This window comes from Hirundo rustica, chromosome 1 (assembly GCF_015227805.2).
Source record: "Hirundo rustica isolate bHirRus1 chromosome 1, bHirRus1.pri.v3, whole genome shotgun sequence".
Classification (NCBI taxonomy): domain Eukaryota; kingdom Metazoa; phylum Chordata; class Aves; order Passeriformes; family Hirundinidae; genus Hirundo; species Hirundo rustica.
In genome coordinates, this window is record NC_053450.1 from 38,906,007 (window position 1) to 38,978,095 (window position 72,089).

The window sequence follows — 72,089 nt, forward strand, 5'->3', positions numbered from 1 at the left end:
GAAAGTCTAGAAATTGCTTTCTTTTTCTTGATCTTATTTTGCACTGAGTAAGTACATATCATTTGGACACAAGTTTTCTTGGAGTGCTGAATAGTTGTATTTCCCATAAAAGTTTCCAACAGAGGAAGCCATGAGCAGTAGGGAAAAAAAAAAAAAATCAATTAAATGCATTTTGGCTCTTTTTATGATCAAAGAATAAAGTGGAGACCAAGCTTTTTCCAAGAGCAACAATCTTGATGATACCCTTTGAATAGCAAGTTTTCTAGAACTAGCCTCTCCTTTGATGAAATGTTGAGAGCTGGGGTTATTCAGACTGGAGAAGAGACTTTATTGCAGCTTGCTGTAATAACTAACAATCCTGGCTTGTCTTATTTTTCCCTCTGACTATGTATCCTTGCACAAATAATCTTAAAATATCATTAATTAAGAACAGCAATCTTATTAGCCTCTATTAATTACATTACCTGTTTCTATTCTTTGTCACTGATTTTATTAAATCTTTGTGGAAAAGCTTAATCTCAGTAGTTGTGAGCCCTCTGACTAAAACAGGCTGGGAAAGTGCTACTTACACTGTCCTGCATATATACCATCTTTATAATGAGAAAAAGCATAATAAGAAGAAAAATCTGAGAGGCTAGGAAAGGATGAGGGAATTTTTTTTTGGTGTCCAGCCTACTACTGCATTGAAATCCATCCACTGTATTCAATGACCTTCTGCATGAGCTGAATTTTAGGCCCACCTTGATCACCAGTATAAACACATTTGGAAGGAAAATTTGCACATCTAATGATGATTGAGCATAAGGGGAGATTCAAATAGGCTTCCCTAAATTATGCTGACAATCTCTTTGATCAATACCAGGATCAAGAAAATAAGTTTTGAGTTCTCATTCCTTTCCTCATTCTTTCCTTTTATTGCTGAATTTGCCAACAATAAATGGACTCATCTTGGGGGTGGACTTTAAGTCCACAGTTGCAGTCAAGGGCATCTGTCCACAGTGAGGAGCACAGCAGGAGCTTGCAATTTTTTCTCAAGATTAGGGGAGTGTTTTGAAAGCAAGCTTTATCCCTTCCTTTTGAGAAACAGTTGACAGGATATGATGGAATGTTCATGAATATTGTTTTAAGTTTAAGGTAAGTTTATTAAATTATTTTAGTTGAGAACAGGTTTTGTTGTTCTCTGTCCTTGCTTGTTGTTTTCTGTGTATGGAGGTTGACAGTTTTTGTCACCTATGTTTGCATCTGATCCACAAATCCAGGTGATTTGAATACTCTGTACTACACTGCAAATTGCAATGATTTCCATGTGAACATGGGAATATATTTTCAAAGAAATGGGCAGAAGGTTGATGTGACAAACAGAAGTGAATGAAACTTTACAGCTCAACCTTGACATTCAAAGCCACTTGCTTTACTCTTCACTTTTTGTTGTAGAATTAGGAAATGCAAATACAGTTCAAGTAAAATATGTTAAGAAGTGAAGTTTGCTGTAATTTTGAACATATCAGTCAAGGGATCATATTAAATGAGGAATATTTTGCTCTGTTCTTGATCTGTTTTTTCCATTAGAGTGAAGAAGTTGGTGTGTCTGTAGAGAAGCAGGATGCAATAGAAAATCCATATATAACTTCCAAATTGCTGCAATATTGTATTACAGTTAGTAGTTTCCAAAGGTTACTCAAAGATGAGTTCAAAATGGGTTCTTGCATCCCAGTTGCACTCTTGGCAGACATTTATCTGCATAGGCACTTGCTTCTCATGAAAAATGTATGAACTCTATTGTGAGAATAAATGAAGAGAAACGAAGCAAAGAGGTTCCATTTTCAGCTAGTTGCTGCCTCTCAGACAGCACGCTGTTTCAGCTCTCAATTGTTCTTTGCTCTCTGTCAGTGGTAATATTAATTTTTTCAAACATCCTTAAGCTTCAGTGTGCACATTCAACCTGCTTCAGATGAACATGATAGAGGTCTTGCCTACCAAAGTTCTGCTAGAGTCAACATGGCTTTGTGCAACTAAGGAGGCAGCGCTGAGTGACACTGTTGTTGTAATGCATTAATTGGGTTTATATTGTGTTTCATCGGATTTATAATGTTTTCCCTGTTCCCCTTGGAAACTATCATGTGGTTTGCTCTGCTCGGCTGTGCCCATCCCCCACACTGGAATGTAACCCAACTCTGTTCCACTCCCACCTTATCCCTGACTGGGCAGTGGCTTGTCCCTGCCTCTGGGCCCGTTCCCCCCTGGGAAAAAGCCCTGGGAGGACGGGGCTCTCTTTCTCTGGCACCGGGGCGGACGGGAAAGAACTCAAGCTGGCAGCAGCCGGACTCCAGGATAAAGCCTTGATATCCCCCCAGTGAGGGAGCAGACTCTTTCCTTTTGCCATCGGCGGTCATCTGGTCTCATAAAGAAACACCACACACTATTGTATCTTCTTGAATGTAGTGGGGATTAATTTGGGCCAGGTGACACGGCAGCTTTTTCAACCTGCCTGTCCAGCTCCTGTCTGGGAGGAGCTGCCACCCTAACGCAGTCATGGCTCAACAGGAGGTCCGTCAGCTCTGGAGCTGGCCAGGTCATAGTCAATGATGCAAAACAAACCAAAACCATTGCCAGTTTACTTTAGACAGCCTCCTACAGGAACAGCCATCCCAGAGGAGAAGTAGAAATCATGGATGTGAACTCCTTCTGTCTTCCAGCTTCCACATGTGAGCCCAGGTCCACAGAGGTTATTAGGAGATAAGTACACAACATGGACTTCAAGCTTACGCATGAGAAAACATAATGTCTCACTACAGGACAATTTCATATCCAATTTGCTTTTCTTCTTTTTCTCTTCAATAGGAGAGGGGATTCCATTCCACTCAGTATTCTGTTTTAAACTTGTCTTTATTTAGTTTGTAGTAGTAACAGGAACCTTGGAAAACTGGAGGTAAAACATTGCAACATACTGGAATATGTAAAATGTTCCCTGTTAAAACAGATATTGAGTACTGGATGTAATGACAAATATCTACAAAAATCATAGCTGAAACCTCATCCATTTTCTCTGTTTTCCATTCCACCACACTGGTGGTTTTGTGGCCCTGACATTCATCTGGGATCACTTTGTATCATTGTAAAGCAGGTGGTGTTTGTACACTTTACAATACTTGTGATACCACCAGACATCTTAATGTCCACACCCTGAAGTTGTTCCTTTATGGTACAGGTAAGGACAATGTGACAGGATGTGGCCAGTGGGGGGCAAGGAGGGACTCCAGGGGGTGCAGAAGTTACATGTCAGTCAGAAACCTTTCTTTACCTTCAGCCCACACAGTTATTTGCACCCTGCCCCAACCTTTAATTGCTGCTCAAAGGCGGGAGTGCACTTTCATCCCCTCCCCCACTCAGAGGAAAAAAAAAAAAAAAACAAAAAAACCAAAACCAAACTTAAAAAAAAAAAAAAAAAAAAAAAAAAAAAAAAAAAGAGATTTTTTTGATCATTATTTCCTGCTGTCTTCAAAATGTCCCACGACTTTGGGGAATAGTTATTTTGCATGCAGTTTTCACACTATCTTCCTCAGAAATTGTTTTGGTGCTATGTAGCAGGTTGAGCACAAACTCTATTTTCATTAAGACAGTCTTCATCATTTTCAAATGTTTTAACATAAGGAGTTCAACATAATGACATTAACCTTAGTATGTTCAACAAATAGTTATTCAGAAAAAAAGTCCTTCAAAAAGAAAATATCATGCTCTTGCTGTAGTTTCTCTCTGTAGTTCCCAAACTAAATATTTTTTACTGGAGAAGAAAAATTATGCAAGGCCTTCTAAATGCTCTCAAGTTCCTAATACTTTCTATCACAAGAATAGTCCTGGGGATTTTTTTCTGTTTATTCATCCTAATTCATTTCAGTTTCCACACCTAGTCTCTCAAGCAGTTAGATTTTTTGTGGCTGCAGAAACCTGATCAACATTCTGCTGTAAGGCATGCATAAAAATCTGTCATCATTGTTACCAACCCTTACAAAGTTAAGCAGTCTACTTTCTACATGGTTCATGAAATGCTAAAAATTCAAGGGAAATCTCCCAATGAAACTCTAATGCTGCTTTACCTGATAAGAATTGTAAAGAAAATCCTCACCTATAAGGCTTTATGTTTCATCCTCTAAGTGATTTGTAAAATATGTTGCTCATGCAGTATTAATGAAATTATTTTCTGTGAATTATTAAGCCAATAATATTGGGAAAATGTATCATTTTTAGTCATGTTTCTTTTGTTTAACCATAGTTTGAAATATATCACTCAAAACATATTATAAACAGCAATGTGGCATGAAGTTCTGTTATGATACAAAAACCCTAAACTTTTCTGGGAAGATCTAATTTCTCAGGACATTTTTAAGAAGAAGAAGAAGAAGTCCTTTTATGTAAGGGTATGAATTTAAGGCACATGTCAGACTTCTGCTCAGAAAATTTTACTTGGGATGAAATGGTCTGGATTGCTCAGAAACAAATTTCATTTTCAAAAATGAAAGCTGTTTCTGAACTACCACACTGAGTTCCAATGCAAGTTGTTCTGCGTGCTTTCAATTTAAATCATTAGGTAAGTCATTTAGTTTTCTTGTCTCCTTCTGTGGAAACAAAGCAATAATGGAATAACCTTGATTTGTTTGCTTCATGATTGAATAAAATGGTACAAATAAGGAGAGAAACAGTTCTCTCTGATTTAGTGTTTCATGAGATTAACTGACAACAGTGAAGGAAAGAGTGGCATCTCACAGGTAATTGTATCCATTTTACTCTCAAATTTCTTTCTTTCCCTGGCAAGGCTTGCACTGACCACCTCACAAAATCTAGAATCCAGCCCACGGTGAAGACCATGGTGAGGCCTCTGTCACCCTGTGGCCCATGGAGATGCATGGGGATGCAGAGAACCACCTGCAGCCCGAGGGAGACAGAGCACCAGGGCAACTGGGTGTGCCTGAGGGAGACTGTGACCCTGTAGAGTCTGTGCTGGAGCAGATTTGCTGACAGGACTTGTAATCCTGCAGGGAAAATGTCCTGAAGCAGCCTGCTCCTGAAGGACTGCACCTTGTCTGTTCCTGAAGGACTGCGCTGCAAGGAAGGGAACCAAGCTGGAGAGGTCACTGAAGAACTGCGTCCCATGGGTAGGACTCACATTGGAGGAGTCCATGGAGAGATCCCACACTGGAGCAGGGGAAGACTGTGGGGAGTCCTCGCCCTGAGTAGGGAGGAGAGGCAGAGACAATGTGCAAAGAACTGACTGCAGATCCCGTTCCTCATCCCCCTGTGCCACTGGGGAGTGGAGGTAGAAAGAAAGTGGGATGAAGCTGAGCCTGGGAAGAAGGAAGGAGTAGGGAGAAGGTAATTTTGGATTTACTTTTTAATTCTCGCTCTTCCTACTCTGAATTGATTGGTAGGTAATAAATTAATTTCCCTAAGTCAAGTCTCTTTTGCCCATGGTGGTAATTGCTGAGTGATTTCTAGATGCCCTTATTTCAACCCATGCACCTTTCGTTATTTTTTCTCTCCCTTGTTCAGCTGTGGAAGGAAGTGATAATGTGGCTTTGATGAGCACCTGGCATACAGCCAGGGTCAGCCCAGCACGGTATGTAGAGGCTTGATGTGGTTTTGACTAAACAATAAAAAGAAGAAACAAAAAGCTTCTTGGCATTGTTGAAAACTATGAAAATCTTCACAATGTGTTATATTCTTCAGTATGGACTCAGGAGTAGTCCAGTAACTTGTTGTGCTGGCAGCTCTTGGAAGGTGAAGATTGTTTATTTTCTCTGTGAATAGAAGAAAGTCATGAAGAGTTCTGTGAAGATATTTTCTCCTGAACAAATTTTGTCCATTTTCTTACAATCCCACAGAGATGATTTGCAGTGCAGTAGCATTTGTATCTGCTCTCCAGATGGGAAAGACAGAACTGTTAGTTATTAGCAGCAAACAAGTGGAAGAAGTCTTACTAGGCTTTGTCTCTATTCAGTATCTAGAAATGTTGATGGCTGAATAACTCTGGGCTAGAAATTAATCTAAAAATGTTATGGAATAATTTTATTAAGTTAGCTATTTTGGAGGTAAAGGAAATCAATGATGTTTAATGGAAATATTTCAAATCATCAAAAACTGTTTTATCTACTTCTTATAAAAAATGGGGTTTATCTTTTATCTAGTTACATTATAATTGCTATTTTAATGCAATTTTGGGTAATGCTAGGTTTTAATGTTTATGATCTCTTCTACACAAAGCTCTCTAGTAACATTATTACCCTGTTCGAAGGGCTATTTCTAATATTTTAAATTAATATAAGTTATATTTGTAAATTAGTTTTGTGATATTTTAAGTTGAACATCATATACTCCAGGTTAAATTTAATTTGTAGTAATGTCACACATAGTATTACCTGTCATGAAAAATATTAATAAAGTCCATTTGAGGCAGTCTGTATTTACTCTGCAGAAATTACAAATGATTGCAGGGTAGGGAAAGGGCATGCCATTCAGAAATATATTCTGGACAATTTTTTGATATTTTGCTGAATATCACATGTGTGATATCCCAAGTGGAGTTTTTATCTCATACTATGTTATGGTTGTACCATCCGGTACTCACTTGGCTGATTCATTAATGGCACCTGAAATCAAGATAGTTATTCTGATGTAACTCTGTGCTGAACAGTCAGAAAGCAAGCATCTTTAAAACACTTCAGAACTTTTTAAAATACTGACTGTATCTTCTAAGCCTCAACAAAATGCCTATGAGTATAACCCTCAGAGAGAATAAACCTATCAGTTAATGAAACACAATTTATTAATTTTTTTGAAATTATGAACAAACCACGTCTGTACAATGCAGTAAGGGCAAATAGGAAACTTAAAATCTTTCCAGTGTTTACATTTCCAGGCATATGTGGATGTGACATTTCAGATTTTAACTTAGTTAGTAGAATTACAGAAAACAGAGCCAGTGGTTAACTAATCTAAAATAAAAATCACAGAGATTTCTCTGCAAAAAATTGAGATAATCTCAATTTTAGAAGAACAAATCAAATATTTGTCATTTTTTAGCTCTTTTAGATCTAATACACTATTTTTAAGCATTAATCTATGCAATGAAAACTTTAAAATGAAACCTCAAAATGTTTATGTCAGAAAAGAGATGTACTAACTTTTCTGATGTTACTTTGCTCCCTCTTTGTAGCACATTTTTTTAACATCATTTGGGAATTTCTTAAATGTTCATGAATACTTCTGATCATCAAAAGTATACTTTCTGGTATACTTTTGTATAAAAGTGTATTTCTGGTGAATAAACTTAATGAATAAAATAAACCAGCTAAATAGAAGACCTCTTCCCATACAGATCCGAATTTTGCTCTTCTGAGTTTCAGGAGTCACGACTTTGAGACAGAAACCTATTCCATATCTTAATAAAAGTGTAATATATACCTCTCTCCCAAGTTGTTTATATTTACAGTGCATACATAATCAACATTTTTCTGAGGTGAAATCTGCTAAACAGTATTGTTTTGACAATTTTATTTGACCACTAATCGCTTGGTGTTTCCATGGCAGCAACATTATGGTGAATCTCTAAACGATGTTCTTTAAAATCCCCACGCTTGCAAAAATAAATTATTCATATTCAGAGATATCTCAGTGCTATCTCAAAGTAGTTCTGTCAGAATTTTCACCTTTTTTTCCCCAGTATTTTTAATCAGCTGTGGTTTTACAAACTTTCTTAGTTCCTGAGTTTTGACAGACTGATAGACACTTACTTGGTAATCAGTACAAGTTTTACAAGGGCCTCTCAGAATACTGGTGCTTGCCTAATACCATTACCATCAATTTTGTTCTAGAGATATGAGGAGGTTACATTATCTGGAGGTTGTTGGAGTCATCAGTCATCGACCATGATTTCAGTGGACTTCCAGGAAGTCACATAATCAAAAGCCTCTGATTTTTAATATTTTTAAAATTAATTTAGGACCTTGAAATTCACTAAGTGCTTGAATGTTTTAAGGCATTTTTAACAGCCATTATTTTAAAAAACAAAATGCTAGAATATGAACTGAGAAAGAGATCTAAAGCACAGAAATCACAGTAAAATCATAAGTCAGGAACTAGGCTGTCCTCCACACGCTATTCAGACAATGTGTGGTATGGACACTCAGTTGTGCTGCCTGTAACTGCTTTGCTGGTCGTGAAGGAAAACAGTCAGAAGGATGTCTTGTCATAAATGTGCTGTGGAGGCAAAAACAAATATACAGCATTAAAAGTTAGAACAATTCTCCACAATCAAATCTTAAATAAATTTGTCTCCAGGCCAGGACAACTTAAAACAGGTGTGATTGTAACATCAAGGAGAATGAAGCCTGAGGAGGTTAATATGTCTTTGATGTCAAAATTGGTTCGCTGTAGTGTGAATGTTTAAGTAAGATGAAACAAGAAAAACTTTCCTCTTGAGCAAAACACTATAAAATGAGAACAGGTTTTGAGTCTGGGGAGTTTAATGGATTTTTTTTTTAATAAATAAAAGGATCTGCCAGTTCAATTTTATTCCACTTTTTTCTTTTATTTGTAGAAATTGATGAACAGACATACTTACTGGTTCAGAAGACTAAATACCTATGTAAAAAATTACCAAAATCTTTGAGTAAATTCATTTTACTCAGCCATTTAGCTGTAGGAACTGTGAGTTCTTTTGAAAACACTAATGGCCCCATCTACCTCTTTCTATCTCTGACTCCAAAACTATAACATTGATCAGGATTCATCTCTACCCATAATAAGGGTGAGGACAGACTTTGATTTTCTACTTTCATTCTTCTTACCTTTCAGTTCTCCTTTAGTTTTACTACATTGAAGTAAAAAGTCTCCCACAGAGATCAGTACTCACATCAGATCCTCAGCTTCACAGACTGATGCTGCTCTCACAGGACAAAGCTTGCCAAGACCCATGGTGAGCCCTCCTATGTGTGTGAGCTACAACAAACAACTGGCACTTGTGGTGGGAGAGCCCCATGGCTGCTTCCCAGTGACAGACAATTTCCTGAGATAACCAGCATGTCAGGATAGGGGCAGAGCATGGACTGTGATGTTCTGATCCTTGTTTGAAGCAGTGTCCATGCCTGTGTTTAACTTTGGCCCACTTACATCCAGACTGCACAGGCTTGTTCTACAACTGTGCACTCATTCTTCTCCCACAAGTCCATTTCACCTCACAGTTTTCAGACATATTAGACTCTAACATACTATAGACTGCACTGATCATTTCACACTTCAAAAGTCTGTTGCAGGTTAAGAAACAAACTGCTTTGTTTTGAATTTTAAGGAAAATGTTTTTCCTTTGTACTATCGTGTGTTATCCACAGGTCAACTTTTTTCTGTTAACTTTATAATGACAGATTGAAGATGTACATTATGAACAATAAATAAAAGTAACCTGCTATGGTAAGCACAATGAAACAAACAGACCAACAAATAAAAACCGTGCTCAGCTCATTGAAGCTGCAGTGGCAGTAGCAGCAAAAAACCTTAAATCTCTACCATATTCTAAGATAGGACAAACATACAGTGTATGGTAGTTCTATGTCACACTTTAAAACTTAAATTTGTCTCCATTAGCTCTACTATTCCCACAAGTACCGTTTCTTTGCATAAAACATTTTTGTCTGAGGCTGCTTATATTTGTTGAGGGTTAAGTTTCCTGTAGAATTTTTCCCCCCCATAGGTTGCTAGGAGACTAAATACTGATAGTTAAAGGGTGCTCAACCCGGGCAAAGGAAGTTGATCACTTAATTTTGGGGGAGGGAAAAAGCTCCCAGGAGCTGAGGGTGGTGGACTCACCTCTCTCAGTTTTCCAGGGAGGACGGTCGGGCTACTGGTAGCTGCCTGGAGTCCACGGTTAATGGAGGAGTCTGGTCCTGGGAATTCTATCATCTGTTGTGGCGCCCAGGAATTCGGAGTTTCTTCGCTGCCCTGCTGGATTTTGGGTCAGCCCGGGTCCAGCCGCTGTGGGTTCTCTGGCACTGCCCACTTTGCCTGCCAGGGCAACCCCCTGCCTGCGGAGGACAATCCACCGCTTCCAGCCATCAGCGCCGGAGCTTCCACCGTTTGCCCTCGGGGTTCTTGGTTCTGTTTTACTGTTATTATAATTGCTGTTGTCGTTTGTCTGTCCTGTTATATTTACTAGTAAAGGACTGTTATTCCTTTCCCCATAGCTCTGACTGAAAAGGGTTTTTTTGTTTGGTTGGGTTTTTTTTTAATCTTCCAATTACAATAACACGGAAGGAAGGATTTGAATTCCTCATTCCTAGAGAGGCCTGTCTCTCCCTAGCAGACATCTGTCTTTTCAAACCGAGACAATATTGTAACATGAATGTTTAGTAGACAATTTATAGGATGGAGAGAATTCTGGGCATGTCTGGATACCCTCTTTCAATAGCATCCTTTCTCTTGGAACACTCCTAACAGGCTCAGAGGAGACTAACTTGCTTGACTCCTAGTTTGGCACTGAATAGAGAAATATGGACAGTGTCATCTCAGTCCCTATCCTAGGTGCCAAAATCTCTGAAACCTAATTCAGGCCAGACCATTTCCTTGGAAGATCCCGCCGAACAGCAAAGTTTAGCTCCCCACCCTCTCTGGCCAATGGATTTCATCTGGAGTGAGGAAGATGTGGAAGTGAGATTGAGCTGAAACAACTGCCTCATCATAGATGAGGGAAGGAGCAGACCTGAAGCAGTGGCTCAGAGAAAAAACCAACCATCTCTTTGCTCTTGGTATTCCTGAGACACCTCTGGTAGCCAGAACCTGAGATCTGATGACAACCACAGTTGGGATGACCGGTTAAGTGACATGAGCAGTTTAGTGACATGACCAGTCTGCTAATGATGTGACTAACTCATCCCCACTACTGCTTGTTAGTCATATTTTATTTTTTGCTAACTTGATGGTGACATTTCAAGCAGCAAATGAAAATAAATCATCCATGGGAGTGTACTGAATGCTGTTGGACCCGCTCTTCTGACTTGCAGGAGAATTGGTAGAGCCTTTCCTATGAAAACGTCCAGTGATGCAGTATCTCTGATAGTTTCTAGGAAAACATATGGGCCATAAATTCCCTAGACTGTTTCCTTTGGTCCTTTTTTGTCCCTCAAGCAGGAGTCCAAAATTAGGGAGGAGTTCATCAAGGACAGACAAGTGCAACTTTGGAGCTTGATTCAACATCTGAAGAGATCCTTGGAATCCTCATAATGAACTCAAAATAATTACACTGTTTGCTGACATAGTGCTGTTTTCCTCTTATAGTTTTTTCTCCTAGAGAATGTTTTAAAGGAATGTAAGGGCACTGATAAAAGTACACAAAGACCAAGGACATTCAACATTAGTGACAAATATCAAGGCTGACACTCCATTATTAACATTTGCCTTTTGTCCCTTGCTTAATGCTCTCAGAAGTGATGAGAGAGTGACAGAGGGATTTCAACCCTGACTGGGCTTATTTGTGCTTTGACCTTCAAGTGTGTTTTCATTAGGCAGAAATTAAATATTTTCTAATGAATTAATGGGGAAAGTACTTTAAAATAAAAATAGCAACTGAAATTTTACTTTTAAATGTTATCAAGATATAAGTCATGAATATGAAAGGGTTGATCAAGACTTTCATTTTTACTAATATAGTAATCTGAAAAATTAAAGAACAAGCAAGATAATCTTCACATTTCCAAAAAGGGCATTACGAAATCTATCAGTTTAAAAGAACATGATGCCAGCACTGTCTTTCCTATATAGAAATTTGGTTAGTCTCTTGAACTGATTAAGTCCCAGTGGTGGCAAATTGTGACCATTTGTCTCCTAAATCATTTCTGTTTTTCAAAGGAAACTACCCCCTGAGGTAAAAATGTTGCTATAAAAATTTGCTTCAATTTATTTTTGGAGAAAGAAAGAAGATGAAAATATGGAGAGTTTTCTAAGATTTTCAGCTACATAATTTGATACTGGAGCAGCATAAACTAATTGGCTCGCATCTAGGATTAAAACACATATATACATCCAATATTTTCCTTACTGTGTTGCCCTTGCTTTTCTGTTCCACACCTCCACCCATTTCCCATTATTTCAGAGGTCCCATTAATTTGAATAAATTAAATCAACAGACCTCAGAAAGCCCTCTGAGAGCTGAGGTTGCAGACATCAGCTCTGAAATCTGAAAACTGAAGGGAAATATATGTGATATGCTCACTAATGGGAAGATACTTTCAATGCTTTAAACAATAACAGGGGTTTGAAAATGTGGAAAATAATGTATTTCAAAAACAAACACACAGATGAGTTGGTTGTAATTTGGGAAAAGATATTTTCAGAACAAAAGCCCTATGGAGAATCATTTTCTATTTGCTAAATTTGAGAGAGGCGGTGGACAAGCTTCCCTGGATGGTGATTTATATCTGGTTTCATCTGGGTTCAGTAAATATTCACCTTTACTCTTTACAAATTTAAATAAAAGCTGTCAGTAAATAAAAAGGTCACAAGTGTCTTGCAGAGACTTTCTCCTGCAGTTTGAAAAAAATTCATTGTCTGTGCTACAATCATTCTTGAGCTCATGGTCCCAGCCACACAGAACTGTACATAGATGTAACTTGCAAGGTCATCTACTCAATGTTGCCATTTCTACGCCTGAAGTAATTGCTGAATTTGACTATTCAATTAGCTTACAGTTTTTGAATTTGGTGTACTTTCACCAGCTTAAGTCTATTTGAGCATGCATAGTAAGGCATGAAAATTCAATTGCAGCACTCTTTCTGTAGACACACACCCAAAAAAAAAAAAAAAAAAAAAAAAAAAAAAAAAAAAAAAAGAAGAGAGAGAGAGAGAGAGAGAGAGAGTAAGCCATAATTCAATTAAATTCAATTACAAAAAACAATTTTCCAAGGAGACACTTCAACTGAAGGGCTGAAAGACTGGCAGTTGATGTGCAGTACACCAGGGTGTGTATGAGCCTCTCCAGGTTGAGAGCCTGACCTACTGACACTAGAAAGCCACTGTCCTGTTGTCAGAAGTGTGGGAGAACACTGGGATTGTGCTTCTCAACTTCTGATGGGAGCAGAAAACCATCACCCTTGACATGGGCTTAGCCTGGTTGCAGGAACATCTGTTCACCAGCAGACATGATTTTGATGTAGAGAGGTGATGGGAAGAATTTATATATGAATAACTTGTTGTTGTTGTTGTTGTTGTTGTTGTTGTTGTTTGCATTTGCTGACAAATATTTAGCTCAGGTAAGGAGCCAATTTAAAGAACCACAGTAAAGAGTCAATTTTTTGTTGGAGAGTGGGAGATTTAGTACAAGCAAAGAGTTTGAGGTTGTATTCCCACTGGAGCAAACAATCCAACTGCATAACCCTTGTCCTTTTCCAGACAATTAATACTCCAGTGAAAATAAGCTTTTCAGGGATATTTATATCCACAGCAGAAATTAGTTCAATTCTGACTGCCACTGAAAAATAACCACTAGCCTAATGGTGCTTCCTATACATCTTTCTCTGACAAGAATTTCTGGAGATTCTGGATAAAACCAGTGTGCAAAGTACAAAGACAGAGTGGAGCTCTGTGAAATTGTTTGTAGGGCCACAGCTACACAAACTCACCATGTACAGGAGATTTTAAACATAAGATAAATGGATTAGTGTATCTACCAGTATAAATATAGAAATATATAATGCATCTACTAATATATTGACTAGATGGAGAAGCTCATTACATGGTGAGAAACTTTGAATTATCAGGAAAAGCATTTACTTGCAAGTCCCATGTTTGTCTGAGTCAAGGTTTTAAGTCCCAAATAATTCCCATTCCTGCTACTTTATAACAAATCTGTTTGTATGATCAGATATCATATAAGAATGGGATTCAAATTAAAAGCATCCAGTTATGATGCTTGTCACTTTTCACTTACTGTGATGAGGAGTTTCTTCACTGGTAAATATACCACAAACTGTCCTGTACAAATTCACTCATTATGAAGCAGTAAGGTTTCCCTGTGTGACTTTTAATACACACAACTCAAAATGTTCATGTTAACATTAAAATTCTTATAGAAGAACAATTCATCCTTCAGAGAGAGAACATCATTCATGCATTTGGTGTCTGCTAAAGTGAACCTTCATTAGAGTACTGCTAAGCTCCAGGAAAAGCCTCTCACAAAAATAATTTACTCCATTGGTTTTGCTTTTCTGGGAAATTGTTAAACACATGTCACATTTAATGGTGAAAATACTACATCTGGGTATTCATACTTTAGTCAGAATGGACATTTCTGTTCCACTTAGGTGTTTGCACTGTGACATTAGCGATACTGGCTGACTAATCACCATGGCTAAATGAAACCAACAATTCCTTCCTGAACAACACACAAAACAAAAAATTATCTACATGCTATGATGTGTCAAAGGGTTTAGAGGAGGATCTTCCTTTATTCTTTTGGAAACTTCCATGAAAATTTCAGGCCATGGCATGCAGCTGAGCAGATGACATAAGTGGCTCCTGGAAAATCAAAAGGGGAAGAAAAAAAATGAAAAAGCAGTTCTGCCTATGAGAATGTCTTCATGAACACAAATGTACTACTGAAGAATAGGACCTGGTGGTAATAATTGATTTCAAAATATTTTGACATCAAGAGGGAATCAAAACAGTGGATCATAAGCAAACACACAGGTCTACAAAATTTTGTGGGAGCAGGCTGATAGGTTTATTTTCTGACAGCATGTGCCAATTTACCTTTATTCCAGCTAAGACATGAATGGAGGGTAATTTGCTTGATAGCAGATGCTTGTGTGAAAGTGGTTGTACAACAGCAGAGTTCACTGTACCTAGTGAACACGTGCTGAAATACACTTATCTGACTCTCCTTGACTGTATACACTGTGTAAAGGTGTTGCCACTTTTTAACAGTATTGGCCCCCAAAATTCTTGACAAATGACAGAAAGAGATTTTCTGAATTTCAGAAAAAAAGAAGTCTGAGGGTGACTCATGGAGCTGTGGTGGAAAAATTCTGGCATTAATTACCTTAGGATATTATAGACTCTTCTTCCTTGGACCTATGTAAGAGTAACCTATACTAGGGCAACTGCACTACAGGTTTTCAGCTAAAATTCCTCAGGTTTCTTAGAAGCTGCAGTCAGGAAACAATAGGGAACGGCACACTGGGACAAGTGAGTGACCAGAATGTGAGAGAGGGAAAGGTAGAATATGTCAGGAGAAGGAAAGAGGCCAAAACAGAAGGATGCACTGTGAAATAAGCCTTAAATAAACTCCACAGTCACTGATGCAGCTGGAATGGATTTACACTGATGTAATCAAGGCCTCACTTTTTCAGTATTTTGCTTTCAATTCAAAATTTTTAAAAATTTATTTATTTCTTCTGAAATGTGAGCAACATCAACATAATTACTTTAGTTACTTGCCTTTTGTGCTAGTTTTCAAAAAAACCCAACAAAAAAAAAAAAACCAAAACCAACAAACCAACAAACCAACCAACCAACCAACCAACCAACAAACAAACAAACAAACAAACAAAAAAAGGGAGAGAGAATTATAGAGAGAATTATTTAATGCTTATGGAAAATACCAGCAGAATACCTCAACTCTTCCTATGCTCAGTGTAAGTCTTGGAAATTTAGCAGGTTAACCTGCACAGTATCATAGAATGGCTTGGAAGAGGCCTTAAAGATCTTGTACTTGTCAACGCCCTTCCAAGGACAAGGGACAGCTTCCACTAGACCAGGTTGCTCAAAGCCCCATCCAACCTGGGCTTGAACACTTCCAGGGCTGGGGCACCCACAACTTCCCTTGGCAACCTGATCTACTGGCTGACCACAGTGAAGAATTATTTAGAAAGGGCATCAGCCACTCCTGTTCTGCTATAGAAGCACACTCCACAGGCAAAGTAGGAATGAAAAGAAACAGAGAGTCAAATAAACTGTCTGGATTTCCATTTCTTTGGGACATAAAGCAAGGTTACAAGGGATGCCTGTGCTCAGAAAACATCAGTTCAAGCAAACACAAAGGATTCGTAGGATGCTTGGATGTGCAGACATCTGCCATTTGCAAAGCCAACTTAGCAATCTAAAATGAAGACAGTTCTCTAAACACATACCAGGGAAACAGTATCATAAAAAAATATATATTTCAATTAAAGGACAGTTTTTCTGGAACAGCACATGAATGTGTGACAAGCATGAGTGAAATTAGACTGGTATCAGGAAGTTCAAATCACCCCAGTAGTGAAGCCTCTGGAATAGCTTTTTAATTGGGGTAATAGTAAGAAACATTTTTGTTTCAAGATAGAGCTGGGTGAATGCAGTAACACCTTTAGAATAGTTCAACTGACTGAATAAAGCCTTTGCTATCAGGTCTTTGTTGCACTGTCAAAACAAATAATTATCGTATATAATTAATTCCATGCTTCAGTGCTCCGCTGCTCAGCTGCAAGCCTAGGAAGGTTTTTTTGCACTCCTGAGGAATAACAAAGCTCTTGAGTTTTATTAGCTTGCCCTCCTTTGAAGCAGCAGGGATAGACCACAGTGTGGGCCTCTCACTGGTACTGGGAAAGCAAGACTTTGAGTTCTGTCTCTTGTTTGTGATTAACCCACTGACCAGACATGGTAAGGGAAGGGGAAGGGGAAGGGGAAGGGGAAGGGGAAGGGGAAGGGGAAGGGGAAGTGCAACATCTCTTTGACCAGCCTAGGCTTTTCTGGGTCTAGGATCTCAGTGTCTGGATTAGTAATGAGTCTGTTTTTTCGGACACAAACTGTGAATGTAGCTCAGACTTCACCTTCACCTCATCTGTCAGTCCTAACCCTAACAACCTCAGTCTCCCATCCATACTTTCACATTTTTCTCTTTCCATGAGGAAAGAGTAGCAGAAAAGAAGTATGGGGTGGACCTCCTTTTGGTTTGGTACACCTAATTTCCCTTCTAACCAAACTCCAGCCACCAAAGCCTGCCATGTTATTGCAACTCAAGCAAAGTATTCAGGGAAACATCATATTCTGATTTCCTGTTCTCTTTTTTCAAGAGGTGCATCTCCAGCGATTATGAAGCTCTGATCAAGCTTGTGGCCAGAACACAAGAGGATGGGAGAATGTACTTCTGACCATACTAGCGATGGGCATGCACTTAAAAGCCAGGGTAAGTTCTACATCCTGCATAATGGAGACTGTCATCTTCCACTTCCATGGAATTCAAAGGTTCAAAATTAACATCAAAAGCAAACCTTATTCAACACACAAGAGTGTTCTGTTCCTTTCTTTTTTTGTTCCTCTCCCCAGCTCACATGCTTAGTAGCTTATTACCTCTTTAATTGCATGTTTTCTACCTGAAAAAGTCATGGCCATGGAAAAGAAATTAGGGCAATAGGGAGCAATGAACTCCCACTTGAATTAGTATTAACTAATGCAATATTTGGGATTTTATCATGATGTTATGTCCAAGCATCATGAAATAATTAAAGGTAATACTGATCATGGCCTATGGGGAATTATATTTTAAAAACCCCGATTAGAGACTCCGATAGAAAGCAGCTCTGCGAGCGACAGATATAATTGTAGTGGCATTCAGTGCAGGAAACAGCAAAACCTGATCCTAAGTGGGACTTCAGGAAAGTAACTACCTGCACATGTAACACATATCATTCTTACCATACTATTATTTCTTTTAAATTGTCAGAGCTCAACATTCGTGCTTTCTTTGAAACATAATTCTTCCATCATTGTGTTCTGATGACTCATCATTCAAGGTACTCCAATGAATCATATTAGTGTTCTCCCAAAATAAAGGTATAAATAGATATAACTTTGAAGCACAGTTTTCTAAACTGTTCCTAGACAAAGTTTTCTCCCTGTATTATAAGCATCGGTTTGTGAGATTTTAAGAACTTGATATTTCACACAGACAAGAATGACTCAAGCAAAGAGTGGATGGATAAAAAAATGTGTTCACATACATAGTGATAGGTCAGACTGGTTTTATGTTTTATTTGTTGCTATTTTTATGTTTATTTGTTGGGGTTTTTTTTAATTTTGGTTTGGTTTTGAATAAAGGTTTTACACTGAGTCATCAGAGATCATGGGACAAGTAAGGATCTTCACATTTTCTGTGTGTAAGTATTTTTAAAGTGTCACAGCCATCACAGATGTACCTGATTTAAATATGTAAGATTACTGTGTTAAAATAGGAACTGAGATAGGAGGGTGGCTTTAAGGGATATTTTACATCTTAGCTGTCTCTAATTTTGAATCCCATATTCTTAGAAAGTGATGCCACCTGGTAAAATATGTCAAGTATTGAAAATCTTAAGGCATGTCCATTACCCACACTTCTATAAGTCTATTTTTCTGTCATTCTTTGACTTTTCAGACATGAATTTGGTTCCAGCAGCACACTGCCACAGAAATAGATTCTTTGATTTTTCTTAATATGGTAAAAATGCTACTGTTGTAGCTCTCTAAGCTTAGCTTTTGTGGGTTTATAACAATTTTTCTCTTCAGTGAAAGAGATTATTTAATCTAACCTTTGGATGCACTTTAGGATGACTAGTAAGTCAGAGAGAAAAAAAAACGGGGCTTTTTCATTACTTTTTTCTCTTTCTCTAGCTATGTTTGTTCCCTTTCTTTTTTCTAATCCTCCCAAAATATGCCACCTTGGAAACAGAGAAAGAGTTGAATTTGCAGTAAGGCTACTTCAAATGGTGCTAATAACATAAAAGGCATTTATCAGCATAAAATAGATAATGTGAAATATGAAGTATAATTTCCTTTCAAATGCCCAGAGAATAGCAAGTGGCGCATAGAAAGGATAATATTTTTTCTCATGGCATATTTTGATTCAGCTTCTCCTTCTTTGACCAGTGGTAGGAAGACTTCTTTAAAACTTCCTTTTTAACCATCTACTCTTTTTTTTTTTGACCACTGCCTGTTTTTTCAGACTTTCATTCTTGGCTTGAGAGTAGATAATTCCCTTTAAGCCTTTGCTACAGCATTTGCTACCACTGTGGTTCAAAAATTCTCCTTTGAAAAGCTGTAAGGAAGTGCTGTGCAGTATGATTGTGCAATCCAGGTCTCATGCCAGACAAGTTGTTTGTGTTAGACAGATACTTAAAATCCTACTAAAAATCCTGTCCTTGAAAGGACCAGCTAATACATAATGTCACTTTAAAATAAAAAGCATTTCTTGTCTAAGAGAACATCATATTGTTCTTGCTGTTCTCATGCCCAGAGAGAGAAAGACCCTGCAGTATGATTTAATCTAAAACTCTCCAACCCTGAGCATGTTTTTGTAGGTGTTTAGCCCTTTCAGGTGCAGAGAGTATGGTTTCTGCATCACTGTAATTCTTCTACAACACTGGCCTCCTGGTGTGCTGGGGCACACTACAGTGAGGTCTTCCACCTCAGTGAGGTGCAATGCAAGGCAAAGATGCATGAGATTATCTTGACATCTGTTCCCATGCACTGAACCAGGAATCAGCCAGAGGTTTGCAGAATTAGATTTATCTGTCTTATAAAAAGCTTTATGGCATTCTGGAAAAGTGAAATTTCAGAGTGCTGCAATGCTCAAGATATATTAAAGACTTTTAGGAAATTTTTTTTCTTTATGATCCTTCCCCCACATGCTGATAAAAAGTTCTCTCTATAGACCACTTTTGTATTTCTGCACTATTTTTTATTTTTTAGAGCTTCTTTCCTGACAGTGTAAAATATTGCTTAGCATTTCTGTCTCCTACTAGTCAACTTTAGACTGTTTCTAGCATTGCCTTCAGGGTTTATAAAAATATATGCAATACTATTGAGAAAGATTATATAATTATATGTGAGGAAGAGAAATTGGATGCCTTGATGAGATAGGATTATTACAACTGCAAAGAGCACTGTATGAAAACCAAATAGATGGATGGGCAGTATTTAATATCACTGATGAATCTTTAAAATTGATGTTTGCTTCATCCAGGAAAAGTAAAAGAAAATAAATCAAAAAACCTGAAGTACAGACAAATTCAGCAATTGCCCCTCTCCTGTAGCGGCAAGGGTCCTTCTAAAACTCCATGAAATGCCTCTGTTTTCTGGATACTTGCTAGTCACAAATGTCATAATGCCCAAGTCCTAGACAAAGAGCCAGAGTACGAATAAACATCAGTTATGGATGCAAACAGAGGCTGATGTGTCTTGAATATACCTGACAACTCATGGAGACCTCGTGCAGTCTGACTTCAGGAACATACCAGGTCTTCCTGTGCTGGTTTGCTAAGGTTGGTAGTTTAACAACTCTAACAAAATATTGGGCAGACAAGTAATTTTCAGAAAAAAAATTAAGTCATCCTGCTTGCAATGAAAGAGAATGATCAGTGAGGTCAGTAAAGACTTTCCTCAGACTTTCTCACGGAGAGAAACTTTAGTACTGAAACTTGCTCAAACTGTGACTGATTGTACTTGAATTTAGAATCCAACTTTCTGAGCATCAGAAGAAAATTAGCAAAGCATAGAAAGACAGTGTTGTTAAAGTTTTCAGGAGACAATTATCCAGCTCAGGTCACCTCATTATTGGGGAGATTTGCAGCCAGATTATGAAGGTTCCTTACTAGTGATGAGCCAATGAAGTTTGCAATGGAAAACTTCTACTCTCTTGAAGAAGAAATCTCATTACTGAAAAATTATTAGGCACATGCAAATCTGGTAATCATCATTATTGTGTGCAGGTTTTCTGATGAAAAACTTAGTAGTGAAACTTTTGGTTGACCTGAGAACAGATCTTAAAAATTCAGGCCCACAGATGTAGGACGAATTAGAGGATGTTACTGAAGATACTGAAAAAAAAAAAAAAAAAAAAAAAAAAAAAAAAAAAAAAAAAAAAAAAAAAAAAAAAGCCCCATTTCATATATAAAAATATTATCATACATGAAAGTAATTATTACAAAACTTTTCAAAATAAGCATGAGCGTAGATGTCCAGTTATAGAGAAAGCACTTGACCAAGATGTTGATTGTACTGACAGAGAGATTTTCAACTCAGCAACTCAATGTTTTCTCTCCATCTTCACAGGAGTCTCTGCTGCCAAAGAAAACAAAACCAAAAAACAGATTACAAAAGCTTCAGCTTTTGCAAAAGTTATAGAACAATTTCACTGCCATTCTTTCTCTCTTTGTGCCAAACAGATCTAACAGACCACTGCTTATCACTGCAGGTGCGCATTGTAAAACATCTCGCACATGGATGGAAAATGAATTTTTTCCGTCTCCTCCCAGAAGAAGGCAGAGCCCCAGCCATGTAATTTTTCATCCTTAGAAAAAGGAGACAGATATAGGCAACCTCCAGGTTGAAGAAATTCTAATCATAGAATGGACCTTAGAACAGATGCAAGTGTAGTTGGATATTTTGGGTCAAGTCACATTTACGTAGCAACACTTAATTACTTAATCACTGATTTCAGGCTTGGAATAGTGGTGGGGAACTCTGCCACCTCCAGACACTATTTCCTTTAAAGCACAGCTCTGTAAAACAGTGGGAATGTATCATAAGCAAAAAGTAAACTCAGCAGTTCAATACCAAGGGAAAAAAATAACACTGTGCTGCCTCTTCCTTGCTGACATATGTCTGACAATTTGAATGTCTATATGAGTTTCACATAGGAAGCATATATTTTCTGAATGAGCCATTTAATGCTTCATACCCCTCTTCATCATGAAAAATGTCCTCCAACTCCTCTAGATTTTAAACAGAAAAATAAATACATTCCTAGACTAAAACTATACATGAAGACTAGCACAGATCAATGTATTAGTGCTGCAGATCCTAAGAAAACAACATCAACAACCCAGGCAAAACTGAACTTTCAGAGGAACACTTCTTCTGTCTTCTTTCCTCTCTTTTTTCTCTTCCACTTGACTTCTTCAACATGAGAATATTGAATAAAAAGTTATGAGGTTTTTTCACTTGTCACTGCTTTCTTTAAGTAGTCACATGAGGACACTAAAGCATAACTACTCACTAAGCCATGAGCTATTAATATCAGCCTAGGTTTCCCAGAGAAGCTGTGGATGCCCCATCCCTGGAAGTATTTAAAGCCAGACTGGATGGAGCTCTGAGCAACCTCAGTCTAGTGGATGATGTCCCTGACTGTGGCAGAGAGGCTGGAACTAGACCATCTTTAATGCTCCCTACAACCCAAATCATTAGATAATTTTATGGTTCTAATCAATAACTGCTAATATGAAAAGTGAAAGTTGCCATCTGGAAAAGTTGTAAAACTGGTACTGGCATAAAAGGAGGTACAGTAAGCATGTGCCTTATCAAAACATATTGCCCTTCACATAATAGTGGTGTATCTGTTTTCTACTGATACTCTTTTTATTGCCAGTAGTCAAAGAAAGACTTTTAAGGCTGGGATAGGTCAGACTGTAAATTTTAGAACTCATTTTCTTTTTAACAGAAAACTCCAGGTGGATTTTGTTTCAGAAGACTGCAATTCTGTCTTGCAGTCAAATTATCCTGGCTATTTAATCTAAGGACTGAAGTATGTTCTAGCAAAAAAAAAAAAAAAAAAAAAAGAAGAAGAAGAAGAAGTTAAAAAACCAATTCAGAAAATTATGTCAGTAAGCATTGTATTATTAAATTATGTGGTCTACGTGATTCTTTTTAAAACCATCTTCTTTTTCCAAATAGGCTAAACACAATTTATTCTATGACTATAAACTCAATAGACCTTCAGATCTGAAAGATTTGCCTCTCTTTTTGGGAACTAAAACCCAAAAATGAACATTGTATTGAATTTCCTCAATATTTGTTCAAAAGCTTAAGCAAATTTGCTTGAGTGTCTTTACAATCTCTTGATGTTTTCTTTTAACAACATCATTTTAATCTTTACTGATACTATCTTTGGTTAGTATTAAGTAACATTACAGGATCACTGAGATATTTTAAATCCAGTCACAGAAGTTTGATCAATTGCTCCATCATTTACTCCCAGAGATCCTCATGCCACAGGCCAGACAAACCCCAGACCATGGGATATGGCAACACCTGAGCTCTTGCCAGCTTTTTTCTGGATAGGCTGAGTAAAGTTTTCTGCTACATATTCCACATTTTCTCATATGATGTCTACTAGCAGTTCACTTATAAACATTCATCCCATTCCCTCCTAGCAGGACATGGAACAGTTGCAGAGGCTCTGCAGGGAGCCTGGGCTTTGATATGGTCTTCACAGCAGTGTCCACAGGGGCAACAGATCACAGGTGACAGAGGTAACCCCACACGTCTGTGCTCACCACCTGGTCCACATTCATCGGGACCATGGCTAAGTTGTGCTGGGGCTAAAAAAGTGATAAAATAGACAATGCTTTCCAAATATATATTCTGCATGCTTGCAGAATTGTAAATTGTAATCTAGAAAGTGAATTGTGGAAATATTTTCCTTCCTATACAAGATCATATATTTCTTAACTAAGACAATCTGCAAGACTAATGAAAAAAAACCCAAATTTCTTTTGACTGAATGAAATGTGTGATTGAACAATATATAGTTATATTCTTGAAGACTGTTTCCCAAAAATTCAAGTTTTCAGGATCAGGATATTAAATGTAGGACAAGAAAATGTAAGTATTTTGCATGTGAGTGTGTGTTGGTCTGTAATCTCTAGTTTGGGTTAAGAGTTATATTCCACACAAGAAAAAAACCCTGGATTTTCTGAATACAGTTTTTTGCATGAGGTTAAAAGCTTATTTCCAACTTCAAGCCATATGGTGAGTAGTGATTCACATTTCAAAATAATTCTTGCTTTAACTGCCTCTGGTTGCTCTTGGGAATAAAAACTGAAACAAGAAAATAAGCAAAAAGAGTATTCCCAAACTGACCATTTGCTGGAGCTAGATAAAACTAATATCTGAAATATTTAGCACTCTTTCCTACACACACATTTCCAGAAGTCTTCTTGGTCACCCAACCATTTTCTGATCACTTCAGCTGACCCATTTGCTCCGGAGCAGCCAAAACCCATCCAGCTTTTGGTGGCTGCTCTGTCTGGGCAGCGGCCAGGAGCCATGTTACGAGTCTCTGCAGAACTTCAGAGGCATCTGTGCCTGCAGATGAGGCCTGTCAAGGAGGTGCTCTGGGCTTGATACCCTGCTGCCAGGGCATGGCTGGCAGGGCCATGCTCTGAGTGAGTTTGTGTCTCACCTCCTGCGTGCCGGGGGAAGTGGCTCCAGCGGTGTGCGCAGCACGCGAGCCCGGCTTTCAGGGAATTCCTGCCACATGAGAGAGCACAGCCATACCCAAGGGGACCATTCCTGCCCCAAGCAGCATCTGATGAAAATAACTGATCATCTGCCAGGCACAGCCAAATGCCACGGAGGCAAGCCCAGCTCTGCATGAAGCAAGGAGTCAGTTCTGACTGATTAAATCACAGGGCAGGAAATGAAACAAGGGTGAGACAACAAGTGAGCCTGAGTGCTAGGAAGAGAGAGCACTTAAATCAGAGAAACAAAAAAACGTGGAAGCAGATCCAGCTGCTGTGGAACTTAGCTGTGAGTTCCTTTGGACTTTATGAAAACGTAAAACTGGAGAACAATCTCTGTTATGTATCCAGGTGTGCCTTGATAATCTCATCAAATCAGGGGAAACATCAACACCAAATCCTGATTGCACAAGATTTCAAATTGGAGAGTTACCAAAGGGAGGAAGAATAGTATGGAGTAATGATTTTAAAATCATCTTATCCCTGTTAATTGTTCTCTTCACCCCCTGCCTGCCAGATGATGTGGTAGGTAAGCTAAATAACAATTGCTCCCTTGTTTTCAATGAAATTTTCTGAGCTATTTCACGGACCAGTATGTGTATCACTGAAACACAAACCTTGAAGATTTTGCACTAGGTCAGGACCAACCATAATTTGTCACCTCTCATCTCCCTTTCACTCTCACCCAGCACCACCAGGATCCCGATGAGAGCTTGTCTAAACTGCCTTCATGCCAAAAACTTTTAATTGTCTCACCAGTGGACAGCTTCTAGCTCTCCCTCTGGCAGGTGAAAATAGGGCAAAATGGAACATCATCAGTTCCTAAGGAAACGGTTCCTTACTTTGTACTTCCTGTGCTTTATGTATGTACAACCACTTTGGGGACCGAATAGGGTTTACCATTTATGAATATACTGTAGACTATGGTTTTCACATCTGCTTTCACCATGTAGATAAATTTGTAGTGTATTAGAAATTGCTCAAGCAAATGAACAGTTATGAAATACCTTAATTTTATGAAGATTATGTTGTTGAACTGTTACAAAAAAAAACCCCAAACAAACTAGTCCATTTCTGCCAAAAAGCCATCTGTAAAATCTCAATTCTCAAATATGCAATTCTGAATTTTTAATTTTTCAGAACATTATCTTATCCAAGAAACTAAATACATTATTGATACTATTGCACAAGATCTAAAGAATTAGCCATCTAAAAGAAAATTAGACAACATTTATTTTTAATGTGTTTTAGAAAAATGCTCACATGAAAGTTCATGTAATTTAAATTACCATCCTGTTTCTTTCTGCCTATTCTTAAAAAAAAACCCCACCAATGTTATCACAGAAATTAAAACAGTGCATCTATATTGTATACACTTCTACTCATGATGCTACAGAAAAAAAAAAAAGTGAGTGGTCTCACAGTGAACACATTTTTAGGAACAGGTGAGTACATATGGAAAACCAGATGAAACAATATAACTCCGATTTAGAAAATTGAGATTCCGTGGCAGGGAGTGTTTGCCTTAATTGTGACAATATTTTGCTGTAAACGATTGAAATTTCTTCTCAGTTGGATGGATTCTCTAGACTGCTGAGGCTGCCAGACCAGAACATAGTCCACCTGTGTATTTAAGCAGGATGATACAAAGGCATCTCAACCTGGGTGTAGGAGCATTTGATGTACTTGAGATGGGAAGAGAAAGCGCAATGAAGGCACACTTCTCTTTCCCCAGCTTCTTTATACTGGGAAGATTTCTCATATTCAGAAGAGAAACTGTATTTAGAATCATGCAAATCAGATTGACCTGATGAAACACAAGTCCATTTACTACTTATGCAGGGATGCTTTGAAACAATTCCACAACAAAGAATCTTCTTTGCAAATAATGCACTTTACTGCCCAATCATTGCAGGGTCTTGTCTATGCTGCATTCACCCTAGGCCACGGCCATCTCCCACATGTATAAACCCAAAAGATTGGGATATGAATAGACATCCATTCAGTTTTGGAGAAGTTCCTGAGAGAGAAGATCAGCTAGACTTGCCACTGCATCTTTCAAGGCTCGTGGTAAGACTTTAACGTAAGAGTTTATCTCATCCTCCACTGGTACAAGATGGAGTCAAGGCCTGGAGCCCTGCTGCACGTGACACTTTCACACCATAGAGTTTTCCACAGAAGGTATGGACGCACTGATGGTGAAATTGATGTCTGCAGATGCTGATCTCATTTAAGGCACTTTTCCAGACCTCTTAAAAATACTCCATCAATCTCCAGCTTCCCACAGGGCACAGATTGAAAACACCCAATCTGGAGCTGTTGTTCCTGTTACTGGAGTGCTATATGCTTCCCAGAAGATAGAACAAGCTCAGGGTGCACAAGAAGGGGGGAAAAAAAAAAAAGGAAAGCTGGGGAAAACCTCTTTCTCTCTCTAAAGCTCATCCTCGTTTGTGTCCTTCCTGTTGGAGGCACACGGGTGGCGGGGCCAAACCAGCAGCTGAAAAGTACCTATTTTAACCATCTCTGCATACAGAGATACAATAATGTAGTGCTGCTAGGTGTTGGGTGAAGAGGAGTGAAATAAAATCCCTTGCAAATGCATGAAGAAGAGAAAGACAACCAAAACAGAAAAAAAGGAATCACAGCTGGAGAAAAAAGAAAACAGCAGCAATCAAAGACTGATGTTCCAGGAGCTGATCAGGATCCACTCCAACTTTGTGGAAATGCTGAAAAAAGGGTCTTTTTCTGATTGATTTGACCAAGTTTGAATGTTTTCCATCATCATGTTAATGAATGCCCAATAATGTCACAGTATTTATTTACAAAACCCTGGTAGTTTCTTAAGCAATTATAATCACGGTAGATTTGATTCCTGCCAGTACAATCATCCCCCACACTCCCATTTTGTGACACAAAGGTGAACACTGCCTAGCAGAGATTACAGCATCCTTCTGTTGCTCTCATCTAATCAAAATTAAATTTCTATTTTTCTATTTTCCCCCTTATATTTCTAGTTTCTTTTGGCTTGTCCTGCTAGCCTGCAACTCAGTGGCACCACAATATAGAGCTCTTTATCACATCCTTTAATTCTCTCCATCCAGAGAATGCCTGACTACCTGTTGGAGTCCAGGGCATTCCTTTGGTTGCCCTGGAGGGTCAGGGACCTGGGCAGAGGGGTCTGGGACCCCAGCCCAGAGCTCAGAGAGACACTGGCTTTGGTCTCAGTCCATGGGAAAAACTTCCTGCACTGAGAGAAGGTTTACAGGCCACAAGAATGTGAAAAAATAGTAGTTTAGCTTATCACAGGGTGAGAAAATAGTAATTTTACGTTCCTAGCATTGAAGTGAATGGGGACAAGATGGAGAATCTGGGGCGTTGTCTCCTGCTTCTTCATTCTCCTTCCCTCACTCCATTTCTGCATTGACGTGGCACAAAGTAGTTAGTGAGGATTGGGTCAAAGTAAAGATGACCTTTTTAGTAATAGTGATAGACATTGGTAAGAAATAGTAAATAAGAAATCCGTAGCAATTAGTATAAAAGATAAGGACAGCCCAGCTCGGGGGGAGACGTGAGGAATCCATGCAGCTGCGAACATCTTGTCGGACTCCGAGAAAATTGTAAGATAAGAAACAATAAACGAAGTATGCAACCTTGAGAAATCTAAACCTGAGAACTCTGTCTCTTCCTTCGGCTCGGCTCGGAGCTGTGCAGGGGAGCAAGGACCCTGAAACCACCTCAATGTCGGGGAAAGCCCCCGACAACTACCAACTGCTATTTATCAAAAATTTTGTGAAATAAAATCAGGTTGGGCTTTTATCACCTCAGACATATCACAACAAACAACTTGTCAAACCACTTTCAGCACATTTACATGAAAGCTGTCTGCTCTTAGAATGGATGGACACTTCTTGGAAAGGAATTCCAATCCTCTATGTATATAATAACTAGTGAAGAGAATAGACAATATTAATAAAATGTTCCTGGTAAGTACGAATAGCAGTAGGGATATAAGATATTAGCACTTGCATCTGCAATTACCATGACTTATTAGGAAAACTGAAATAAATCATTATACATATGGACTAATTGTTAATACTTTTCTCGAGTTTTATTTTGAATTATTTATTGGCTCCATGATTTCATGTGAAGCCTTCCCCAAAGGCATGCACATTCATTTAATAGTAAGCAGTTAAACATTTCAAACAGCTCAAGAGACAGTCCATAACAATAAAAGGGATATACTTAATCTGGATACGCAAATTTCATAAATTTCTCCAGGGCAGTGTATTCCCACTGCAGTGTTTTGCCAGCTTAGATGCCAGCACATCTGTCTCTATCTTCCCCCCTGGGTACTAGTGCTCCTCCTAATGTTTCATGAGGGAAATCAAAAAGGCAAGTTTGGTACAAATCATTTTAGTTTTTAAAAGAAAAGAGAATTCACACTCAGGACTGGCACTCTATCAAAAGAGATTTTCACTTATTTGTGGTCATTTATTTCTCAGGCTTCTGAGAAAATTCTTTAGATCTGTCGGCACCAGTAAGGCTAAGTGACACACATAAAGGTTGAAAAACAATCAAGTCTTTTTTGCCATTGCAGCAATTCTGGAAACAGTTTGTGTTATACTGCAAATATTTACCTGATGTCACCAGACAGATTTTTTTCATATGAATTCTCCCCTAAGCATTCTGGGGATTCCTTCTACGAGTGCTGTACCAGGTGGTTTTCATTGTCATCATTCAGCTCACAGGCTGCCTTTTTGAATAGTTCACCCTACCATATCTTGCTGGTGTTGCAGTATTCTTTTATTCCAAATAAATACTGAAATCTTCAGCTGATGATCAGCTTCAGAAACTGAGCAGAGATACTCTGGGGTAGCTGAAACAGCGCAAGATTCTACTAGTTAAAGATCTACCCCTCAGCTGTTTGTTTACGTGGAGCCCTCCCTCTCTGTCTTGCAGACAATAAATGCATGATACTCTAGATGTTTCATCCAATTGCAGTGACTCCATAGCTGACTGGCCTCCAAGTTGATCCACCCCATGGATCAGGAGCAAGGACATTCAGTCTCAGTGAACACAGGATTTTATGGCTTTTAGCAATGCTTGAAACACTTTCATGAAGGCACTATTCACGCAGATAATTTTGCCCCAGATGTTTTAAGATTAAGAGAACTTCTTTAGTATTAATGATTTCATGCCCCACCTGCAGGTAGCCTGTGAGATTTAGGAGGAAATGGAGGATTGTGGGTTGCAACTGGAGAGATCTCTGTCTGCTGCTGACTCCTGCACAATGGCAGAACTTCCACTACTCCTCTTCCAGCCTCTTGCCTGGACTGTGTTAAGGTCCATCAAAATTGTTCCGGTCCAACTGGAAGACATATGAAGGAAATGTCTGGATGGGAGTATCAGTTTTCTGCCTGGTTTGCATCTGCAATGCAGCCACCAAGGCCAGTACAGAAGAGAGATGGTATAGAGACATGATTTTCACAGAATATGCTGAGTTGGAAGGGACTCACAAGGATCCTTGAGTTCAAATCCCTGCTCTGCACAGCATTACCCTCAAGAGTCACAGCATGTGCCTGAAAGCACTTTCCAAACACTTCTTGAGCTCTGTCAGTCTTGGGGCTGTGATTACCTCCCTGGGGAGCCTGTTCCAGTGTGCAGCCATCCTCTGGGTGAAGAAATAATACCCAACCCAAACCTCCTCTGACACAACTTCAGGCCATTCCCTCGGGTCCTGTCACTGGCCAACAGAGAGAACACATCAGTGCCTGCTTCCCCCGTGAAGAAGTTGCTACTGCAATGAGGTTTCCCCTCAGTCTCCTCTTCTTCAGGCTGAACAGACCAAGAGACCTGTTTCCAGGAACTACCAGCTGTCCAACAGGTGGATTGTAGTGATCAGAGTGATTTTAACTGTGAGTGAGGATTGTCTAAAAATTGCCTGTCACTACAACTCTGCAGCGCACCAAGAATGCTACAGTTATTGCTAAGGTGTTCCTGACACACACAAGAGCTTATTTTGGAGATATTGTGGTTTCAGGCAGATTTTGGGAGAAACCCTCCCACGGGGGCCCCCTCCCCCAACGGGTTCGGGAAAAGACTTCCTCAGAGAGAAGTGGAAAAAACCTGTTTATTAAACAGGAAAAGCACTCCCAGCACAGTACCCAATGACAAGAGCTTCGTGCCGCTTACGGAGGGATAACAAACTTAAAGAAAGTCTCCTCTTGAGGGTCGTCACTGTGCTCCACCTCTCCGTCTCCGTTGGCGCCGGGAGAAAAGGAGATGTGCAGGACTGGTCTTGGTGGGGTGGGTCCCCTGTGGAGGCCCCCGGTGCTTCCCCAGGTCCTTAGTCCGGAGAGGTTGGAACAGTTCCGAGGAGAGGGCAAAAAAGAAAAAAGGAAGGAAAAAAAAAAGAGGAAAAAAAACCTGCAAAAAGCTTCAGCTATTCTACAGTGTCTAACTACGCTAGCACTAAACTAACTAACTGCTGGGGAAAAAACAACAGAGCTTCTTTCGTCTTGCCGTGTTCCAACTCCCCCGCTTCAAGGTCACTCCGAGGAGCAGAGTTTTCCTGGGGAAAAACAAACGGCGCTTCCCTCCCCTTTGCACCCAATAGACGATTGGGGGATACACAGTCACTGACATATAATTATGCCTGGACTTGAAAGTTATTGTGCAGTGATAAAACAGTGTTAGGAAACTAATATATAGCTAGCTCTCAGCTAATCACAAAGGTCTTTGGAAAGTGTGCTTTATATATCTTCTAAAGACCACCACAAGTAAAAGACTTTAGACTGAGGTTGTTTTCTTTTAGTCAGGATACATTAAATTAAAGCAAAATTAATTGATTCATTTTCAGGATGCATGGGGCTGTTCTTAATACTTTATAGTATACCAATAACATATTTATTTTAATATTTTGTGTTGTTCTAAATTTTAAAGGTTGAATGTGATGGAGCATTTTCCAAGGGGAAAGGGGGAGCAGGACTAACAGAGGTGCTGATCTTTCAAACCCGCATTCACCGTACCCTTGTCACAGAACATAGGTGCTGACAAGACTCTGCAGCAGGATAGAGGATGGAGGAAATCCAGCTGCATCACCTTGGCATTGCCTGTGCTACACAGGAACCTGGCAGCCCTGGCAGGATGCATAGGGAGCTCCAACCTTCACCACAAAGGAGGAGGCCTGTGTGATGAATATCTTATTTTCTTCCCATTTCTAAGGTGAGTGAATTCAGTTTTCATTAAGCTACTGTGAAGATTTGAGCTTTGTGAGCTTTGCTCACAAGCCTCCTTCTTTTCTGCCAGGGACTAGACCTGCTTCACTTCTTCTACACCCGGATGTAAATCAAGGTGAAATTAATTAAAGCTGTGTAACTAGGTAAGACCAAATCTAAGCACAGCATATCCTCACTCTCTTCTTTTTAATTACACCTGGTTATCAGTGACACATCACAGAACTGGCACTTTGGCACTTTAAAGTATAGTATTACTATTTTTTTGTTTGTTTTTGTTTGGGGGGTTTTTTTGTTTGTTTGGTTTGGTTTTTTGTTTGTTTGTTTGTTTTGGGGGTTTTTTGGTTTTTTTTGTGTTTTTGTTTTGTTTTGGTTTTGGTTTTGTTTTTTGTTTTTATGTGCCAGTGCCTCATCAAGAAGAATGACCAGGGATCAGAGAAGTATTAATCTGGTCTGCAGAGCCTATACATTCTCTGAAATATTGCTTTTGGAGAGAGGAAACCAAACATATGAGGAATTCATACCTTTCTCTTTTGGAGAAAGGTCTGCCACAAACAATAGTCAGTCAATTGTCAGATAATCAAAAGTTAAAGAAATCTGGATAGGTCATCATGGGTAGGAAACTGCAAAATAAGGATCATAATGTAAAAATATCTTTTTTTATCCTTTATCCTTTTTTACTGAATTAACAACTCCTTTATTCGTACCAGCACCAAGTCAGTACCTCTGCTTCCTGATCTCAGGGGCTGCACAGCTTTAGCTAAGCTTTTAATAGTGAACCTCATGTTTTATTAATCATCTTTACTCTGAAGCACCACAATGACCAAGGTACCAATATTTCATATGACAAAGCACATCATGGTAGGACAATGAGGAATGACTGGAAATGGATGTTTCCATAATCCTCCATGGAGAACAGGATGGAGGAATGATTCTTATAGGATGTATTCATCTTCTAGGGCATGCTAGTTAGAAATTTGGTTTGTGTAGTGTAAGCTCCCAAAGCCAGATTACATTTCCCACAGAATATTGCTGAGAGCCTATTCTGTGGGGGAGGGATTAGCCCCACAGTTGACAGCACCAAAATATTTTCGTTTTCAGCTCCTTGTCAACAAATCAAATATCTCAGCAGGTGTAAGTCCCTGGGTTGTAGGCAACCATTGTTTTTGCATTCCTTTTTCATGTCTACAGTTTCAACCAAAAAAACCCTGTCCCAAATCTAGAAACTAACATAATAACTACAGAGGCAATATATATACATCTGACTGCTAGCACAGGGCCTGAGTGACTGATTAATATCAATTACTCAGAAATGGCTGAAATTTTTTCTTAATTACTCATACTCCTAATCCAGATGGAGGTATGTTTATTTATAGCACAATGCAGTATTACCTTCTTGAATTTCTGCTAAATTACTGTCTATTATGAGTTTGTACAATTTTAATAATAAATATTCAGTTCCAATTTTTAGAGAAATCCAGCTTTCTCCTTGATAAATAGTACTTTACAACAGAGCAAATTAAAAAAAAAGACTGTTCATCCTAACACATCTCAGTCAACACATATGTGTGGCAAACCAACACAGGAAATTTGAGTTATGCTCCCAAAAAACAATTTTAAAGTAATAAAGTTGCGGTTTTATGGTTTTGGTTTTACCTCTATGCATTGAACTTTATCTATCTTTTCTTACAGGAAAAGATTGCATGAGTATAAATATGATCCTTTTGTTTGGTGTTATAGAAATGTAAGGGAGGAAGTAAATGGAACAGAAACTGCAAAATAAAGTATTATTTGAGAACAACGGACATGTACATTTGAAATCTGGTCAGACAATTAAAAAAAAAAAACTCCAGCTTTTATCATGAAGTGTCTTGAGATAAAACATTGATTTCAGAGGGATTCTGCCACCATCTTCCAATCTCAGTAGGGGCTATACAGCAATTTCATGATTCCTCTCTTGTCCTTAAGCATCCCTTCTGAACAGAAGGGTATTACTCCGGAGTGCCATGCCACGAGCTATTCAGAATGACAATTGTTTAGGAAAAGTCCACAAGAATATTTCAGCAAGCTGCTCTGCAACTGCAAGTGAAATCATACAGAAACAAGTGAAATCAAGTTGTAAACTTGAGAATGTCTGAACAAACATCAAGGTCAAGCACTTGTGAAACTCTGGCTAACTCAGAGCACTGCTTTTTTGTCTACCAGGGGCACGTGAACCTGCAAGACTGTCAATTTTTAAACACACTTGGTTTGAGAGAGGTCATGTGTCTGGAGGGCACTTCTCTATACATGCCAAACTGCATTTTCTACATCACCAATATGAATTAATTTTATCATCCTTTAGAAAATATACAATATATTACTTATCAATCCAATGGCACTTCATTCTTTACCCAAATGAAATATTGCTCATGATCATTACTTATTCTCTCATTCTATTTCACAAATCAACCATAATAACGCTGTTTAAATCTATCTTTAGGATTAGTCACAATCCTTAAATTTTATGCTGCATAACAAATTGATACTGGTAAACTTTTGGCTGAGGAAAAAAGAAAATGAAATGGCATATTGTTTTAAAGGTTAAATATTTTCTTGATGTATCTGTGTTACATCATGGTTAAACAAAAGCCTTTGATGTCGGAACATATCCAACTTTCAGAAAGGAGGATTTTACCCTCTTGGATCAGTCTATTCATAATAACAATAAATAGTATATCTCTAAGATTTGACTCCACCAAGAACTTTTATCTGCAAGTGATCTATTATGTGTATGATTATGTATGTAAAGTCCCTTTCTCGGTTATATAAGATATGAGATTTCTAACATTTATCAGAAAAAAATGAAGACTTTAGCATACTCCCATGTATATTTTGGTCCTTTATATCTTCCTTATATTTCTTTAAGCAGTCATTTTGTTTCCCAGGTTTTTTTGACTGAGAAGACCTGCAGCCCTTTTTTATATATCACCCAGAAAACTGCAAGCACAGCTTATCCACCACAACACGAAGATCTGGAGATGTTTTTTCCTCATCCATTCAAGCACATTTTCTTCAAAGAAAACAATGATATTTCCTTTTCCACCAACCAACAACACCTTTTTAATGTTCTGTATTTTCTGAATTTATATTAAAAAATCCTTTACTTCTATGCTTTTTGGTGCCATTAGACACGCTCTTATCTCCCTTGCCTATAAGACCTGAGCTCAGGATGATCCATCAGAAACAGCGTGACCTGTAGGTTAATGGACTGAGGATAAATTGAGATGAAAACCGCAAAGCATCTAAACTGGAACTAACTGTAATTTTAACAGTTTAACTGTTAGACATACTTATACTTCACCTCTTTTAATTCTCCAGAATCTCTGTGCTGCAATATCCTTCTCTTAACATTGGTAACTGATTCTTCAGAAAACGGCAGATAAATCCCGTGCTGAGCTACTTAAGCAGGAGTGCTTAAGGGCAGCTGGCTTTCAAGAAGGCTGGAACACTTAGGACTCTGTTTATTATTAGGATCATGCACATGAGTTATATTCCTTACCAGTCCAAATGTCTTTATAGATTTAAAAAAAAAAAAAAAAAAACCAACAAAAAACAACCACAAAAAAACAAAAACAAAAAAAAAACCCCACCACCACCAAAAACAACAACAACAAAAAACACAAACAACAACAACAAAAAAAACAGAAAAATCAATCTTTATTTTAATCAGATGCAACTAATAAGAATCCTAAGGTCCCCCTAGCAATTTAATTGGGCTATTAGATCATAAGAAAGAAACTAAGAACCTAAATGTTTACTTAGCTCTAGACCTTGTAGCCATCTTCTCACCAGTTTAAAGACACCTTTTGCCATCTGGGGTTTCTTCCACAGATTTATTACCAATAATTATCCCTAGCCTTACCTGGATTTGTTCCTGAGTATAGAGTGAAGAACATGATGAGTAAGAGTAGAAGTAGAAAACCTGATTAAAAAGGCAGGGAAAAAAACCAACCACAACTACAACAGCAACAACAACAACAAAATACACAAGAAAATTGCAGTCCTTGGTGTTCCATAAACATATAATCTGCTCTGAAAGAAAACCACAGCTGTGGAAGGGAAAAAAAGATTACGTTTCAGCTGTGATAGAGCTGAGACAATTACAGACAAGGCTTATCTTGTGAAAGTGGTTAAGAGTAAGTCTGAAAATAAAGAAGATTAGGAAGAAGTAAACTCCTAGTCAACCTGTGATTATATACTATCAGAGCAGTAGATCTGAACCTCAGATTTGAAAAAAAATGCCTTTAAGATTTTAAGCTGAAAGAAGCAGAATTCTGTGTTTATTTCTGTTTTTTCCACCTGACAGGGATTTAGCTAAAGAAGACAGCTAAAAAATTTAGCAAGGGTTACTGTGTTGAAAGTGAGCTATTGCTGCATAACACAAATTAGTCTCATGCATCCATTACTCAAAACTTGTGTAAAATCCACCTTTGCTGTCCTCCATTTCTAGAGTCTGAGAACCCACACGAAATACGGGGAAAACATTCCCTTGAAAGTCCCAGGTTCCCTTGGAAACCCAGCTGAAAACTCATTTCTGCAGAAGTTATAAAAGAAACTTTCCCTTCTCGTCATTCTCCACCACTGACTCTTAATGGGGAGCAGCTTGAGGAGCTGTAGCTGCTGGAGCACATCCCTCTCCTCCTGAAGGCAACATCTGCCTAAGTGAGAACCCTTAGACTGCTGGGAGCCCCCTACCCCTTTCCTCTATCTGACGGCAGCCAAATCCCTTGTCTCCACAGCTGGGTACTGACAGCTCTGGACAGCTGAATCCCTGCAGAAAGCTTTGGATGGTGGTGCCGCAGGACTTGCCCATCTGCACCATTGCATGCAGGCATGACAAATATCAGAATGCAGCATTAAGAAAACATTTTCTTTTAACAAAGCTTGAAAACTGCATTTAGTCAGACATCCTTAATTAGAGCAGCTGCCAGTAAAATAAGTGCTTTGACTACAAAAATAAAGAGATATGTTGTGCCTTTTGCTCTGTTCAACCCACTTGAATGTGGCCAAAACATAAGACAAAAATATTAATTGAATTCATGTTGTACGGATTTGGAGCTATTCAGCTGTTGAGTACTCTCAAGCCTAAATAACAGCTCTATTAATTATTACCCACAGTTCTCTGCTTAGACTCATAGCTGTTTTCCTGTTTCACAGACATTTTTCACAAATTACAAAACTACCTTAATTAATAAAAGTCTAGGCACATATGACTGCAAGAGCTCGAGTTTCAGCTCATAAGCTGTGTGACTTTCCACACTAATTTAGACCAACTGAGCTACTTTATCAGTCAGCTTTCATCACTTATTGAAGTTACTCAAATATTGAAAAATACAGCCTGGATACCTTTAAAGCTGGTGGGGAAGATGTCTGGACTAGCTACTGCTGTTTCTAGTATCTTTTGGGAGATGTAGCTAATATATTTCCTAAACTCACATAACAATTCATGGCATGATTATATATGTGCCAAAAATGACCACTGTCTCTCAGGAAAATCAGATTATGAGGTTTTCAGAAAGCTTTTCATAGCAGCTGGGGAGAAAAAGGCTTCTTTGTGCAAGCAATGGCTGGTTACATAGGCTTGGAGACAAATGGAAGAGCTAAGCTGATGCTACAACTGTTTTCACACAGTCTTATTCCTCCAAAGTAGAGGTGATCTGGATGATCAAAACCATGGTCTTGGTTCTTGGGAAATGTAAGAGCAGCAATCCAGTTTTTGTCTCTGGTTACAGAAGAAATGAAGCACATGAACAACATGAAGTGTCACATGTAATTTTTCTGGGAAAATGCCCATAAACCAATACTGCAATTCAGCACATTTATTAAAAGCTGTATGCATTTTGCTGTGAGGTTTGAAAGGGTGCAAATTTTTCTTGATGAACATGAATGCATCCTATTAATATGAAAAATTATTATAACAAATCAAAAAGGAGAGGAGAGGAGAGGAGAGGAGAGGAGAGGAGAGGAGAGGAGAGGAGAGGAGAGGAGAGGAGAGGAGAGGAGAGGAGAGGAGAGGAGAGGAGAGGAGAGGAGAGGAGAGGAGAGGAGAGGAGAGGAGAGGAGAGGAGAGGAGAGGAGAGGAGAGGAGAGGATTAATTTGCTTTTTAAAAAGTGTGTCAACATGCTTGAAAGCTTCCATGATACTTTGAAAAGACCTATTTTCCTATAAAAATTATGTAAAAGAAAGAACTATGGCCTTTTTTCTTTCTTTTTTTTTTTTTAGTAGCTACAACCTTATTCACAGTTCTGCAGCTCACTTGTGGTTTTTGTTTATAGTCTGATTTTGCATTCCAACTTTAAGTTCTTTCTTTCATTCCTGAAAAGGTTCTTTCTGTGATTATAGAAATCTGGTGTCTGCATATACTGTCAGCTAACAAGCTCTGGCAAAAGAGAAGATTTAGGAGCAACAGCACTCAGGACAGGATTTGGTCAACATTTAAAGTCTTGTCCCACAGGACAATGCAGAACCATAACTGGCCAAGGAAAAAGATTCCGTCTATCTCTAATGCTACTTCTAATGAGCTCTAATGTGCTAATTCTCTCCTGAAAGAGGGAGAGGGGATCTGCTTTGAGCCAGGAGACAGGAGCCATAGTGCCAGCAGAGGGTTTATTGTGCTGAGCACCACCTGGACTGCCTCTAGCCTTCAGAGCAGCCAACCAGCCAGTTTCACTGCTACCTCACCATCTGTGGGTGGGAAATGATGTGAAGGAAAAAACCAATGAGTACATTCTTTCGCTCCTCCCTTCCCTGCTACTCTACTCTAGCTACATTTCCTATGTCAATAACACAATTTTCAGGTCACTGTGAACATGTTCCTGTGTGTTTGTGATCTGAATGCTCTCCTAAGTCTCTCTCATTGTTCTTTCTAGGGATTGAAGGTACTCTTCGAAGCTGAAGGGCTTGGGATTTTTCCTCTAAAATATTCATTTTCTTGATTACAATAAAACAGCATTTCTCCTTTGGTGAGTTTACACTATGTCATTTGCTGATAAGATTTGCAACCGTTTTAAGATGTTGTTTACATCACACTAGATTTCATCCTCTGAGATCACAAACTGACAAGGTGTTCAGAGGGTCCTCATATTACCAGCAGGGGCTTTGGACCATGTTTTTTCATCTCTGGCTGTTGGAGAGGACAGTAAGGATGAGCAAGTCAACTGAAGATCAACTTTGCACCAGCTAGAGTTCAAACTCATTTACATGTTTTTTTTTGTTGTGTGGTTTTTTGTGGTGTTTGGTTGGTTGGTTGGTTGGTTGGTTGGTTTTTTTGGTGGGTTTTTTTTTGTGTGTTTTTGTTTTGTTTTGTTTTTTGTTTTTTTGTTTTTTGTTTTTTGTGGTTTTTTTTTTTTTTTTTGTATGTGTGTGTGTGTTTTGGTTTGGTTTGGTTTGGCTTGGTTTGGTTTGGTTTTGGTTTTGGTTTTTTTTCCTGTGAAATCACCTAAAAAGCACAAGCAAGTGCAACTAGAAAAGAGCTGAGACATACTTGGGAGTTATGATTTCTAAAGGAGAGTCACTATATGGAAAAAAAAAAAAAAAAAAAAAAAAAGTACTTTAAGGCAAAAGCTGTATCATAGATCATTTGGAAATGTTCTCTATAGTGTTCCCTATAAAATTTCTAGGTCCCTTCCTGTATTTCCCAGATACATTTTCCTATACATTATTTTATCTAAAAATTAAGTGCTTGACTTTTAAAGGTTCTGTTTATAGACTCTAAGGCACTGTTTCACTGTGGCCATTGTATGGAATTCATACCTTCTGCACACACTTAGAAGGAATGTACAAAACTTATCAGAAGATTGCTTCCTTTCAGAAAAAAAAAGATCTCCCAATAAACAGAATATACATACACTTCAGGAAAGTGTCATGTTTTATCTTTTTTTCTCTTTTCCATTAAAATATTTGCTGTAAACATTGTAATCAATTCTCACCAGTTATTTACCCTGTATCTTTACAAATGAGGCAGCTCTCTAAAACTCCTTTAGAAAAGTCCATATCCCAAAGAACTCTGTTGATAAATAAGACATTACAACAAATTTAGAGGACCCTTCTGGTGTTATATAATTCCAACAAATCTTTTAGTTACTTATTTCTTGCTCAAATTCAAAAACCATCTGAAACAGGGATCTTGAATTTTGATGTTGATTATAAAATAACCAGCACATTTTGTTCTTTTCTGTTAGCCATGGACATAAAGAGGGATGTTTCCTCAACCTTATACACACCTAAATTCAAGTGTTGAAAAACCTTCCTCCAATCAGGCAGAAGTAACAGGAGACTCCAAGAGTCCCACAGAAATAGCAATGTGTCAGAAGTGTAATATCTAATTATGAATGACATAAATGAAACAGGAAAAAAAAAAAAAACCAAGAAAAGACTAAGATATGTTGATGACACTTAAAGTAAAAACATGAAAAGCATGCATTCACAATAATATCCTTAGCCACCTCCCCCCTTCTTTTTTAATTAAACTTACCCAGGAGAAAGAAAAGGATACTTTAAAAACCTTTATTAATGCTTTTCTTTATCAGATAGAACAGGATTTGCATACCTGCCCCTTTTCACCTTTTTACTTCTCACTTCAGCAGGTACTAGAATATACTTAGTATTCTGTACCAATAGACTTTTTTCATTGAATACCTTTGTCTTTCTAAGTGACAGCCTCAATTATACCAGACAAAAGCTGAGTGAAGTTTGCATTAACAGAATACATTAAACATATCATGGTTTCCATTCATCGGAGAAACATTTGCATAATTGCCCTAAATTAGAGACATTTAATTTTAAGTGATTTACTAAAAGTTGAAAAAGACTTTTTATTCCCAATTGTATATAGTCTGATTCATGACAAATCCTTTGTTGTATGTCACATGGGAATTTTCTATTTCTTGTCAAGATATTCAATTGGTAGCAACTTTTCTACCAGAGAAGTTTGTGGCAGAGAGTCATACTGTGGTACAGTAATCTGGATACTCAAAATTCAGAGGTAGAAAGGGGAAACCACTGCTAACTTCTGAAGGTATTTAAACCTTTCTGCATAGCTGTTAGAAGAAAACACAGCAAGTTCTAAATTTTATTGATTTATTTTATATTTGTCTCCAGATTCATAAGTCTTGATCAATTTCTGCCTTGAGAGAAGATAGTCCAGCTTCTTCTCAGTTCCAGTGTGGAAAAGTGCATATAAAGGGGTACAGATTCGGAGGCTGGAGGACAAATTGGAAGATTTGGAAACATTTTTTTGAACCTTTCTTTATCATTTCTGCTGTCTTAACAGGGAAATAATTAACCCAGATTTGTGAGGGCCCTCATCCAATTCCTTCATTGACAGGAATTTTCAAATGTACTACCTGTACATAAAAATCAAGTGCTTCTTGAATGGCACTCACATACCACCAGATTCCCTGAGACAACCATGGTCTTCTACGCTGACAGCAGGTGGGATACCATCCCAGAGCTTCTGATGTGCCACTCTACAGTCAACTGAGTGTAGGCAACAGAGCCATGCCCTTCCCCACAGATTTTCCTGTCACATCCTGTCAAAAAAACACCTTTTCCCTGGAATTTGAGCTGAGGTGGTTTAAAATAGTATATCACCAGCACCTAGGAGACATGATCAGCCACCGTTAATCATGGAGCTGAGTCATTCAGGTGGATGAGCATCCAAGGCTACCAAGAATAGATGTAGAAGAAGCTGAGAAATCTTCCCAGCTGGGAAGAGTAGAAGTTCTAGCATTTGAATTAAATCATTCATCAGCCTATTTCATGAGACTGTGAGACTGACACCTTGCTCCAGACTCCGTCAGGCCAGACATGTCCCAGCAAGAGTGCTGCATCTAAACTGAGTCTCCAGCAGCTCACCCATCTGGGCAAGTAGGACCCTATGACATATCGTGAGACATGACACACCAGTCTACACATGGTCATAGGATCCTCATCCCTTCACTTCTGACTCTGTTCCAGATAGGCAACATCAGTAAAAAGGGTAATTAATACACTCTGACTTCTATGATCTAGTCCAACTCCCCTGTGGGTTTTTTTTTGTTTGTTTGTTTTTTGGTTTTTTTTTTTTTTTTTTCTTTTCTTTAGAGAGGTTATTGTCTTCCACAGATCTCAGCACTTTCTGAGAAATCCCCTTTTTTTTTTTTTTTTTTTCTGCAGAGGGAAGATTATTCTGTTGGTTACAATGAAGTGAAGCAGAACAAATTAGTTTTCATCATCTTTCTCCTGATTTAGACCAACCTATCTGATACAAATTTGGGGCAAAGTTGTAATTACATATTCTTTTTACAGTATCTTTAAATTTGTAGATTAAATTTTATTTGTGTTCTGCTTCTACATCCTGCTGACAGAACAAAGTTCCACCAATGTGTCTGGGATGAAAATGGTGGGGTTTGAAGCAGGAAAATGTTTCAGCTTCTAGTGTAAATGTCATAACTGATGTGTTACTCATAACTCTAATTTTACTATATAGCACAAGAGAGTAAATGTAGGGAAGGAAATAGTTTTTCTGTGCATTGTTAATCTTTACAGTGCAGAATGGAATGTTAAAGATGATAAACTAATTCACAGTAAAAATCTTTGAGTTTTTTCACGTTAAAATATTTCTTTACCCTCTAGGACACAGAACGTTTAAAAAAGAAAGTTCTGATTTCAAAAAGACAGTGTCATGTAACCATTACTACATTATGGGGAAAAGTTAATGCTGATATTATTTTTAAAATTTTTAAACTTTGCTTCTCTTACACCACTCTGATTATGGCTTATCAAGATCAATAACATAGTCTTGAGCAATTCTGTGGATTTACCCTGTTAATGGATGAGTGGAAAATACCTGCTCACTACTAATTTCTGTAAATAGTTTGGTAAATTTCAAATTGAGTAGTCCTTTTCTGAATGTTGTGATTTTTGTCCCTAAGCCGTTGATTAAAAAAAAATATATAAAAACCTTTCTGCTGCACAATGGGAACAGCAGATTGTTTACCAAGCTCAAATTACCTGGGGCATAAATAGACTAATAGATTCCTCTTTAAATTAAGAGAATTTGGTAAATTAAATGAAACATTTTTTACAAGAAATATACTGGCTGTTACTCTAATACGCAGACTTCTGTAATACTGATGATTTCTGCATAAGCTTAACAGAGCTCTAACTCAGCTGTGCTGCTCCAGCTTCAGCTCAGCTCTCAGAAATAATGTTCCCTGGAGATGGAGCTTCGTGTTGCAAGGAACAGATGTACTAGATTTTCATAATTAAATGTAGTTTATGATTTACTTCTGCTTTTGTGCTATTGTTTGGTTGTAAACAACCCATGATTTGCCATTCAGGATGAATTTAGAATGTGATATAAACTCAGAAATGTATAGATTATGAATTGCAGTCACAAAATTTTATCTTGTGAGAAAGAAAAACAAGTGTTCAATTTGTGACAGTTTTTCATGTTTTACTTCCTACATTAAGAAACAATTTAAGTTCTACTGGTCCCTTACTGTCATTCACAGAGCTAGAGTTATCATAAGCAGGAATGATGAAAAGGCAGTATTGAGATGGATGTCACCAACACTGAATTCAGTAAGCGTCCATAAATTTCCTCACTAAAATTCTGCATAAATAACGTCTTTAATATCTACTGATCAGTGAGGAATAAGAATATGTCAGTACTCAAAAGAAAACCTGTATTGTCAAGGCCATTTTGCCTTCCTTATCAGGAACCAAAGGCCTCAGTTATCAGATTCCTAGCCTCTAAAATAATCTGGCCCTGTAACATGAAAATATTAGTCAACAATACAACAATAGGCATTTAAAGATCATCTACATGCAACCTACTGATATCAAGGTATTTGATCATAAAACAAGCTACATCTTATTTAAGAAACAAGTAAACTAATTACTACTGCATTATTAGTGATACAGATTCAAGTAGCTAATATGTCATCGGCTATACTTTTTCTTGTGAGTTCTTTAAGAAATTATGATAATGAAGACATTTATAAATGATGAGCAAAATCATAACTCAGTTGTTGGTCTTTTTGTCTGCCTTCTGTTTTCCTGCATTTCAGAATAATTTTGTTTCAGACAGCTTAGTGAAGGCACAGTAAGTGCTCAAAAGGCTAAATACAAAGATCAGTAAGTGGCATGTAAACAGCAGTTGCTCATGATTAATAAATAAAAAAGTAATCAGCAGACTCATTGTTTGCTTCCTGTGCAAGTAACTTCCATGGCAAAATAAGGTCATAGTGGCTAATGTGATTGTGTTTCTGTGTTTGTGTATTTAATTTTGGATTAATGTCACCTTAACCCTCAGGTTTAGATGGCGAAGAATTTAAAATAAATCAACTAAAAAATACACAGCCTACAGTCTAATTCCACCTTTATTTGGCCATGGTCTCACTGCATAGTACTTAAACAGGGTTTGTTTAGGGCCCTATTTGATGATTGAGTATAAAACCTGGAATGTTTAACAATAATTGGCTTCAAGACAGATTTCATGGACACTGTCTGCACACCACACAAACTTCAGAATTTGATTTTTTAAATGTGGATTTTCCTTTTAGTTTTTTCAAAATACCACAGATAAAGGGAGAATTGTCTCAAAGCCTACTGGTTTGGCAGTCATAACATGGCACTGAAGGAAGGTATTATGCGTACATCAACACGTGACGCTGTCCAGGAGTGTGAGGTGTGCCAGAGATGAAGGTGGTTCAGGCTCTACCCAGTGTCTGCCTGGAGTACCCTGTCATGAACCCTGATCCAGCTTAAACACAAAAACTTGGCTTGCTTTGTCAAGATGACTGGGAGTAAACCAACATACGTGTGGTGTGGAAGCAGGGCCCTGGGGACAAGCAAGGAAAGATCAAAGTGGCAAGAGTTGTCCCATCATGGCAGCTTCCACGGTTTCCATGAAGACAGGGAACAAGGCCTCCTTTTCGGCCTGAGTATCTGTATTGTTGACAGCACATGAATGACATCCCTTAGACTTGCCTTAGAACCCAGCTGCAGAGAAACTTCTGGAGCATACAGCTGGTATGGTAGTAAATTTATTAGAAATCAGGTAAGGTTAATAACACATTTTATAAACACATCAGGTAATACTCCATCCAAAATTTTTCTAACAATGATGAACATCAATATGCTACACTAAAGGCCACGTTATGGGTTTTCTTTTCCATAACTAGTGTCTGGTTTTGAAGGTGCAATCTCTCTAGTTTTATGTGGTTCCTCATTTTGGCACGGATTAAGAAAAATATTTGTATATCTGTCTCTGTGGGTTTGTATTTAAACTATTCTCCAGCCTGCAGTCAGATAAAGAAGCTTTTACTTTTTTTATAGTTCTGACTGCCTGAAAAATGCTGAAATAATGCTGTCATTTCTCAATAAATTCCTGATTGTTTAGTGATGAAAATAGAAGGCAGTGTGTATGTGTTCAAAAATATTCTCCAGCATAGTAAAGATTTTCGATAGGTAAAATTCTTTGTTTAAGATGCTTCGGCAACCACGTAGGTTTAAAACCCTGATATAAAACTTTAGGTCTAGCATGTGTTGGGTTCCTTTTGGTTTGCTATGTCCATAACATCATAAACTGTTGCAGCATTTGCAAAAACAAGAGATATAAGGGACAGTAGTTCTAAACTATAGGGGAAACAAATTTGCTGGTAAAAATCACCCTACTACAGATTAGAAATCATCCTGCTAGAGTTCCTTTCATTGGGTCTCTCAGTCTCTTCTGAAATTAGAAACAATAGGTGGATGTGTCTGCAAAATTGCCTGATATTCCTATAGCTGGCAGTGGAGCACCAACCTCACACTTTGTGCATCGTTACTTTTGCTTTTCTATGAACACTAAGAATAACAAGAAAAAATCAGAAACTTGAAAAAATTAATTTGTCTAATATCCAACAGACTGATTACCCTGAACTCTGTAGATTGACAGTAGATTGACAGCCCAGTATTATTTCACCAAATACTACATCACTGGCAAAGAAAAGATAAATGACAATATAATGCTTAGTGAATCATTTCACTTGCAAATGCTGACACCTCTTACTTCCTATCAGACCAAAAGAAAACATAATTACATCTAAGATGCAAGTGATGGCATTCTCATTTGACACTACAGTAGAACTGTGAAACATGGCAAAGGCTACTGAAGAGAGATCTACACGTTTTCCAACTCCCAGTCTGAATTACTGCCACATACACAAGCAACATGCCTCAAACTAGCATTTCAGTCACCTAGCTATCTCACCAGAAAGTTCTTAAATCCCTCTCACAGCAGCCTTAAATTAACACTGCTGTTTCCCATACATATGACCTTGCAGGCTGCAAAGGAGAAAAAAGCGTATGAAACAGGAAGTGCAATTGTGTGTCGGTAAGTTGAAAGCGTGAATAAATATTGACAAATAAGAGGATGAAAGAAAGAGCAAGAGGTTCTAACTTTGTCTTCTAATTACTTTTGGTTAGCAATAGAGATGATACACAATACACATCCCCCAAAACCTAAACCAAGACAATTAGAAAAAAAAAACAAAAAAAAACAACAACAACAAAACCACAAAACCCCACAGATAATGGACTGATATAGTTTGAAGGGATCTTACAAAGTCATTGAGTCCCATATCCTGCTCAAAATAGGAATTACTTTGATGCTCTGGATTGTGCAGAGCCTTTTTCTGCCAAAAAATCCAACTAACCTACACCATAATCCTGCTGTCTGTTACCATTGCAGCAGGGTAAGGATGAAGGCCCCCATCCCCCAAGACTTTTTTTTTTCTTTTTTCCCTCTCTTCTTGTGAAAAAAGAGAAATATGTTTATAATAATGCAGAACAAAACAGATCTCTGGAGAATGGAGGGAAGGCTTGGTGCTTATGAGACTAAACTTCCAGAATATTCTGAAACTTTGACCTTCATGTTAATCAGCAAATGAGACGCTGTGTGAGTCATAGGGGACATGCTGGCAAGGAACATCTGTAGAGAGAAGTGTCTGCAGAAAGTGTCGTTGTGTAGACTTACCTGAGGAAAACGCCAAATCTGAAAAAGTATTTTTTTCTCAGTGAAAATTTCTGATTGGCTCAAGTCACCATAACAGATTTTTTAGTACCTGCATTTCTTCATTACAAGTGAGAATTATTAAGGCCCTATCTGGAACACCTGATTTACAATTTGTGAAGGTTCAGGGAGATGGCTTATTTAGAAAAACTGGTCATCTTATCTTTTTAAAAATTGTTCTTTTCTGATGGAAAGTTTTGTGTCCCCCTCACCATTACATCTGTATGATTTTTACCAGGGATGTAAAGTATGTTAAAAGTAGTTTATGACACTTCCTTCACTCAAGAGGTTCAAAGAAGAGGATAGCTGATTCAAAAGTTAGGTTTTTTCTTTCTCAAGGGGAGTTTAAAGTCCACTAGCCTGTGATTTAAGAAATGTAAATTAATTGAGTAGCTGCTTATTTTTATTTAGTGATCTTTTTTATTCTGGATGTTTTTTGCAGAAAACCAAGAAAACTACCCAAAAGTTGCAGTACCTGACTCCAATAACCACATATTCTTAATACCAGATAGTAAATATCCAATGAGAAAATGCAGATTTCAGGTATTTTTATTTCTCAAAACTGATTTTATGAATCTATGGAATCATAGAAACATAGAATGGTTTGGGTTGATAGAAACCTTAAAATCATCTCATTTCAACCCAGCTGCCATGGGCAGGGACACCTTCCACTAGACCCGGTTGCTCAAAGCCCACCCAGCATGACCTTGAACTCTTACAGGGTTGGGCCATTATTATAGTCATGAACCACCTTTGAGTTTTTGCCATTTGCTAGTTAAAAAAAAAAGGCCAATTAGAGCAGCTGGAGGAAAAAAATAAAAAGGTGGTTTCTGTGATCTCTTATACCCAATATTTAAAACCAGTAAGTTCTTACAAGTTACTGTAGCAGTTGTCTAAGAAATGTTCTATATCTGTTAACTTTCATTGTAGCATTATCATTTGTTGTTTTCTTCCTGGTTTTTTGTGGGGTTTTTTTGGTTTTTTGGTTTTTTTGTCTGTTGTTACCAACTGCTAAGGAAAAAACAACAACAAACCCACACCAAAAAAACCCCACCAAAACCCGACAAATCCAACCAGTGCTGGATGTATTTCAGTCCTGCTGTGAATAGCTATTTAGCAACCAGTAGCTTCTCCTGCCAAACCATTTCTGTGTTATAGAGGATATAGAAATTGCTCAGCCTACAGCTGTGTACCCCCTGTTACTAGAAAGATCCTGATGAATAATTCAGAAATCACGTCCTGCTGACCTCACATGTAATAGAAATATAGTCAGATTCAAGCAGGAAAGACAATTTTTTGTCACTGTTTTAATTTGCCTCAACAGTAATTTTCACTGAAAATTAACTACACTATTCCTCATGCTAATTTTAAAGTTAGCTGTATTTTACACTGAAGCAGACTTGAAAACCATCAGCAACAGTGATGAACTGCACTTACTCTGTCTCCTCAGTAGTGGTAGGGGCCTCAAAACAATTTGATTGAGTTGTTATCAAAGTTATGTTCAATTCCTCACTGCACAAACAACTCCACAGCCTCTTCTACAGTCACTGGCACCAGAATGGCAGCACAAGGGTAAAGGACATGCAGGGGAGGAGTCCTGGTGTCTCAGCATCAGAAAGTCATAAAAGTATATGCCTGCAATAGACTTGGGATCCCGTACAGGACATAATCTGGAAACTTTCTGTTTCACTTGTAATTCTACTCGGAACCTGGATGGGTCTAAAGGAAAGTGGCAACATACTCCTTGTTAAGACCAGCCCTTACATCAGTTTTGATGAGACTTTCTCAACTGAGACCATCTAATAAAGTCAGTGGTAGTAAATTTACCACCATTACCAAGTGGTTAGGAGAGTCTAAATCTAACTCCCCAGTTTTTAACTTCTTCAGCCACAACCTGCTTATTAATTGAAAATTTTCTACAAGTTTTAGCTTTTCAGGTTTGGATATTTTTAACAGACTGATTTGAAATATACGTCATATGCTGCAAATTTTTCTCATGTGTTGAATTAGGCCACTTCTGTTGAATAGTGTGCTTGGATGGAAGGTCGAATTACTCAAACTCGTTCTGGGCAATGAATCTATATTTGCTCAATACCCTCTTACTTGTTTATCTTTCTATGAAAAGTGATGAGTTAGTCCAGCTTGTACTGCATAACAGCGAGTCCCCTTTGACTCTCTTTCATGCCCATAAACATGCTTTCTCTCACTTATCCTCTGTCAGGCATTTTGATAGAAGACAAAGAAGGCTGCTGGTTAAAACAAGAACAATTTTTTAAATTGCTCCCTTCATTAGCAGACAAGTTGGGGTGCCAGGCAGGAATGTCAAAGCTTGGTTTAGAGGAACAGAAAGGAGATCTTTCTGCATTAAGGATGTTGTGAGCCAACTGGATAGCTTGGGGCTGCTCTGAGCAGGAAATATTAAAAGCTATTGGAGGAATCCGTGGAGGATAAAGAGAAGGCTGACCTGGTGGGCTGGAGGCTGGAGCTGAGGGTCATAAGTGGCTCTGAATGAAAAAAGGGGATGTCACAGTGAAGAGTCAAGAAAAATGAGGTGATGAGAGTCAGAGGAAAGTGGGCTGAGTCCAGAGTTAAGTTTGAATGCTGGAAGAAGAAAAGTGTGAAAAACAGAGTAGGGAGGAACAAATAGCTCTCTATCAAGTGCTTTGCACCAGATATTTTCAGTTTTATCCTCTGAAAGGCAGAATGGAAAAAGACAAGATTATAAACAGGAATTCTACTCATTTTGCCTCCAAACCCTAGCTCCTTCATTCACCAAATCTTTCCCCAGAATATTTTATTTTTCCCACCCTGCCCACTGGTACTTCTCTGTTAAAAAAAAAAAAAAAAAAAAAAAAGTTCATAAGTTCATCATGAAAACACTTATTAAATCCAGAGGGACTGTATTGTTTTCTCTGCTTATTCTGATTACCAGGCACTGCCAGGGTGCAACATACCTCCCAACACTAACCAGCTCTGTTTAGGTCCAACCTCCCTCTGGTTGGGAGAAGAGAGAGGCATCCTGAGGTCTGATATCAACTTCTGTTCCAGGACACAAGATAAGTGAAAAAACAGGCATTGCCAGCCTCTCTGAAGCAAAGGTTGGCTTTGATTGTTTCTAGCTCTGCTTTGGCTTCTGTGCTTCTTTAAAACCTGAGCCACTGCTACATCATTATTGAAATCCGCAAATGTTCACTGAAAAAATAGATTGGTAATGGACTCAGCAGAAGTCTGCAGTTTTCCAAAGTCATGTAAATGACCCATGAGAGCAGAGCTGACTGATTTTCTGTGGAAATCCTGCACCCTCACAAATACCACATGAAAACCTTTAAACCTACATTATTTGTTCTCCTCTGCAGTGGAGTCATCACGAGCAGCGTCATGCCCAGATCACACTCTGAAAACTGTGATCCTCCTTCTGTCATATGTGATTAACCAAGCCCTGTAAAAGACGACAATGCAGGCCCATGTAAGTGCATGCCCCTTACGTACATTCATGAGAATCTTAGAGTTTCTCGCAGACCCTATATGTAAGGACAAAGATGTATGAGTGTGTGTATATTTGTGCATGCGTGAGTGACAATTGCATGCTATTGAGTATTCAAGTCAGACAATGTGCATTTTGTTGTGTGTGGAAGAGTGCTTGGAGTTTGCTGAATTGTGAAAAGTGGACAGGATATGAAATTGCATCATCCTGTCAGATTTTAGTTTGTGGACTGGCTAGAAACTTAGAAATAAAATCCTTTCAGTATGCTTGGATTGGTTCTTATCTAAAAATGAGAGGTCTCAGTTTTGTCTCATATTGAGTATTTAACTCATACTGAGTTACAGAGAGAGTAGAAGGGCAGAAGTAGATGCTGTGGCAACTGCTGTGAGCTGAAGGCTGCAGGCTGGTGGAAAGATTTTGCAAATCAAGGTCCTGGATTTTTATTTTTTACTTCCTTTACTGAGCTTCATTTTATACTTCAAAACTAGATTTTTGCTATATTTTTTCCTTCTCTGAGTTCATTCTGTATAACAAAATGTCATAATTAATATTTACCAGAATATTTTTAATGTCTCGTTGCTGCATTCCAGGATTGCTTATAGGCTAAATTTACCAATCTTAATGCTCAAATTAAAATGCTAAAACTATAGATCATCAATGAGTATAGCTTGGCTTCGAGAAGTACAGTTGATGCCTCCAGTGGAATCAGTTTTTGTCCTTGCTTGTCTGAAGACATTACAAACTTAATGATGTTTTATCCTGTATCTGCCATTTGAATCTTATACCAAGGGATACAGAGTATAGGGTGGTTCAAATCAACAAATCATAGAGCTATAAACCCAGAGCAAATTATATTAGAAATAGATAGGCTTTTTAAAATATTTTCCATATCCCTTTCAGCTATGACAATGTTTTAGCTCTGTTTCCCTGGTTTGTTAAAACCTTAAGCACACTCCATTGATAAATTCATTGCAGTTTTTTCCATTTTCCTTCTCTGGCTAATATAGTGGAATGCATCCTTCCTCCTGGCTATGCTGATTCAGCCAGCCATGTACTTACTTTTATTCTCATGTCGAGGGAGATTTGATAGCCTAGCTATCAAAAGGTACGTTGTGAGAGACTGTGTATGCAGAGAATACTATATTTTTGTAGAAAACCTGGAGAATGAAAAAAAACCAAAGTATCTCAGTAACTCTTTTTAGATCTGAACAAAAACCAGCGAAGTTTAATATAATTAGTGTTTGGAAACACTTGTTCTGGCTTTAATTATATTTAGCTTAATTAGTTCTGACTTTAATTTAATTATGGTTAGCTTAATTATGTTTAACAATCAGATAAAATGCATGGTAAGTCCTGTTAGCAAATCCTCCCTTGCTCACTGTTAGCAAGGGAGAAGCAGTAAGTTATTCAGTTCTTCAGGAGAAAAGCTGAAAAGAAAAGAAAAGAGAGGAGAAATTCTTCAGGAGAAAAGAATTATTGCTTGTAACACTAGATTGTCACTTCAGGGGAAGGTTACTTTAAGTAAGACTCAGTGAAAAGGTTTATATGTCATCAAAGGGGTATCTGAACTGAGCCTGTGTGTTTAAGCACCCATATGAAATCTGAGCCAGCATTGATATTATTAACTCAGACCTCATTTCCCAGGCCTCCTTCTGCCTTGTTCATAAATTCCGCAGGTGATTTCTACAGCCTCAAGGTTCCGTCTTCACAGCCTAATTGTCTTCTTAGTCCTTATACGTGTCCAGGACTTACACCAGTGGGTTTTTAATGCAAAGATGTACTGATTTTTATTGTTTTGCTGTTGTGAGATTTTTTATAAATTCCAGTCATGGTCTGTTTGGGATGTACTGGAGAGGGAACCAGGACATGTAGCAAAAATTGTGGAATCCCCATTCCTGAAGTGTTTAAGGCCAGATTAGATGCAGCTTTGATACACCTGGTCTAATTTCTGTGTTGTGTTGGATAAGTTTGCTCATAATACCTCATGGCATCTTTAATTAACCCATTTTGGTTGAGGAATGTCTTAATTTGATTAAATTTGCCTTTTTAACTGATAAAGTGAACATTGTAAGGGAAGCTCCTTTGTCTTCATAAGGCTTTTTCCCTAGGACTTGATTGTTTCACAGCTCTTGAGTTTGCTACAAATGTGGTGAGATTTGAAGAATAAGATTCATTGGGGCTTGGGTTTTCACCATACACTATGGCCATTTTTTATGTTTATTCTGGCATCTGGATGGCCAAGTATTGGAATGTTTCAGATGTGGTTTGGACGATGGTGATAAGTGATCTCGCAGATGAAATCAGGCACAGTGTTAAAGGTGTCTTTTTAGTACCTAGGTACAGCAGGGACTTTCTGGGCTTTTAGATATTAATTCCTGCCATCTTTTCTTCTGAATATCCATTTGGTTAGTAGGTGGCAAATCAACAGTAGTCTGGAATAAATTATATTTATGTAACTTACTCATGTCTTAATAAAGTCCTTGTCAGAAATGTAAGCTACCACTATGTTGTCCAGTAAACACCACATAGTCTTACAGCATATGGTTGTGGCTAATTTTTAACTCCCAGACTACTTTTAAAATGGTATAAGAAAATAGTAAAATATAAACTTAATTATAGTTTTTGTACTGATGATTATATACAAAAAGTAGTGCCTTGCACAAACCTCATCTAATAAATCAGAAGGAAAAAAATTGTATCCGTTGCTGATTCTCATTAAACAGAGATAAAAATAAAATACAATTCAAATGTATCCTCTAACAGCTTCCACTACACAGCCTGTCTTAACCTACAGTATCACTTTTTTCCTCTAACCTATTACTAATTCATCAGCATAAGCAAAGGAATTAGATATTCTCCCAGTATTTGCAATTATAATGAATACCAGTGATTGCATGACTCCTTCTTGTAGTTGTCCTTGAGATGATTATGTGCATGGGTTTCTAAAGGACCAACAACCCCTCTGCAAATACTTAATACTCTGGTTTGGACTTTAATCTATAACTAAGATTCCTTTCCTCCCTGTAACGCAATGATACATTTTCTCCATGAAATTTTTTCACTAAAAACTTTTTCACTAGTTTTGGCACTTTTTAGTGCACCCTGTAGGTTTTCTTGGTGACAAGCAATAACTTTGTGGGGACCTTTCACTCCACTCAACAGCACACAGAGAAAAAACACCACTGATGCCCATCCAAGGATCAATTCTCATGAGCATGTACCAGAATTATTTGCATTAATCTTAGTGCACTCACAGGTCTAAGGGAAGTTTCCATCTAAAACCTCTTTCCTTTTTCCAAGGAGAAAGATGTGATAATAAGGTAGGTAACTATCCACCCGGCTGTGGTTGTGAAACTCTGGAAATTGGGTTAATTAGCAGGTATAGAGTGTTGAAAGACACAACACAGTCCTTCATGCTTATTCAATCCTAGACAGGGATTCGCGACAGCTGTCAGAAAAGGCCTCCAGCCAAACTCCATTTCTGATCCTTGATGGTTTTCCTTCTAAAGGCTGTGCAGGGCAACATTAATGAGGCTCATAACTCTCTCTCCTGCCACCCGCTTTCCTCTGACTCTACCACCCATTTTCCAGGTTTGCCCTTCTGTCACCTGCACTAAATTAACACAATGAAAATACATGCAAACCTGAGAGCTTGGGTCCCCCAAGGGTCCCAGTGCTGCCAAGAAGACATTCCTGGTTGTGGGCTGTGGTGGCAATGGATATGCTAGAGGAAACAGGAACGTGTCCTAAATGTTCTTCAACAAAACACTCAACATATCTTCAGCTCTTCCTCACTTTTTCTGTTCTGGACTTCTAAAAAGGTCATATCAGGACAAGTGCACATATTTTTTTATGTGGACAAGGTAATATATCTGGGGATGATAGACATAGTGAAAATTGTAGTCCTGATCAAACAACCGTGTGTGCTCACTGCTCTTACTACTTTCATTAGAAAGAGCTTTTGTTCTGAGAGGGAGATATTTTTCCCCACTGAAATATGCTTTTCAAATAGCTCCTATAATACTCTCCAATCATCACTTGTAATTGGACTACAGAGCTGGGTGGGAGTGTGTGTCAATCTGCTGGAGTGTAGGAAGGCTCTGCAGAGGGATGGATCTGTACAAGCTGGATCAATGGGCTGAGGACAATTGCATGAGGCTCAAAAAAATGAAGTGCTGGGTCCTGTACTTGGGTCACAACAACCCCAGCACTACATGCTTGAAGAGGCATGGCTGGAGAGCTCTCCAGAAGAAAGGACCTGGGACAGCCAGCTGAACTTGAGCCAGTGTGTGCCCAGGTGCCCAACAGCAGCCAGGCTTGTGGCAGAAATATTGTGTCCAGCAGGGCAGGGATTGTACCCCTGTACTCTGCACTGCTGAAGCCACACCTCAAAACCTGTGTCCAGTTCTGGGTCCCTCACTGCAAGGAAGATGTTGAGGTGCTGAAAGTGTCGAGAAAAGGGCAACGGAGCTGGTGAAGGGTCTGGAGCACTGGCCTTACGAGGAGTGGTAAGGTTTGGTCTCTTCTCCCAAGTAAAAAGCGATGGGACAAGAGGGAATGGCCATGAGTTGCACTCGGGGAGGCTTAGTTTGGCTATTAGGAAAGATTTCTTCCATGATAAGGCTGTCAAGAAATAGAACAGGGTGCCCAGGGAAATGCTGTAGCTACCATTCCTGGAGAGACTTAAAAGACATGAAGATGTGCCACTCAGTGTCATGGTTTAGAGGAGGACTTGGCAGTGTTAGGTTAATGGCTGGACTTGAAAATCTAACAAGTTTTTTCCAAGCTAAACAATTTTATAAGTCTGTGAGCTATAAGATTTACACAGCCTCATGAGAAAGAAAATTAAAAAGACAAAGTATAACATTTTCTAGCTTCATTTAATTGAATTCACCAGCAGAAAAAGGAGATGGGCAAATAGAGGGAGTTTTTAGGGGTTTTATTTTGAGAGAAAAAAACTTCCTTTGGGATTGAAGCAAAAAAAAAGACACATGTTTGACTTCCTCTGTGACCACCCCCCGCCCCCCCCCCCAAAAAAAAAAGAGAGAGGAACAAAAAAAAACCAAAAGAAAAAAAATTACAAAGGAAAAAGGTCTTTAAAATAATCTCAGTGTTTAATATGCCTTGCTACAGATAACTCAGCATCTCACCTCCTTCTAGGCTATTTTTCCTTCCTTTGCAATATAGTTTCCATTTCCACTGTAGCATCACTAGAAAGCTTTCTTCTGTGCATTTGTTTCTTCTGTTCCTCTCAGAAATGTATGTGGGGGACAAGCCTATTAATGCCACCAAAAAAAAAATGTACTCAATGTGCAAGTAATTCCACAAAGTACAAGCTGCAAGTCCTTGTTCATGTGAAACTATTGCCACTGCTCAAGTAATTACTGAAAGGCAAAATGAGAAAAATGGTATCCATTTAATAAGCAAGACTACAGCCTTTGGGGTGTATTTGATTACCTTTACACAACTGTTAATCTTTTCGGTGTTACAGCATCTGTGATTAAAGTTATAGGTGCTAATGAAGTGTGGCCTTATTTCATACTTTTCATGTGACAAGCAGAGGCTGATGATAGATGCTGCTATTACACTCAGAGTGGGTAAATCTGCCATCAGATGTGTAGCACCCAGATTACCTGAGTGCATGAAGTCGCTGCACAGTGATGCTTGACTCATCTTCCTGTTGACAGCACCACTGAGAAGTGTGGCAGCTCTCAGAGGAAAAGATCAAGAATGAGGAGATATGAAGGAATAGGACCATTTGATATTAACACAACAGTAAAGGTTCTAGAAATTCTGACAGCTGGTGACTGACATAAAAGATACTAACTAGCGATAAATAAATAAATAAATAAATAAATAAATAAATAAATAAATAAATAAATAAATAAATACACAGACATCGCAGTGTTTTCTGCACTTTCATTTTGTTCTGGGGGCTTGAGGAATACTGGTACTTTGTCCTAGAGCACAGCTACAAAGCCCCACTGAAACTTCAGTATGATGACACTAATTGCAGAAACAGCCAGATTGCAGAGGTACACAAAGTTTGCATGTGTATACATAATTGTGTTTTCATTATATCTTATTAGAAGTGATTCCACAGCTGTCAATAAGAGTCATATTTTCCCAGCCACAATCAAAGCTGTAGGTCATAAAAATATATCAGAGTAGATAATTAGTACCATTGAGTTTGGGTAGTGAGTTCATCCAAATGCACTAAATATTCCATATCTGCTTAGGAAGGGAAACATCTGTGAACACAGACCTTCCTGCAAGTACTTAAGGAATTATTTGCCTTTATGTTTATAGGCCCTAATGTGCTTTCTTCCTCATCCTAAGTATTTGCTTACTGTAATAGTCAGAAAATGTTTGTCTGATAAGAGAAAAAAAAAAAAAGTAGTGTACAAAACCTGAATTCATCAAAAATGGAATAGTCAGGGTTTTAGTGGTTAGGCTCTCTCCTGTATCAGTAATCCTGACTGCCCGTAACAAAACAAAATGCAGAAGCTTTGGAAAAGGTGTGGCCTATGTGGCGTGATTTCAAAGCAAAAATAAATAAATACTAATTGCTTTAAATTAACATAGTCTACAGTCCATCTGGAAACATCACTTGAAGGAATTCACCACACGTGAAAACTTTTCTTTCATGAAAACCCAGAAACTCTGCTCTTCCTGAGCCCTTCTCTGCAATGTCTGTCAGCCTCTTTAAGACTTACAAGCAATCAGATCCAATGAAATATCTTTATTTCCTTAGAGTCCTATTCCTGGATGTGGTCACTGTGTCATATTTGATCAAAGGTCTTGCATTACTGGTTGTCTTTAGCAAATTTCTGATGCTGAATTTCTCTTTCCTATTGTTTTCACAGTCTGATCTTCATTGACGAAAACCAGGAAGTCGACAGCCTTCTGAAATAACTTGTCTTTGATACAGGAAGCTTTAATAATTTTTAAACTTTACTTCCTAGCATACTTGTGAGGATCTCATTCTCTCTAATTACATGGGTCTGAATTAATACATCAATGTCTTACATGACTGCATTCTAACCTGAAAGACTGATTGTATCTGTGAGAGCACTGTCACATATTGCAGGAACTAATTAAAGACTGCACAACTTCATTAGTACTGTCACAAATCTCTGATTTGATTAAATATGCTGCAATTATATCAGTGTTAAAGGGTGGATTTGGAGAGAAAGATATAATTTACAGAGGTGAGAGGTTCTACATCTATCGTAACACTTGAATGAAAACATTGAAGCTAAATTGCTCTCCTAAATATTTTTTTTTAAATCACAGGCATTAAGAAAAGAAAGTTTTAATGGATATGATGTAATCTTTTGCTAAACAACTGATTGATAAAATACACTTCCATTCTTGGATACAAAATGCTGAAGAATTTTTCTTTTCTTTCTCTTTTCTTGTCTTGTTTGCTGTTGAGTTTTATTTTGAGACGAGCATACATGGACAAATAAAAGGTAATATACATTAGGCACATGTGTTACAGTGACATCAAAGATTACAGAATTAATTCAGGAGTTGGATTCAATGGTCTTTGTGGGTTCCTTCCAACTCAGGATATTCTGGGATTCTATGAACCCTGCTCAAAAACTAAGCCCGCCCCCGGCATGGAAAAGACCTGTAATTCCTAATGTTCCACAAAAATTATTTTTAGCTTTTTATACCTTCTGATAATTTCTTTGTTATAAGATACTGCCTTCAAAACCTCAGTTTCCAGAGCACTTCTACACCCAACCAGGGTAAAACGTTTTGAGGGTCTTTGACTGCTTGGAGCGTTTTGTGAATTGTCAGCAACTGGGCCAGGCAAAGTGATTAGACTTCTTCATAACTCACAGTGACCTCCAGAAAGCAACCAGCAGAGCTCATGAGCTTTGATTTGAAAGAGGAAGAGAGGAGATAAGCAAAAGATACAGATGACCTCTGCCAACCTTCTGATGTAGAATCAGAGAGCCAGCAAAAGCCAAAGGGCAGGGGAGAACCAGTAACTGTGATGATCCAAAAAAGTCTGGAAGGGCATTAAAAAATCTGTTATACAGGCCAACTTCACAAAAGAATACAATTAAGCCCATTGCATGTATCTGGAAGGTTGTTTAACTGCCCAGGTTGTTCCATGCCTGCCCACACCTACTGACACAGCAGGACAGAAGTTTTAGGGGGAGACAGATATGTTACATCCTCCCTTTCCTCCTGAAGCAGTTGCTACTTTTATGCTCTTGGATTTTCCATTTCTCCTTGAACAGGAGCTATGGTGGTTTAAAATGATTCATTATTCCTCTCCATAGGTCCTTAGCATGTTCCAAGATATTCCATTACTCTATACCCAGTGGGGTGGCACAGGAGGCTCCCCTCACATTACATGGCTCTTCTCCCTCTATGGAGGGAGGGGTATGCCTGCTTCCACCTCCTTGTTTGGTAATGTTCAAAGGGGAAAATTACACTCAATTTCTATGTCTAGACAGAAAGAATTGCTTTCAAAACTGCAATTATATTTTTAAAGTTTGAAGAGACTAGCTAATGAACTGATGTAGCTATATAAATGAAAATTAAGATGTATTTATTCAACACCATCAGCAAACATATTGAAAGTTGCTCTTTTAGAACAGAAAATTCTGGTATCTGCTGTTCAGTTAATTCACTGTTTTGATTTTCCTCAACACTTCTGAATCCAATAGAAACTATGTAAATTCTTTTAAATTATTAAGAGGTGATAACAAGGTTTTTTTGTCTTTATATAGCTTGCTAGAATTTCCACAAGAAGCTTGAACTGGAAAGCTTGCTTCAAAAAAGAATATTTTTCAATGTATTATAGAAGGTCACTCAATTGGATTTCACATATAGTGGAATTACGGGAATGGTTATTTCTGAGTTAAGCGAACAAGTAATACTCAAGAAAAATCATCAGTGGGCTGCAGCGCGTAACTTTACTTTGTCTTAGGTGTTTTGCCTTTGAAGTTAAACTGCTTACCACAATTATACTTCAAGGGTCTTACAAAGATTATTCATGGATCTTTGCTATTATGTCAGTGAATCATCGAAGGAAAAAAAGGTTAGATTGATTTTTGGAAAAGATGAGGCTTTGTCAAAGACAATTTTCAGAATAAAAGGAAAAGTGCAGTTTTCAGCTTGTAATGAAGCAAAGGAATTAAAAAAACACAGATAATTATGTTCTAACATAGGACTTCTTTTGTTTGTGAAGAACAACTTTTTAAAAGCAATGCATAGGGAACGAAATACATTAACCACATAACTCTTTTTGATTGGATTTGTCCAGATTTCTTGTGTACAGCAATGAAAGTTCACTCTTGCAGGACCTAGCTCAAAGGCTTTTTTGCTAAAGACAGTACTACACCAGGGGGAAAATGCAAAAGGAAGAAACAGGCTTCAGCTGCATCAAAGAGAACATGAATTTTGCTGTCCTTAATAGATGAAAGGGAAAAGGATTATTGCAGTACAGCATCTTGTTCTTCCTAATTATTGTCATTGCATGAGAAGTGCACTATACTGTGCAACCCCTCTTAATGTGGAAAGATCTCTTAGCTATTCTCTACATAATTATGCAATAATTAAAATACAACCAAGGACTATCAAATTCTGCAAAAGAGTTTTTCAACAATTTCTGTGAATCTCATTATTATGAGTTCTGAGTAAAAAGCAGAGAGCATCTGTTTTGTACTTTCTAATCATATGTTCTTTCTGAAAAATCAGGAATTATCAAATCAACTTATTTGGCCAGGTTGAAACCAGGGTATAATTGAAACTTTTGATGTTACAAAGTCATTTGGATTCAAACTCTTGTTTGGTACTAAAGCAAGACTTAATGCTACATTGGGGACTGTTTCACTCTGTCCAAAAGAAATGTAGAAATGGGTGTTGGGATTACAATACTGACCCCTTTGTAAATATTGTGAAATCTAATAAAATCTTACACTACCAAATGTGTCTTAATAAACTGAACCTCTCAATTTCCCATTGAAAATGAGGAATTATGTGAACTCTTGCATTTTTACCAGGAAGGACACTGTTACACCAGGAGCAAATTTTCCTTGTCCATAGAGTTCTTTCTTTTACACCTCTGTGTGTTTTTTTCACTGTTCAAAAGTTACAGAGAAGATTTAAAAGTGGTCCCGATTTAGCTGAGCAATCCCTGGGTTGTCCCACATGGTATATCCATATTGCATGAGGTGTCAGGGTACTTCTCAGGCACAATTAAAAAAAAACAAAAAAAACCAACAAAACAGACCAAAACAAAAAAAAACCACCCCTAACTAAATAAAACAAAAGGTTCATTGGAGATAATGTCAACAGGAACAGTTTGTAGAAGGGCAATGGCCATCCCACTAGAAGTACTTTTATAAGTTTAATTTACCAGGTAAAAGTATTCTGGGAAAGTAGAATATTCCATCAGGAAACAGTGAGAGCTTTGTGGGTAGCTTTTTGAATGGACCACAAGAAGGAGGATGTTGTCCTGCCATAGACCGTGCAAATAAAGATTTTCACAGCTGCTTGGAAAGTAAGAACTGTCGGCTGTCATTCAAAGAGAGCAAGACACACAAACACCTTTGATGTATTTAATCTCAGTCATCATAACCTTAATCTAATTATAAAAAATAGAAGAATGTAGTAGCAGAAACTGAGAAGTTTGGCCAATGAAAGCTGGTGAAAAGCAGATTAAAGGGATAGTAGAAGATTTCAAGGCCTGTTTATTGTACAAAGAATTTCTAAAGTCTTCAATGCAACCAAAAGAGGCATTGTGCTTTCTGATTTCTTCTTTCCATAATGAGAAATTTGATAGGGGAATCTATGAGCAGGTGGGGCCTTCTTCACTTTAGGTAGTTGGTTATGTAATCTGTGAAGACCAGCAGACTTTATTCTTGATTCATCTTCTGTTGCTGACAGCCATTGGAGATGAAATATGACAAAAAGTAAAGGATATGTCAATGATGTGGTATTTTGTTATCTAAATCCCTTATATTTCCATGCTCTGACTCATCTAAATTTGTTCTGGTATCTTCAGAAGAAAACTTTTTTTCATGAGTGTCAACCTCCCCAAACTAGTGATATTTCCACAAGTAAAAGGCCATGCCACATGTCAGAAAAATAGGTCTTAGTCTACTTAGTATTTAAAGAGCAAAGAAGAGCTATGCTGTCTGCAATTTCCCAGTGACAGTTGCTCCGTGATCCAGTCATCATTACATGGCTTACAGATGTTATTTAAGCTGCTACAAGAGGAACCACTTGATGGACAAAAAAGGTGAAGTTCTCATTTCTGAGGATAAAAACATTCTTCTGACTATGACTGCACACAGGTAGTTTACTGGAGAACTTTTCAAATATTTCTTTTTCTGACAGAGAAGAGATTGCTTTCACCACTTAAACTTACTTCATTTCCTGAGATCACATCTCAACACTCATTTTCTCAGCTATGCATCCATTTTCAGAAGGCAAATTTCCATTTTTAGGTTACTTTGCCTATTTATTCTAGGTTCCCTGATAAAAACTGTTCTGTCTCAATTCACTTATCTTGTAAAGTGCATTGAAGTTCACAATTAATCTGACAGATTCATAATTAATACTTCCTATGAATTAACTTACCCTCAAAGACCAACTTCAATGAGTGTAAGAAATTGATGTCATAACAGCAAAACCATGAATTACAGCAAAAATTCCCAACCATGGGCAGTCACCAATCTGAGGAAGAACCGAGCTAATTCAGACTTTGGTACCTTTTAATGATTTTTTAATACCTAGAGCGTTATGATCTATTCACTGGCTAAGGGAATTGTATCTGGAAAGCATTAGGTAGGAGGCTTACATAATGCAGTTCATCTAAAGTGCTCTCCTAGAACTTCCTGAGTGAATTTTGTACATTGCATTTGAATACAATACTGCTCTTCTTTTCTTTTTCTTAGGTTATTGTCACAAGTCCAAAAAAATTGTGAATGTTCATCACAGACTTTTTCCTTTCTGTGTGTCCTTTTCAAGCCTAAACAGTTTGCAATGACTCCTCTTTGAATTCAGTGCCATATTCAAATGAGAAAATAAAGTTTGAGCATAGATTTATTTTATGTTCATTTTAATTCCCATCCCATGTGCTTTTCACAGCTGCTCATTTTATTGAGTTGCTTTTCCAAATGAAAACTCCAGCTGCTCCGGCCTCACAAACCATATAATACATGTTGTATAAGCCTGTTCCTGTAGACTGTTCCAGAGACTTAACTATTATTGTTTTCCTCATCTTCCACCTCTAGCCAGAAAATCTAGTGTTTAGGTTTAAGTTGCAAATTCAATCTTGGAAAGCCCCAGCAGTTTCTTACTTCTATTCCCTAGAAAATGAGAGAGGATCACAAAATCAGAGAATATTTTCAATTGGAGGGTAGTCACAAGGATCATGAAGTTGAACTCCTGGCCCTGCATGGCCCCAAGTCATACCATGTGAAAGGTTTTTTGAATCCTTGGGTTTGTGACCATTTCCCTGGGGAGCTGTTCCAGTGCCCAGCCTACTTCTGAGTGGAGAACCTTTTCTTAATATACAACTTAAACCTCCCCTGACACAACTTCAGGCCATTCCCTCGGGTCCTCTCACTGGCCACCACAGAGATCAGTGCCTGTCCATTCCCTTCCTCCCAAGATGAAGTTGTAGACTGTGATGAACCCTCGCTTCAGTCTCCTCTTCACCAGGCGGAACAGAACAAGTGACCTCAGCCACTCCTCACACAGTTTCCCTTCAAGGCCCTTCACCATCTTCCTGGTCCTCCATTGGGCACTCTATAATGGGTTAATGTCCTTCTTATTTTGTGGTGCCCTGTTGCATTACCCCACGAGACTAGACGGCCGCCAATGGCAAAAGTAAAAGAGTCTGCTCTCTTTCACCGGGTGGGATATTACAGCTTTTATTCTCGAGTCCTGCCCTGCTTGGCCGGAGCTGCCCCGGCGGCTCGCCGGCGCCAGAGAGAGCTCGCCCCTCCCCTGTCAGGGCCTTTTTCCCCAGGGGGCAGGGACCAGAGGCAGGGCCCAGAGGCACCACCCAATAAGGGAGAAGTGAGAGGGGAACAGAGTTAGGTTACATTTCAGTGTGGGGGATGGGCACTGCTGGGCAAGGACAGATCATAGGACAGATACATAGAAAAAACATTACAAATCCGATGAAATATAAACCAAATTAATGCATTACAACAGTGCCCAATACCACTTACAGCACTCAAGGTGAGGCTGCCCCAGTGAAGAGCAGAGCAGGACAATCCCCTCCCTTGCCCAGCTGGTGATGCTGTGCCTGATGCACCCCAGGACACACTTGGCCCTCCTGGCTGCCAGGGCACTGCTGACTCACATTCAACTTGCATTGACCAGGATCCTCAGGGCCCTTTCCACAGCAGAGCTTTGCAGCATCCCATAGCTTGCTTTCTCAGTAATTTTTGGGTTACAGAACAACTTTAAAGAAAATTTGGCATGTTTCTAGCTGAGCCAGTTTCCATATGCCTAATGCAAATAAGTGTGCAGGCTGAGAAGTCCTTCAGTCACACCATTAATTCAACCCTCTTCAGGCATCAAAGAATCCATGTTCATGAACAGCCTTGAGACACAGTCCTCTAGGATGAGTTATTGATCCTGATGCCAAAGTATTTTATATAGAAATAGCTCTGTAACTCAATGAATTGCCTGGCTTCTGGCCATTGCCAGTCAATGAGACACAGGCAAATGTGCCTGTGTTTGCAGGAAACCTGACGTTTAACATCCTCATGGGGCAGTTCATAATACAAGAGGTCTCAATTTACCCTAGAGAGTCTCAGCTCCAGAGTCTAGCTACATTTTTCCTCGGAATAGCTTTGGGACACCAGGAAATCAATACTGACTAACAACACAAACAAGCCAGGCTCTGAATTGAGTTAATTCCTACACCAGAAGTAGCAGATTATCTGCATGAAAACTGACTCCTGCTATATGTCTACTTAGTATGCACAATTTTCCTTCTTGGAAAGCTCATGGAAGTCAAGTGGGTTTTGTTTGTTGACAGCAACATCTCCTGGGACATTGATGGGAAGTCTGTGTACCTGTCTCACATGCAGTGATCCTGCTCATTGCCACAGACCTTGCAAACTGTCTGCCAATATCTTATTTCTCACTGCTGAGCAAACTTCTCGAGGTACTTGCCAAAGGATTCTGCAAAGTGTGTCTAATAGTGCCAATTCCTTGAATCCTCTAGTACTGTCATGAACCAGGACCATACAGCACAAATAAATCTAGTGACAGCAACTGTATAAGGTCTTTTGGAGCCCATGGGAAAGATTTTGAAACATTTCTGGTATAAAATTCCAGCAATACTGCAGTGAGACTTGTTCTGCATCATCAGCTTCAAAACAACACTACTGTTCAGCAACCTGATGGATGGATTAAGAAAAGAAACTGCAAAAGCAGCTGTTTGGAGCGGTACTATCAAGCAGCTATACTAATACTCCAAAAAGGATAAACTTCCAAATCTAATCCTTTAGGGGACGGATCTGCACCTAACTCATGCTAGAAGAAGCATCTGGATTAATTACAAATTTTGGTAGTAAGAAGTTGGTTGCAAACTGCAAATGGGTCCTTGGGTTCCTGCTTTCAATGCTATTCTTTGCTTTGCCTCCTAAAACCTCTAAAGTCTAAGCAATCGTTTGCTGTCTAATCCTTATTATCCTGCACTAGGTTTTCAGTGGAGTCTGCTGTTTTATCACAGCACAGAGGATGAGATGAAGGAAAAGAAAACCCACCTCTGTTTTTTTTTTTTTTTTAATTTATAATTTATCTTTGTGAATGCTAAGATGGCATCTAAGTACACAGAAACCAAGAAGTAAACTATGTTGTTCCTCATTCTCTTTTTTTTTAATCACTTTTAGCTTTTTTTAAATGTGTAATTCAACAGATTTTGACTTCAGCTTTCATTTTTACTAAACAAAACCATATATTTCAGATTCATCTATTGTTATTTACTTTTACATATAAAGAATGTTGTAGCTCAGAAGCAATGCTTTACTGTGAAATGGTTCTTCTGTTAAAAATTAATGTGTGCCATTAAATCAACACTGTTATAAACTGTATTACTGTTCAAATAACAAAAATTTATAAAATTAGTTTTCATATGCAAAAAAAATCATTCAGGTTCATTGCAAAACATTGATACAATTATTTATCAAGTACATTAACAACTCAACTGCTGATCACAATTAATATATTAGATTAAGTAAATATTTAAAATTCTTTCCAGTTTTGGGGTTTTTTTTAATGCTGAGAAAGACCGTCTCCAAGGCTCTCTCTCACTGTTATTCACCATGATTTTCAACAAAAGACCCAGTCCAGTAAGGTCTTGGAGCTTTAGAATTCTGCTGTTTCACTGAACATCTGCAATCCTTCAAAGTGAGTCATTGAAAACAGATATAGTCACGGACAAAGACCCTCTAACTAGTTAAAGTTAGAAAGTGGTATGTTTATTCACTGGCGGGCAGCATGGGAGTCATCTCCGAAAGGCGTGGCCACCCCGAACAAGGCTCTTTGCTCTCTATTTATTTTCCAAGCTCTTACATACAATACATATGCATAACCCCAGCACCTCCCATCCCCGCTCTGTATTAAAATGAGGCTATTAGTCCTTCACGCGTGCACAGTTCTTCTCTTGAATTGGGTCGGTGGTCTCGAATTGTGTCAGTGGTCTCAGAGGATGAAGTCAGGAGAGTCTTCATCAGGTCTCTGTGACCCTCTGGCACGGTCCAAGGTCCCCTGCTTCGTGATTGATTGACACCAAGTCCAGGTGCTGGCCATTGTTCTTAGTGGTTTCAATCTGTTCTTATGACAGTTCACTTACTCCACTTTTTCTATAAACAAGCTTATAACAGTTAGCTCTAGCTTGGGCATCTAATAAACATTAACCTACCATTTACTAATCTAACTTACATCTTGATCAATATAAATTGCTTCTAACCCTTAGCTAAAATCTTAACTCTTTAAAATCATGTTTCAAAAGGTGATCAGCTTCTTGGGATAGAAGTGCAGTATAGATGTGAATTATTTAATGAGTTATAATGCAGCAATTTCATTTGAAATGTTCTTCAATTCTCTCCAGGCTACCCCATTTCTATTGCAATATGATAACTAATCCTATATTTATTGGTCATGAGCCCACACAATTTCAAATCTAAGAAGCTGGGCCATTTCTCATAAGAAAAAACACAAAAGAAAACGCAGATGCCTACTAACAGCCACTGTCAGAGCTATGAGTCCCAGACTCCCTTCATCTTTATAATATTTGATAATAAACTACTTCAATTTGGCTGGGTGTTTATAATTTTGTACCCATAGTAGAACAATTTTCGCCCTTAGTCTTCAAGATTCTTGTGCAAACCATTAATATTTACAATTAAAACTTTTAAGTAATTCTTTTTAGAAATGACAGCTCACAGAGAAAATAAATTTATTTCAAAAGTGATGTCAAGAGTCTGTCTACTAAATTGCAAAGCCCAGAAGGTGCTGCTATAATACAGCTCAAACGCCCACCTGCTGAGCAGGGTGAGCATTCTGTTGTGCTCTTTGCTTATGATTTTGTCTACAACCTGTCATCATTGATGTCTTGATGCAACTTTCTGAAGAAAAAGAGAGAAATCATTAAGCTACCCATTATGAATAATTACATGTTTGTAAGAAACTTTTGTTTGTGACAGCCATGGATTTTTTTCTCCACATGTTCAAACTTCAGTACAATTCTGCTTCCCTTCATTGGTCATCTGCATTGCTGTGGTGGTGATTAAATGTGATTATGTGATGTCTCTTTCCCCTTAAACAACTAAACATCAAAATGCAGAGTCTAAGTACTTCTACAACAGATTTTTTCTCGATCTATAATACCAACTGTACAGTAAATTAGAGCTCCATGCTTCAGTATTGTCTCATGTCTGAGACTCAGGTGGTATTGATGGGCTGGTTTGTGCTCATTTGAAATAAGCAGGAACTGAAATGTTGAATATTGCACTGTATTATCCATAATAAAACCAATCCATACAAGTGGCTGAAAATGCAAAACTAAGTTTTAGTGGAGAAGGTGAAGGCAGTAACATTTTGTCCTCCTAAGGGAAAAGACTTTTTCCCATGAGAGTTATTAAAAAAAAAAAAAAAAAAAAAAAAAAAAATCCTTTGATTTTTGCTCTTCTCTCTCAGAAGGCTTGGCTCTCTATTTCTAGACCAGCACTTTTCCAAGTATCTCCCTTACAAGTTCCAACCAAGACCAAATGCTGGGACATCCCCAGACTACCCTTGGCACACCCAATTTACCCTTTATGAGTACCTTTAGGAACAGCCCCAGTCCTACAAGGTCTAGTCCATTTCAGGACCTGCTTTACTTCCAGTTCCCCTCTGTAAGGCTCATCCAAGTGATCCAGCCCATGGCCGTGTCCTGCACCACCTACCAAGTTTCTGCAGACCATCTTTGCACCATCACCCACTGCGGCCTGTGGGTGGCCAGAGGGCAGGACCTCCAGAATATCCTGGCCAGAGCTGGACAAACTCACTGCCTCAGTGCTACCAAGGACCTCAATGACTCCACAATCAGCAACATTTCAGATGTCCATGGAAATGCTGGGAATTTGGCGGAATCACAGGAAGTTGCCAGTCTACAAAATATAGACTGTTATCACTTTTCAGAGTGCCTGCAGCATTTTCCAAGAGTTTTCTGCTTCTCAAAATGCCTGAAATGTGTGACACATGGAAAAACCATGCCCTGGTCCTGCTGCTCCATCTGCATGCTTGGTGACTTTTCCTCTGCTATCCTGAGAAAAATGGATGGTCCACAATCAGTTTCCTTTTGAATCCTTCAGAGTTCTCTTGGATTAAATTTATCTATAGACCTCCTTACACCAAGTCTGGGACAGATTTTTATCCAAATAAACACCGGAGGAATAAATGCAAGTTGGTCCTAGAGTGACTCTCTAATATGCCAGATGAAACATGAACTAAAAATGAGAGCACCAATACTTAATAGTAATAATAGTCACACTAGTTCAGGCCATAGCTCATGCAGTCTGCTCAAGTAACTTCTGGAAGTCCCCATCATCACAATCAAAAACTCAAATTCAAAAGCAAAATGTGAGAAAGAGAAAAAGGCCTGGACCTTGAGAGAGGCTCTTGTAACCCCACAGCTGACCTTTTTCCCACCTAGCTCCTTTGTCTCTTGCTGGTGAATGAACCACCTCATCAATGAGGTTTCCCTGGGTCCCTGCATTTCCCTGAGTCAATGCTCCTCCTTCCAAAGCTGCTGCATCTTACAAGTCCTGGAGAGCCAGGGAAGCTGCTTTCTGATGCTCATAGACAGCACAGGAGAATTCAGGACAGCAGCAAACTAATCAGGAGGAGGGAAATAACAGCCTGTGGCTTTCTTAACAGATCCTGAGATCACAAATTTTCTGTTATGCCCCTATTGCTGGAAACTCATGATGTTTCTGGTCTTCCTACTTATTCTCTCAGAGATTCTTCAATATAGAAAACTATACCTCATTTCATTTCCAAGCCATTGCACTTTAGTCTTCCATCCTTCTTTCAGGACTTACCCTTCTCTGCCAGCTGAAGGGATCCTGGTCCACCTTGGCATGCAGAGTAGGCATGCCCTAACCTTGGGATTCATTTAGCAAATGCACAGGCCCCCAACCTCCATCTCCACAGTTTGCTTGGGTAAGCCATGTGACTAGGCTCCCATACATTGATGCACTTGGAAGGCATGTTCTGCTTACTGATTGCAAAAATGACCTTTCTTCCACTATGGGCAATGGCGTGGGGGCCTTCTTCAAGCTTCAGGCTGTCCCTCCAAGAGGATGGTGTCATCTTTTCACAAATGAACAGTGACACCCTGTAATGGTTTTAATTTAATTAAACTGGGCAGAAACACTAATTAATGTAGTGGGTTTACATTCGCCAAATTCTGGTTGCTAAATTTAGTGTTTATTCTTTTTTTTCTGTGGAAGAGAGATTAGGAGAAAAAAGCAAAGCAGGCTCAAGCTTAAAAATGAATAAAATAGTTTTATTAACACACACTAAAAGAATGAAAAAAAAAAGAAAGTTGAGAAAAAGAAAACCCAAATGAAAACGGAGTGAAACTTCAAAACACTCTTCCCTCCCTTTACAAACTATTAACTTTCTTATAAAGCAACACCGGAAGTCACAACTTGTGATTTTCAGTCAGTTTCCCTATTTAAACATAAACATTCATTACTTTAGGAGAAGAGTCTCTCTAGAGTTTCATGGAGATGTTTGCCGCAAGACAAAATAGTCCAGTGGCTCCCAATGTCACACATCTGCAACTGCCCGGAGTTTCCTGCAGACTGTGATGTTCTATCCACAAGGCCTCTCAGTGTATCTGGGGTACTGTTTATAAATACCTCTTCTAGTCCAAAATCATCTTGGTCTCAAAGGCTGAGACCTCCCTTTAACCCAAGAGTGGAGGCTTTAAAGTTCTCAATTAAATCTCAATCACATCAGTCCTCAATTTTTATTAGAATTAGCATTCTCCCCAACAATACCAAGATGCTACAAAGAACAGTCCATTTCTCCATAGTTTACTCCAGAGAAGTACGGCTAAAAAATGTCCACTTCTTCAATCCTATTCCAGTATTATTATCAGTTCTTTCACTTCTAACCCACTGACTTCATGCGGTGCCTGTTCTACACACCTTCTGTTTTCTTCTCTCTCTCTCAAGGAAGGGTTGTTCTTTAGAAGCTCCATGTTGCTAGGAAAGGGTTTAATCTGCCCAGGCCTGCAGTGGCCATATGCTCTCTGCTCCGGGCTGCAGAGCTGTAGAGATAAAAAGCTGTGCCAATAGGGAAAGCCGGTGGAGGTCCTCTCTTCCACCCCTTGGTCTCATACAGGGCGGCCCAGCTCGGAGCTGCCACAAAGCTGTCAACACGCGGCATTGCTGAGCTATTCTTTTTTCTTCCTCCTGCCAGCATCCGGGAGAAGGGCTCAGCCCGGGCCGCTCTCCATGCAGGCAGCAGCTCCCAGAGGCCTGGCCGGGCCCGGCCCAGCTCGGCCGCCCAGACGGCAGCAGGACCTGACCCGGGCCCCACTGCTGTCCACAATGTTACCTCATGCCCATCTCAAAAGAAAGAGCCGGACTTCCCGCAGATGAGAATTTTAAATGCGTCCTTCCCAGAGTCGCATTGGCATCTTCATTGGTTAAATTAGCTGCCAATATCTTGGTTCGCCTTCTGATAGGTTGCTATCCTCCCCGCTAAAAGCAACTCTAAGGTCCTGGCAGGGAAAAACATTCCACATTTCCCTGTAACTAGAAACAAAACTCTGCCAAGCCGTGATACACCCCCCTTGTGCAAAGGCAGAAACACACACAGGAGGAGAGTCCTTTCATAGAGAAATGAAGCATTGCCTCTAGCACTTCAGTCCTGGAGGCAGAAGAACTCTGGCAGATGGACCCCGCAGAGCACAGGTACTTTGTGGGCAGGGTCAGTGCTGCCCTGGCTCTTCCAGGGTGCCCACAGGGCCGGGGGGTGCAGAGGGCTCTCTAGCAACATTGGCACAGCTATGAAGGTACAGAGAGATTCATGGGTTTGTATGAGTAAAACATGGAGGAAATGTTAAAAACATCTGTATCTCTATATTCATATTTCACTTCTGGTGTTTATCTAGCCCAAACCCATTAAAACACGCAAAATGACAACAAATTTGTTTTTACCTTCAATTCATACCTGAACGAATGTTAACCAGATGTGATGGTAGTGCATAGCACCAAGGAGTAGGCAAGGGAACTGCTGGAAAATCTCATGTCTACTGTCCTCCAGAATTCTGTCTCTCCACCCTAGATAAAAGCCAAAATGCTGCAAGCATGAAGGTACTTCCTCTTTTTTTTTTTTTTTTTTTTTTTTTTTTTTTTTTTTTTTTTTTTTTTTTTTCCCTACAGCACTCCAAATCAAATACATTTCACTCTGAAAAGGAAACAAATAACAGACTGGAAAGAAAAATGCTGAAGACTTCCAGGCCTTTTTGGCACAAGTAGGCTTCCTAAAAAATGCAGGAGCCTAGGAGTGCTGACTGGAAAGTGGCCAGCTGTTGAATTCATGTGCTTTTGATATCTGTCAGTAAGTCGGTCATTACAGTTCAAATACCTTGACTCTTTTAGAAGGGTCCATTCATCCCAACCTCTACTTTTCAGAGACTTGTCTCTGACATATTAAATGCCTCAAAACCAAATGTCCATACATAAAGTTTTAATTATGGTTCAGATATGGGAAGTATAGATCCTTCAGCAATTCGTAGTTTTTTACTTACTGTGGGGTAAGTACACAACTCTTCATCTCCTTTAAAGTGATGTAAAGCCATTTTAAAGTCCATTCATGACACCAGGTTCTAATATTAAATATCAGGCATGTATCATCAGGCTACCTTTAACTCAGAATTGCACATTAAATTAATAAAAAAAAGCAATCCAACAAAGGGAGGTGTTTGACATCTCTTGCTTACTCTGACTTTTATGTCCTACAGTAGAACAGATATTTGTCTGGGATTTTCAGATTCCTGCCATCCTAGCCAAAGTGGTAGTTCTATATATATACTCTGTATATATATATATATTTAGTCCTTAAGTTCTGATAGCATAAAATTTCTAGGAGACAAAACAGTGGACATCTGAAGAAAGACAAACAACGTAACCTTAGACACAAAGCTTGATACTCTGCTGTTCTTACATCTCCACCACAGTTTGACTTTTACTTTTCATAAGTCTGGAAGAACTCAGTCTTATATGTGCCTACATACAAGAAAAAAACCAGTACCACGTGATTTGAAAGGTGGGGTTATTTTCTGAAGGAAATTCAATGTCATGATAGAGGAAATATCTACAATAATTTTGGAAATAAATTTTCATATGACTTCTCTTAATTCTTCTGTTTACTCTTTAAGAATAGAATGCATGATCTTCACACAATGTAAGTGCATTTTATGACCAAAATTCCCCTATTC

The 72,089-nt window shown here is 38.6% G+C and overlaps 1 long non-coding RNA gene across 1 annotated transcript; it reads left to right on the top strand.

The window, feature by feature from the left end:
* Nucleotides 1-30,990: 30,990 nt before the first annotated feature.
* Nucleotides 30,991-34,612, top strand: LOC120760138 (uncharacterized). The gene is made up of 3 exons (XR_005703311.1): nucleotides 30,991-31,089; nucleotides 31,330-31,514; nucleotides 34,453-34,612. It is a non-coding gene; the product is annotated as an uncharacterized LOC120760138 (long non-coding RNA).
* The last annotated feature ends 37,477 nt before the right edge of the window (nucleotides 34,613-72,089 follow it).